Source organism: Triticum aestivum, chromosome 3A (assembly GCF_018294505.1).
Source record: "Triticum aestivum cultivar Chinese Spring chromosome 3A, IWGSC CS RefSeq v2.1, whole genome shotgun sequence".
NCBI lineage: Eukaryota > Viridiplantae > Streptophyta > Magnoliopsida > Poales > Poaceae > Triticum > Triticum aestivum.
In genome coordinates, this window is record NC_057800.1 from 714,973,745 (window position 1) to 715,045,833 (window position 72,089).

Genomic DNA, 72,089 nt, shown 5'->3' on the forward strand with positions numbered 1-72,089 from the left:
ATTTATAATATTTAGTAATATATTCTAACTTCATGATAACAGCACATATTTTTATATTTTAGCTCTCCTATATCATACAAAGTTATCCTCTTCATACCCACAACCTAGTTTTATTTCCCGTTGCTAGTTGGAAGCAAATGTTCGGTGTACGTAGAGTCGTATCAGTGGCGGATAGGGCTTGAGAGAATATTGATCTTACCTTTAGCTCCCTGTGGGTTTGACACTCCATACTTATCACTTCCACCTTTGGCAATTGCTACGATGATTCCTTGCACTTGGGGATTATCAAGCTCTTTTCTGGCGCTGTTGCTGGGGAGCAATAGCGTGGGGTTGATATTCTCATGTGTGCTTGTTTGCTTTCTTCACTAAGTAGATTTTGTTTTTTCCTTTTTGTTTATGTTTATTTGTGGGTGAAACATACAATTTTTTTAAAAAAATAATGAAAATACCAAAAAAAAATTACTTGCCTCTCATGCCTAAAAAGTTTTTCAAAAAGAGAAGTGATTGGAAAGTTATGCATTGAAGAAGTGAGGGTCGACCTTGAGCACTCGTGTTCATGCTCACGGAAACAATGTAGAATTTTTCATGGAAGTTTCTCTGTAAATAATTATCCCATTATATATATCCATTGTATTATAAAAATAATGTGCCAAGCTTTGGTTTTAGGATGATTAGATTGCTTGTTTACTATGTGCAGAACAAAAACAGAAACTTTGGCTGTAGCGCGTGATTTTACATTTTTTACTGGAAAGTCAAATGGGTCTGAAACTTTTTGAAAATTAATTATGTATAAAGTTCTCAAATTTTAAAATTTATTTCATAATTATTGGAGTCACAAAAGTTCACTAAACCTCCAGATTACTACAGACTGTCCTGTTTTAGACAGATTCTGTTTTCTATGTGTCGTTTGCTTATTTTGATGAATCTATGAGTAATATCGGAGGGTATGTACCATGGATGAGTTGGAATACATAAGATATTACACCAATATGAGTTTAGAATGAGTTCACAACAGTACCTAAAGGTAGTGATTTGCTTTATTATACTAACAGATCTCACAAAGTTTTTGTTAAAGTTGTTTTTTGTGGATGAAGTGTCGAAGAACAAGGAGTTACCAATGTGAGAAGAATAAAGAGAGGCGAGAGCTCAAGCTTGGGGATTCCCAAGGCACCCCAAGTAAATATTATAAGTATACTCAAGCATCTAAGCTTGGGGATGCCCCGGTTGGCATCCCATCTTTCTTCTTCAACAAACTATGGGTACACCTCAGTTTTTGTTTTGTTCACATGATTTGTGTCCTTTATGTTTTTTGTTCTTATTTTAAGAACCATGCTAGTATGAGATAGCCCTTCATCGGTTTATAGAATGCTTCATGTGCTTCACTTATATCCTTTGAATATGGTCTTATAGAATGCTTCGTGTGCTTCACTTATATATTTTGAGCTTGGATATTGGTTAGTCTATATTAATGGTAGAATACTCCATGAATTTCACGTATATCCTTTGGAGTATGAATAATACTATCATCTAAAGCGGGTTTGGAAGAGTGTCAACTCTAGGAACTAGTGATCCCGCTATTCCGAATGAGAAGAATTTTGCTTATGTGGAGAGTAGAAAATTTTCTATGCTTGTAGATCATGAAAAGAGTTCTTTATGTGATGGTTATATTGTTGAAATCATTCATGATGCTACTGAAAATTATTATGACGTAGGAATACATGCTTGTAGGAGTGCAATAATATCAAGTTTTTCTCTCTATGTGCTTAAAGTTTTGAAGTTATACTTGTTTTTCCTTCCTATGCTAGTTGATTCTTGTTCCCATAAATTGTGTGCTCACAAAATCCCTAGGCATAGGAAGTGGGTTAGGTTTAAATGTGCTAGTCGTATTATTCATGATGCTCTCTTTATGTTCAAGTCTTATCTTTCATGTGAGCATCATTGAAATCATCAAGCCTAGCTAAAAGGCATTAAAGAAAAGCGCTTGTTGGGAGACAACCCAATATTTACCCTAACTGTTTTTTTGTGTTTACATGAGTAAGATATTGTAGTAATCATGTTTTATAGCTTTTGTTTTAATAAAGTGCCAAGTAAGACCTTTGGGAAGACTTGGGTGAAAATTAATGTGATCTTGCTGTAAAAAACAGAAACTTTGCGCTCACGAGATTAGCTGCCATTTTTTACAGAAGAATGCTTTGGTGCTGATTCTTTTTGCAGAAGATTAATAGACAAATTACTCACGTCCACCAATTTATTTCATAATTGTTTGAGTAGCAGAAGTATGGTTAGTGTTCAGATCATTACAGACTGTTCTGTTTCTGACAGATTCTGTTTTCATTGCGTAGTTTGCTTGTTTTCTAATTTCTATGACTTATATTCCTCAATATAAATTATAGAAATGATATGGTACAGTAGGAATTGTGTGAGAACAATTACGATCTTTGTCTTTGACAGTACCAAGGTGAATGGTTTACTCTTTATCATACTAACCTATCTCACAAAGTTCCGTTAAGTTTTGTGTGATTGAAGTTTTCAAGCTTTGGGTGAGATATCGATATGAGGAGAATAAGGAGTGGAGAGACCCTAAGCTTGGGGATGCCCAAGGCACTCCAAGGTAATATTCAAGGAAGACTCAAGCGCCTAAGCTTGGGGATGCCCCGGAAGGCATCCCCTCTTTCGTCTTCAAAACTATCGGTATACCTTACTTGGAGCTATATTTTTATTCTTCACATGATATGTGTTTTGCTTGGAGCGTATTTTCAATTTTACTTGCTGTTTTAATAAAATCATTGGATCTGAAATCTTAAACGAAAAAGAATCCTCCCATGGCTAGTTAATTATTTGACTACTCAGTGTCCTTCACTCATATCTTTTTAGAGTAGTTTGTCATTACTCACATGCTTCACATATATCCTATGAGTAAATGGTTGAATGAATTGAATATCCTAAATCTCAATTTATGTATGTTTCATATGCTTATACCATGGGGAGTAATGACTTCACATAGAATAAGTATAGTTAGTAAACTTATTGAAAGTTAGCAAACGTAGAATTGATCACATGAAAAATTCATGAAAGAATATTGAAGGAAGAGATATTTCACATATAAATATACTATCTTGGACATATTTTGTAATTGTGAGCACTCATTAAAATATGACATGCTAAAAGGTTGACGTCGGACAAGGAAGACAACATAAATGGGTTATGTTTTCTTATATCCGAAATAAAGTATATTGTCTTGGATCATCCAACATGTTGAGCTTGCCTTTCCCCCTCATGCTAGCCAAATTCTTTGCACCAACTAGAGATACTACTTGTGCTTCCAAACACCCTTAAACCAGTTTTGCCATGAGAGTCCACCATACCTACCTATGGATTGAGTAAGATCCCTCAAGTAAGTTGTCATCGGTGCAAGCAATAAAAATTGCCCTCTAAATATGTATGACTTATTAGTGTGGGAGAAAATAAGCTTTATACGATCGTGTGATACGGAAGAAATAAAAGCGATGGACTGCATAATAAAGGTCCATATCACAAGTGGCAATATAAAGTGACGTTCTTTCGCATTAAGATTTTGTGCATCCAACCATAAAAGCGCATGACAACCTCTGCTTTCCTCTACGAAGGACCTATCTTTTACTTTTATCTTCTACCTTATGCAAGAGTCATGGTGATCTTCATCTTTCCTTTTTACATTTTATCCTTTGGCAAGCACATTGTGTTGGAAAGATCCTGATATATACATATATATATATATATATATATCCAATTGGATGTAAGTTATCATGAACTATTATTGTTGACATTACCCTTGAGGTAAAAGGTTGGGAGGCGAATCTATAAGCCCATATCTTCCTCTGTGTCCGATTAAAACTTTGAACCCATAAATATCACATGAGTGTTAGCAATTGTGAAAGATTAAATGATAGTTGAGTATGTGGAGTTTGCTAAACCAAAGCTCTGACATAGACCCTTCCTAAAAATAAGATGAATTGCAATTGTTTGATGACTGAGAATATAGTTTGTTAGTTTCAAGAAAGTTTATGATCTATACTTTAACATGTGAATAGCTTGTTACTTGATCATGAAAAGTTTTATGAAGATGAGCTACTGTTATGATATATAATGATGTTATAAAAAGTGATTGAAACTATCATTGATGAAACTTATGCACTTGCTAGCATTCACACTTCATAAATTATTTCTTTTATCATTTACCTACTCGAGGACGAGCAGGAATTAAGCTTGGGGATGCTGATACGTCTCCAAGGTATCTATAATTTATGAAGTATTCATGCTATTATATTATCAACCTTGGATGTTTTATATGCATTTATATGCTATTTTATATGATTTTTGGGACTGACCTATTAACCTAGTGCCCAGTGCCAGTTTCTGTTTTTTCCTTGTTTTTGAGTTTTACAGAAAAGGAAAATCAAACAAAGTCCAATTGACGTGCCAATTTTTGACGATTTTTTATGGACCAAAAGAAGATCCCGGAGTAAAAGAATTGGGCCAGGAGAGTCCCGGGGCGTCCATGAAGGTGGGGGCGCCCCCCCCCCCCCTAGGCATGTGGTCCTGCCTCGTGGACGCCTCGGGCACCTCCTTGATGTGAGACCGACGCCAAAAATTCCTATAAATAGAGAAATCTTGGAAAATTAACCTAGATCGGGAGTTCCGCCGCTAGAAGCCTCTATAGCCACCGAAAACCAATCTAGGCCCTCTCTGGCACCCTGCCGGAGGGGGCTGTCATCACCGGAGGGCATGGAGGAGGATCCCGGAGGGGCCATCATCACCATGAAGGCCAAGGACCAGAGGGAGAACCTCTCCCCATCTAGGGGGGGAGGCCATGGAGGAGGAAGCACAAGGGGAGAACCTCTCCTCCTCTCTCTCGGTGGCACCGGAGTGCCATCGGGAGGGGAATCATCACCGTGGTGATCGTTGATGTCTACTACACAACCTTCTTCTTGTAGACGTTGTTGGGCCTCCAAGTGCATAGGTTTGTAGGACAGTAGAAAATTTCCCTCAAGTGGATGACCTAAGGTTTATCAATCCGTAGGAGGCGTAGGATGAAGATGGTCTCTCTCAAGCAACCCTGCAACCAAATAACAAAGAGTCTCTTGTGTCCCCAGCACACCCAATACAATGGTACATTGTATAGGTGCACTAGTTCGGCGAAGAGATGGTGATACAGGTGGTATATGGATAGTAGATAAAGGTTTTTGTAATCTGAAAATATAAAAACAGCAAGGTAACTAATGATAAAAGTGAGCGTAAACGGTATTGCAATGCTAGGAAACAAGGCCTAGGGTTCATACTTTCACTAGTGCAAGTTCTCTCAACAATAATAACATAATTGGATCATATAACTATCCCTCAACATGCAACAAAGAGTCACTCCAAAGTCACTAATAGCGGAGAACAAACGAAGAGATTACGGTAGGGTACAAAACCACCTCAAAGTATTCTTTCCAATCAATCCGTTGGGCTATTCCTATAAGTGTCACAAACAGCCCTAGAGTTTGCACTAGAATAACACCTTAAGATCCAACTATAAGAGCAAAGCTCGCGATACATCAAGATTGTGCCAAATCAAGAACACGAGAGAGAGAGAGAGAGAGAGAGAGAGAGAGATCAAACACATAGCTACTGGTACATACCCTCATCCCCGAGGGAGAACTACTCCCTCCTCGTCACGGAGAGCATCGGGATGATGAAGATGGCCACCGGAGAGGGATTGCCCCCTCCGGCAGGGTGCCGGAACGGGTCTAGATTGGTTTTCGATGGCTACGGAGGCTTCTGGTGGCGGAACTCCTGATCTATTCTGCTCCCCGATCGTTTTAGGGTATATGGAGATATATAGGCGGAAGAAGTACATCAAGGAAGCCACGAGGGGCCCACGAGGGTGGAGGGCACGCCCAGGGGGTGGGCACACCCCCCTGCCTCGTGGCTTCCTCGTTGCTTCCCTTACATGGACTCCAAGTCTCTCGGGTTGCTTTCCTTCCAAAAATAATTTACGTGAAGTTTCAGGTCAATTGGACTCCGTTTGATTTTCCTTTTCTGCGATACTCTAAAAGAAGGAAAAAAACAAAAATTGGCACTGGGCTCTAGGTTAATAGGTTAGTCCCAAAAATCATATAAAATAGCATATAAAACATCCAAGGTTGATAATATAATAGCATGGAACAATCAAAAATTATAGATACGTTGGAGACGTATCAATCATCTTCATCAACATCACCATCATCATCATCACCCTCATCTCTTTTAGCGGTCCACTCTCCCGCACCCTGCTGTAATCCCTACTTGAACATGGTGCTTTATGCCACATATTATGATCCAATGATGTGTTGCCATCATGTGATGTTTTGAGTAGATATCTTTTGTCTTTGGGTTGATTGATGATCTAGATTGGTATGAGTTGTATGTTTTACTTTGATGTTGTCCTATGGTGCCCTCCATGTCGCGCAAGCGTGAGGGGTTCCCATTGTAGGGTGTTGCAATACGTTCATGATTCGCTTATAGTGGGTTGGTGAGTGACTGAAACACAAACCCGAGTAAGGGGTGTTGGAAATATGCCCTAGAGGCAATAATAAAAGTATTATTATATTTCATTGTTCATGATAATTGTCTTTTATTCATGCTATAACTGTATTATCCGGAAATTGTAATACACGTGTGAATACTTAGACCACACTATGTCCCTGGTAAGCCTCTAGTTGACCAGATCGTTGTGATCAACAGATAGTCATGGTTTCCTGACTATGGACATTGGATGTCGTTGATAACGGGATCACATCATTAGGAGAATGATGTGATGGACAAGACCCAATCCTAAGCATAGCATAAAAGATCGTGTAGTTCGTTTTGCTAGAGCTTTGCAAGTGTCAAGTATCTCTTCCTTCGACCATGAGATCGTGTAACTCCCGGATACCGTAAGAGTGCCTTGGGTATATCAAACGTCACAACGTAACTGGGTGACTATAAAGGTGCATTACAGGTATCTCCGAAAGTAGCTGTTGGGTTGACACGGATCGAGACTGGGATTTGTCACTCCGTATGACGGAGAGGTATCTCTGGGCCCACTCGGTAATGCATCATCATATTGAGCTCAATGTGACCAAGGTGTTGGACACGGGATCATGCATTACGGTACGAGTAAAGTGACTTGCCGGTAACGAGACTGAACAAGGTATTGGGATACCGACGATCGAGTCTCGGGCAAGTAACGTACCGATTGACAAAGGGAATTGCATACAGGGTTTGATCGAATCCTCGACATAGTGGTTCATCCGATGACAACATCGAGGAGCATGTGGGAGCCATCATGGGTATCCAGATCCCGCTGATGGTTATTGACTGAGAGAGTCTCGGTCATGTCTGCATGTCTCCCGAACCCGTAGGGTCTACACACTTAAGGTTCGGTGACGCTAGGGTTATGAAGATATGGATATGCAGAAACCCGAATGTTGTTCGGAGTCCCGGATGAGATCCCGGACGTCACGAGGAGTTCCGGAATGGTCCGGAGGTAAAGAATTATATATAGGAAGTGCTATTTCGGGCATCGGGACAAGTTTCGGGGTTATCGGTATTGTACCGGGACCACCGGAAGGGTCCCGGGGGTCCACCGGGTGGGGCCACCTGTCCCGGGGGGCACATGGGCTGTAGGGGGTGCGCCTTGGCCATCATGGGCCAAGGGCACCAGCCCCTATAGGCCCATGCGCCTAGGGTTTCCCCCTAGGAGGAGTCCTAGTGGTGGAAGGCACCCCTAGGTGCCTTGGGGGGGAGGGAAACCTCCCCTAGGCCGCCGCCCCCCCTAGTAGATCTCATCTACTAGGGCCGGCGCCCCCCCTTGGCACCCCTATATATAGTGGGGGAGAGGAGGGACTTCACACACCAGCCCCTGGCGCCTCCACCTCCCCCCGTTACGTCTCTCCCTCGTAGTCTCGGTGAAGCCCTGCTGCTGTGACGCCCTGCATCCACCACCACGCCGTCGTGCTGCTGGATCTTCATCAACCTCTCCTTCCCCCTTGCTGGATCAAGAAGGAGGAGACGTCTCCCGTCCCGTACGTGTGTTGAACGCGGAGGTGCCGTCCGTTCGGCGCTGGTCATCGGTGATTTGGATCACGTCAAGTACGACTACATCATCACCTTGCAAGCTTCCGCACGCGATCTACAAGTGGTATGTAGATGCAAACTCTCTCCCTAGACCCGTTGCTTAGATGAACTCATAGATGGATCTTGGTGAAACCGTAGGAAAAATTTTAATTTTCTGCAACGTTCCCCAACAAGGGGGTTGTTGTGTATGGGAATAAAGAGGACTTGATGCTTTAATGCTATGGTTGGGTTTTACCTTAATGATCTTTAGTGGTTGCGGATGCTTGCTAGAGTTCCAATCATAAGTGCATATGATCCAAGTAGAGAAAGTATGTTAGCTTATGCCTCTCCCTCATATGAAACTGCAATAGTGATTACCGGTCTTGTTAACGATTGCCTAGGACACTTCCGCACACCGATCCACCATTATTCCACACTCGCTATTTATAATATTTAGTGATATATTCTAACTTCATGATAACAGCACCTATTTTTATATTTTAGCTCTCCGATATCATACAAAGTTATCCTCTTCATACCCACAACCTAGTTTTATTTCTCGTTGCTAGTTGGAAGCAAACGTTCAGTGTATGTAGAGTCGTATCAGTGGCAGATAGGGCTTGAGAGAATATTGATCTTACCTTTAGCTCCTTGTGGGTTCGACACTCCATACTTATCACTTCCACCTTTGGAAATTGCTACAATGATTCCTTGCACTTGGGGATTATCACTGTCCTATGGTGCTCTCCGTGTCGCGCAAGTGTGAGGGATCCCCGTTGTAGGGTTTGCAATATGTTCATGATTTGCTTATGGTGGGTGGCGTGAGTGACAGAAGCATGATCCGAGTAAGTAGATTGTTTGCGTATGGGAGTAAAGAGGACTTGATGCCTTATAATGCTATGGTTGGGTTTTACCTTAATGATCTTTATTATTTGCGGATGCTTGCTAGAGTTCCAATCATAAGTGCATATGATCCGAGAAGAGAAAGTATGTTAATTTATGCCTCTCCCTCAAATAAAATTGCAATAATGATTACCGGTCTAGTTATCAATTGTCTAGGGACAAATAACTTTCTCGTGAGAAAAAGCTTTCTACTGAAACTAATTTAGTTGTGTCTTTATCTAAACAGCCCGTAGCTTTTATTTACATGATATTTATTATATTGCAAACCTAGCTTGCAACACCTACAAAGTACTTCTAGTTTCATACTTGTTCTAGGTAAGGCGAACGTTAAGCGTGCGTAGAGTTGTATCGGTGGTCGATAGAACTTGAGGAGATATTTGTTCTACCTTTAGCTCCTCGTTGGGTTCGACACTCTTTCTTATCGAAAGAGGCTACAATTGATCCCCTATACTTGTGGGTCATCATATACCTTCAAGCACTAACCTCCTCGGCAACGGCGCCAGAAACGAGCTTGATGTCTACTACGCAACTTTATTCTTGTAGACACGTGTTGGGCCTCCAAGCGTAGAGTTTTGTAGGACAGTAGAAATTTTCCCTCAAGTGGATGACTTAAGGTTTATCAATCCGTGAGAGGTGTAGGATGAAGATGGTCTCTCTCAAACGACCCTCCCACCAAATACAAGCAATCTCTTGTGTCCCCAACACACCCAATACAATGGAAAGTTATATAGGTGCACTAGTTCGACGAAGAGATGGTGATACAAATGTAATATGGAGAGTAGATATTGGTTTTTGTAATCTGAAATTATAAAAACAGCAAGGTAACTAATAGTAAACGCACACAAAAACGGTGTTGCAATGCTTAAAAATAAGGCCTAGGGTCCGTACTTTCGCTAGTGTAATTTCTCAACAGTGCTAACATAGTTGGATCATATGATTATCCCTCAAAGTGTAACGAAGAATCACTCCCGAGTTCCTATTAGCGGAGAACAAAATATAGGAATTGTTTGTAGGGTACGAAGCCACCTCAAAGCTATTCTTTCCGTTTGATCTATTCAAGAGTTCGTACCAAAATAACACAAAGCTATTGGTTTCGTTTGATCTATCCTAAAGTTCATACTAGAAACACCAAAGCATATTCATATTCATAATACTCAATCCACACAAAGAACTATAAAGAAACCCCAAAGTTTCCGTTGGAGAAAAGATAATAAAAACATGCATCAACCCTATGCATAGATTACCCCAATATCACCGCGGGAATCTGCGAGTTGAATGCCATAACATATATCAAGTGAATCAATATGATACCTCATTGTCACCTCAAGTATTCACACCGCAAGACATATATCATGTGTTCTCATATCTGAATATGCAATCTGACAAGACAAAACTTCAAAGAGTAAAGATTCAATTAATCACAACAAGAGTATAGAGGGGAGAAACATCATATGATCCGACTATATTAACAAAGCCCATGATATAGATCAAGAGAGAGAGAGAGAGATAAAAACACATAGCTACAGGTATAAACCCTCAACCTTGAGGGTGGACTACTCCCTCCTCATCGTGGTGGCCGCCGGGATGATGAAGATGGCCATCGGAGATGATTCCCCCCTTCGGCGGGGTGCCGGAACGGGTATATATTGGTTTTCGGTGACTACGGAGCCATGCGGCGACGGAACTTCTAATCTAGGTTAACCCCGAGGGGTTTCGAAATATTTAGAAATTTATAGTGCAAAGAGGGGGTGCGGGAGGCCACCGAGGTGGGCACAACCCACCTGGGCGCGCCAGGGGGGCCTGGCGCGCCCTGGTGGATTGTGCCCCCCTTGGGGCACCCCCAGGTGCAGCTCTGGCCCAATGGGTTCCTTCTTGTCCAAAAAAAATCCCCGTAAAGTTTCATTGCATTTGGACTCCGTTTGATATTGATTTCTTGTGATGTAAAAAACAAGTAAAAAACAGCAACTGGCACTGGGCGCTGGGTCAATAAGTTAGTCCAAAAAAATGATATAAACTTGCTATAAAATGATTGGAAAACATCCAAGAATGATAAAATAACAGCATGAATACTTCATAAATTATAGATACGTTGGAGACGTATCAATAGCTGTTCTCTATTTCTATCCATAGGTACCTTTCATATTTGGTGATATAATTTGGGAAACGTTTCTCGGCCGGTCGCCCCTCGCTCGCCCGCGTTTCTACGTAGAAGCGGACTGGGCCACGTGACTTTTGATGGGTCTTTGAGCAAGATATCCTTTTTCTTATCTCCTCCATGTTGTTCTAAAAAATGTCCTCCACCTAACTTTTTTTCTCTGCTTTCTTTCTTCCTCTTGCCTTGTTGCTTCTGTCCTCTCTCTTTACGCACGGTGAGCTTGTCAACGCAGACAACATGACCTCCTGTTGCTTCTGTGAGCACCCCTCCCCCAATGCTGCAAGCATCTCTTTCCCCACGTGCATCATACTGCTGCCCCGTCGATGGTACAACCGGAGAGATCTTTTGCTAGAATCGGTGGCACCCCCCCCCCCCCCCCTAGAATTAGCGTTGTGTTTTGTGTTTTGTGTGTGCTTCAACAAGCTCTGTGCAACCGCAAATCTGCAATCAGCACCTGAGAAAACTAAAACCGTCCATGAAAATCTTCAAGCGGATATGGCGGAAGCTGGGGGCGGCCAGTGCTGCAATTGTTGACAGAAAAAGGTTCAACCCTATTAAAAAAAAGCTTCAATCAAGCACTATGCAACGAAAAAAATTCAATCGTTGACGGAAAAGCGTCAACCCTAGATGAAAAAAGCTTCAATCAGACAGTGTGCAACAGAAAAAATTACAACCATTGATATAAAAAGCTTCAACTGTAGATAAAAAAAGCTTCAACTGATGACCGGCAATAGAGAAAAACTTTATAGAGGCTTGTGTTTCCACGGAAGCTAAAATCGGCGTTGGCGGGTGCTGGAACTAGTGAAGACAAATGCTACAACCGATGATGATGTTTCTTCCGGTGATGGCGAAGCTATAACCATGCAATTCATAGCTACAACCCGGCATGAAAAAAGTTGTAACCAACAAGCACGGAAGCTGTGACCGGCGATGAAAATAGCTACAACCGTCGAGCACGAAAGCTACAACCAGTGAGAAAAAAGCTACCACCGACGAGCCCAAAAGCTACAACCGGCGTGCAAAAAAGTTGCAGCCATCGAGTGATTTTATTGTAGCTAGCCCAGATCTGCCTACGAGAGCTTCCGCTAGAGTTTCCAACGACAACTCGAATCCAGTTGAAGCTAGCTCGTCATGCATGTGGTATTGTAGATCAATTAATTAGCTGCTTGCATGCTAGCTTTACACGTAGAACCTACACTCCGAAGATTTGATAACTTTCTGAACCTGTTCCCGGAGACTCATGTTGAACATCTTGTGACGGAGGAATCTGACCACCAAGCAATCCTTGTAAGAGCGTTGGAGACAGCTCCACTCGCGAGGGAAAAAGGACCGCGCCCATTTCAGTTTGAAGAAGCATGGCAAGGCATGAACAGTATGATGCTATGATCGCCCAAGCATGGTCAGCTGCTGGGACGAATGAAAATATAGTGGCGGGGGTTTGGGAAAAGTTGAGTAAGATGATGGGAAGCATGCAGCAGTGGGCTAGAGAGGTGTTCTGGTCCATTCGGAGACAAATAGCAAAAGTCAAGACGCATGGAGCAGAGTGGACACATCGGATCCTCACTGGAGGTCCGGGATATTGAGGAGCAGCTGCGAGGGAGGAGCTGCTGTACCGATAGTGCTCGCGTGTGGACTGGCTGCGGGCTGGCGACCAGAACACCAAGTATTTTCAGAACCGGGCTTTGCACCGCAAGAGGAAGAATACTATCCGTGCGCTACACAGAGACGATGGTACGAGATGCATGGTTGACGAAGAGATGAGAGAAATGGCAGTCAAGATCTATGAATCCTTGTTCACATCAGAGGGCTTGGTTGATGCACAAGTATTATTAGAAAACATTGATCATTTGGTCTCGGCCGACATGAATTGCAAACTAACAGCTTCTATCTCCGATGAGGGGATTGAAGTTGCGCTGTTTCAAATGGGGCCGACGAAGGCACCGAGGCCGGACAGCCTGCCTGCTCTCTTCTATCAACGACACTAGTCGTTGGTAAAGAGTGATGTGTGCTCGGCAGTGCGCGATTTTCTTAATGGGGCAATGACCCCTGCTGAGTTCAATGATACGGTTATTGTTATGATCCCGAAAGTGAACTCACCGGAGTTACTTTCGCAGTTTCGCAATATCAATTTATGTAACGTTTCGTACGAGATAGCTACGAAGGTTTTGGCAAACAGATTGAAGGGTATACTTCCTCTCCTTATCTCTGAAGAACAGAGCGCTTTTGTGCCAGGGCGGTTGATCACTGACAATGTGTTGGTGGCATACGAGTGTGTGCATGCTATTCGGCAGAGGAAAAGGAAGAACAGTTTATGTGCGATCAAATTGGATATGATGAAGGCATATGACAGGGTGGAGCAGATTTTCCTAGATCAGGTTATGACACAGTTCGGCTTTGCCCCTCATTGGGTTTCCATGATCATGAGGTGTGTTACCTCGGCACGCTTCTCGGTTAAACTTAACGGCGGGCTCTCGAGGAGTTTTTTACCCTCTCGCGGTCTAAGACAGGGCGACCCTTTGTCACCTTACTTGTTCCTTTTCTGCGTAGAGGGGTCTTCGGCACTCCTCAAGAGGGCTCAGAATGATAAACTTTTAATGGGAGTGAAGTTCGGGAGCACTGGCCCCCATGTAACTCACCTCCTGTTTGCAGATGACAGTATAGTTTTCCTAGAGGGCACAAAGGAGAACATGGAGACCCTAAAACAGATCCTCACCAAGTATGAAAAAGCATCAGGTCAAAAAGTAAACCTGCAGAAATCTTCCATTTTCTTTGGAAGAGGGAGTAATGATAGGATGAAGGAACAGATGAAACAAGCGGTGGGGATTCAGTCGGAAGCGCTTAGTGAACGGTATTTGGGTCTTGCAACACTAGTTGCGAGATCAAAGGATGGCACGTTCTAGCATGTTACTGAGTGCTCAAAGGGCAAGGTTTGTCTAAAGCAGCTAGAGAAGTTCTTGTCAAATCTGTGTTGCAAGCGACTCTGACTTACACCATGAGTTGTTTTCACCTCTCGAAGAAGATGTGCCGGAACCTGACTTCGATCTCCTCTAAATTCTGGTGGGATGCAATGAATGGTGAGAGAAGGGTCCATTGGATAGCATGGCAGAAGATGTGCGCAAGCAAGAGGGACAGAGGTATGTGGTTTAGGTATTATGAGGCCTTTAATCAAGCTTTGTTGGCCAAGCAAGCATGGTGCATTCTGCAAGTCCCGACCTCTCTTTGTGCTAGAGTACTCAAGGCCCGGTACATCAAGGATGGCACGATCCTATCTGCCTCTTGCCCAGCTTCCGGCTCGTTCACCTTTCGAAGTATTCTGCATGGTCGAGATTTACTTTGAGAAGGCCTTATATGGAGAGTTGGGTCGGGGCGAATATCAACATTCATCACGACCCCTGGATACCCTGCAGCGGTAGCACAAAACCTCTCGGTCAAGTGTATATGCAGGGCATCACCAAGGTTGCTAATTTGCTGAACCCTGACGGGATGACCTGGAATGAGGAGGTGGTCGATGCGATGTTTTCGGGGGATGATGCAGCGGACGTGAAACAGATTGCTATAGGAGGACTGCACACAGATGATTTCCTTGCATGGAATTATACAAGGAATGGTGTGTTCTCGGTCAAGTCCGCATATCACCTGAGGATGTCTACGAATAGAGCGAGGACCGGACAGCCGGAGTCCTCGAGCTCGGTAGCAAAGCACAAGGGGTACTTGGCACTGTGGGAAACGAGTGCCCCTGGTAAAGTCAAAATTCATATGTGGCGCATGATATGAAATGGACTTGCTGTGGGTGCAGAGCTTCATCGACGAAGGATCTAGCCGGGCGCTTTTTGTGTGGTGTGTGCCTATGAAGAGACTATGAAGCATAGATTCTGGGGCTGCCAACATTCAGTCTTATTCTGGGAGCAATTGAGGGTGCAGGCGGGTTGGACTCTGGAGTTGCCACCACGGCATATTGAAACACAAAGCACCCTAGCCTCCTGGTTGCTTGACTGGTTTGCGCGGGCTTCTGGCGACGAGAAGGAAGTGATGCTCCAGGCAGCATACGGCCTCTGGCTAGCAAGAAATGAGGCTAGAGATGGGAGGAAAATAGCACAACCACATGAAATAATAGCTACAGTGCAGGTGCAGATTACGGATTGGAGAACATCTCATGAGATGAGGGCGTCACAACCGGAGCCAAAGATCATCCAGCGGTGGGAACCTCCTGCAGTTGGATGGGTAAAGATCAACTCCGACGGCGCGGTCTCCAGGCATGGGGAGAAAGGAGGAGGTGGGACGGTCCTTCGAGATCACCACACGACGTTCTAAGCAGGGCTATGCCACTTCTTTCCAAATATTACTGATCCTGAGATGGTGGAAGTTCTAGCTTGTAAAAGAGCAGTCTGCATGGCATTGATCTAAAGTACGGCGAGCACATGTGGAGCTGGACTGTCTAGCACTGGTACAGAAGCTTAACAACCAGGAACGGGATCTTTCTGCTCCCAGGTCTTGGGTGCAGGAGATCAAGGGGTTGCTCAGTTCTATGGAGGAGGCCAAAGTGACGTGGGTTCGACGTTCGGGGAATGTAGCCGCTCATAAACTTGCGAGAGTAGGTGTAGGTGAGAACCGTTCGGAGGTGTGGATGGGATCACCACCAGACTTTATTTTAGAAGTAATTTCAGACGAGATTCCTAGCTTCGGTTAAATAAAGCGGCATGATTTCCCTTTAAAAAAAAAGAAGATTTGATCTACGTTATAAATCCAACACGGAGCGTGGTGTCGGGCGAGTGCGGGCGGCGTGGCTAGTCGAGGACGAGCGCTGTGGGCGCCGGTGGCCGACAGGAGTGCGCGGCGCGTTGGACCGGCGGGCTGTGCAGTTTATTTTTTGTGCATGTTTAGACCTTTTTATCCAATGTGCGCGTTAATCGGCCGAAATTTGGGCCAGTCCACCGACGCCTACCATTGCCCATATAATTTACACACATGTTGTACCCATCTCATCATTTTTTTTAGATTTTTTTCCCAGGCCTCTTGGTTACGTTTGTGGATTTGGCAGTACATGGAGTATCAAACAAGAAACAAAGTTTCAAACGAGAAGCGACACCCAGATATATACTATGAGTCTGTCTAGATCTTAGTCGACTTAGACTTCGCGAAGTCTAAGTCGACTGACGTCATAAATAAATTGATCGCTCGTTTAAATTCGTTCGCATGCCTGGAGTCAGTTTCCCTGTTCGTTTTGTGTTGGCCTGCGTTGGCTCACCACGTGGGCTGCTGTTGGACTGTATTGACATTGTCCCTTCGTTGTGCCTGTGTTTGTTTTTTTATTTTTTATTTATTTGTGCTTTTTACTGGAATTGGTAGAACATTGTCCCGTTGGTGTATTGCTACACAACACAATGTAGCTCTTATTTTTCACCCTAGCATTGCTAATGCTCTGTTCCTTCTTTTTTTGTCATCCTGTTTTTTTTCAATTTTTTTTTTGTATTTTTAAATGATAAAGGAATATTTAATGGAACAAATAAAAAAATAAAAACAAACAAAATAAAAAGAAGAGCACAATTTAATTGTTTGTGACCTACGAATAACTATATGCGTCCGACTAGTGTGCAAATGGGTATCAATATTATTTTGGAAGGGGAAAAAGTAATTTGCATGCGAATGACATGTAATTGTATGTGATATGTAATTGTGTTCGATCAAGGACATGCAATTGCATGTGGCTGACATGTGTGCAACTAGGTAGACGAAGAAAGCAACTCATGTGGCCGACGTGTGTGCCACCTAATGGCAAATATTGAAAAAAGAAAAAACAATTAAGTTTGATGGTAAATATTTAAAATACGGATTTGAATCTTCCCTCATCCCTCACAAAACAACAAAGAGTTGCACTCTCTTTGAAGACATGCAATTATAGTCTAGCGACACTTGCACTTGCGTGCATAGTAGCAACTGCAATTGCCTTCCTTCACCCGGACAAAACGGTACTAAGTTGGAGTTGCAATCAGGAGACGCATATGCAATTGCGTAACTATTGGAAGACATGCACTTACAGTCGGGACGAAGCTTGCAGTTGTGTGCCTACTAGCATACTCCCTTCACAACAACATTAAAAATGTGTCCGAGGATCTGGACAAGTAACTCTTCTCTCCTTTAATATGATCCTTTTTATGAGAAAATGAGCGCTGTTGTCAGAATCAGACACAAAAAAAAATATTTTTTTCTTTCTTCATCCTTGGAAAAACAAAAAAATGCAAAAGAAGAAAAGGAAAAAAATTGTATGATTTCAAAAAATAAGAAAAAAAACACAAACTGGTTGTGAGACCGGGTGCTTGATTTGTGTTTGCAGGCATGGCAGAAAATGTGGGTGTTATGGTGCTCGTGTGACACATAGTGAGGGTAGGGGATTCACGGGGGAGCTCCCCCCCCCCCCCTCCGACCAAGCAAAAAAGTCTAGTTGCGAAAAATGTTTGTAAAAAGACATGTAGTTATACTCCAAGGGAAAGCGATTGCAATTGCATGACTAGTTGTCCTCCTCTCTCTTGCCGCCGCCCCTTCGACAAAACAAAGGCGCCTAGTTGCAACTAAGTTAGAAGACACTAAGTTACGACCATGCTAGAAGACATGCGGTTGCATGAGTATAGTTGGACATGCAGCTGGACACCTCTCTCTCGTTGCCGCCCCCTCCGACGAAATAAGGGCCCCCCTAAGTTGCGACCAAGTTACAAGGCATGCAGTTGCATGCCCATTATGGGACATGCAACTGGCCCCATCTCTCTCGACGGCGTCCCCTCCGACCAAACAAGAGTCCATCCCAGTTGCGACCATGGTCTAAGACATGTAGTTGCGTGCCTAGTGTGGGACATGCAACTGGTGCCTCTCCCCGTACAGCAAAAAATGGAAGTTGAGTTGCAACCAAGTTATAAGACATGCAGTTGCAACCAAGTTATAAGACATGCAGTTGCAACCAAGTTATAAGACATGCAGTTGTGTGCCTAGTGTGGGGCATGCAACTGGGCCCCATCTCTCTCGATGTTGTCCCCTCTGACAAAACAAAGGTCACCCAGTTGCGACCAATTTAGAAGACATGGAGTTGTGTGCCCATTGTGGGACATGCAAACTGGCGCCTCTCCCCGCACAACAAAAATGGAAGTCGAGTTGCAACCAGATTATAGGACATGCGGTTGCGTGCCTAGTGTGGGACATGTAACTGGTGCCTCTCCCCGTACAACAAAAAATGAAAGTTGAGTTGCAACCAAGTTATAAGACATGTAGTTGTGAGTTGTGACGATGCTCAAAGACATGCAGTTGCGTGCCCGTTGTGGGACATACACCTGGCGCCTCTCCCCGTACAACAAAAATGGAAGTCGAGTTGCAACCAAGTTATAAGATATGCAGTTGCGACCAAGTTAGAAGACATGCAGTTGCATGGCTGGTGTGGGGCATGCAACTGGGCCCCATCTCTCTCGACGCTGCCCCCTCCGAAAAAACAAGGATCCGACAAAACAAATGTCCTCCCAGTTGCGATCAAGTTAGAAGAGATGGAGTTGCATGCCCATTGTGGGACATGCAACTGGCGCCTCTCTCCACACAACAAAAATGGAAGTCGTGTTGCAACCACGCTATAAGACATGCAGTTGCGACCAAGTCAGAAGATATGCAGTTGCACACCTAGTGTGGGACATGCAATTGGGCCCCATCTCTCTCTACGTCGTCCCCTCCGACAAAACAAAGACCCCCTAGTTGATACCAAGTTAGAAGACATGGAGTTGCGTTCCCATTGTGGCATATGCAACTGGCGCCTCTCCCCGCACAACAAAAATGGAAGTCAAATTGCAAACAAGTTATAAGACATGCAGTTGCACGCCTAGGACATGCAACTGGGTCCCATCTCTCTCGACGTAGCCCCCTTCGACAAAACAAAGGTCCCCTAGTTGATACCAAGTTATAAGACATGCAGTTGCGTGCACATTGTGGGACATGCAACTAGCGCCTCTCCCCGCACAACAAAAATGGAAGTCGAGTTGCAACCAAGTAAAGCAAACAAAAGGGCTATACAAATCCTAGTTATGGCCCAATAATACATTTGAGGGGATTTGAGTTCAAAGATAAGCTTCAAAAACATGGATCTGATTTCACGAAAGTAATATTTCAGCAAAATCATATTCTTCGACCTACTAATGTCGATTAGAATAAAACAAAACAAGTGAATTGAATCACTCTTGCTAATGACTTTAGTAATGTGTATGAGGGGATATGAGAGAAGCACTTCTTGAGACACCAAAAAATATCCCAGTAAAGAACAATATAAATGATAGCACTCACCAGATTAAAAAAACAAAAAAATGTGTCAAAAAATAGATAACTAGCAGAGTTTTATATCCTAAAAGACAAAAAAGAATGTCAACTTAGCAAAAACCCTAAATACACGTCTGTCTTGTCACCTACTCATGAACATATGGTGTAAAAAATGCACTATACTCTCTGTACAGAGGGGGTGTAAAAATGTATCTACAAGTACGCATAAACATAAAAAAAGGTGTTGATAAAAAACTACTTGCTGTACAATTCAATGGAGAAACACACTTCATCTTCAGTCTCTTGGCCTACTAAAAGAAATTTAGTACTACTAGTTGCAAAACAATCTTTACTGGAAAGAACCTCAAAATAAATAGCAATAAAAGGGAAAAATCTGAATGACACTTGACAGTGGCACATAAAAGCGGAGCTTTATTTATCGAGATAAGTGAATCTACCTACAAGCAAAGAAACAAGTTTCATCATCAAAAAATCCACCACACCAACATTGCCGATAGACACGCATGAGCGAGAGACACTATTGTGCATGAACGCACAAAAAATTAAACCTAAAAAAATAAGGTCTAAACTATGGGGGCGATTCTCTGCTTGAAACTACTAATCACATATTTGATACAAACAAAAAAGAAGGCGTTGGGGGGGAGGGGGGGGGGGGAGTATGGACATACAAAATCCTAACTACTCTACTGGATACATGGGCACAGTGACAAACTGCTACGGTGCAGCAGACATGCAATTGGCATCAGTCCCAGGACAAGACCTCACGTTGCTTACTCACACAGCGCTACAATTATATCAGAATAATTTCAGAATAAGAAGCAAAAGAACTAAACTAACTGAAATTAAACACTAAAAAGTGCAGTTAACTTGGCGTTTTCCTCTTCTTAATCATCACGGGGTGGCCGCTTCCCCTTCCTCACTCTTTAATGCAGCCCCAAAACAAACACAGAAAATAAAAACGACCCGCACCAAAACACAGCCCAGCCCCAGCCCATCAGCAGCGCTCGCGTACCGGGATTACCAGTTCGACGGGGAAAAACAAAAGCGGGCCTGCCCACGCCTTAACAGGCCGAAACAAGGGACAAAAGTGACCCAGCACGAATCTACAAGGTGCTACAGATCGGACGGCTAGCCAGTCGACTGAGACTTCGCGACTGATTTTTAGCAGCGCCGATATACTATATACAATCCAAAGTTCCAAACGAGAAGCTATGCGACACGTGAATTGTTTGGTCCGTAGCTACAAGTCGACATTAGTGATGGGCCCCTCGAACCAGAACCTCGCGCTGACCACCCACGCGCCGACGCTGAGCAGCAACACGCCGCCGACGGCCACCGGCGTGTAGTTGAAGTTGTCCTTGGCCACCGGGTACGCCACCGGCAGCGAGAAGAGCACGGTGAGGAAGGCCACCCAGAGGACGGCGGCCCAGCCGACGGCGACCCCGTATCTCCCGAGGTGGAACGGCCCCGGCACGAACGACCTCCTCGCCGTCGTCACCCGGAAGAAGATGGGCAGCGCGTAGGCGATGTACTGCCCCAGCGTCGCGATCGACACCATCGCCTGGAACGCCACCTGACTCCCCAGCGACTGCACGCACACACGTACCAAAATCAGCTGTAAAAATCATGGTCGGGTGTCTGGAGATTCATGGCGGAGATCGACGTTGCACGCACCGTGAGGGCCATGACGAAGGCGACGACGACGGAGAGCCAGACGACGTTGAGGGGCACCTCGTTCTTGCTCACACGGAGCCACACCCGCGAGAGCGGCATCGCCCTGTCCCTCGAGAAGGCGTACCCCATCCTCGAGTTGCTGGCGATGCACATGGCGCCGGCGAAGAAGATGCCGACGGCGACGACCCCGACGCAGACCAGCCCTCCCACGCCGCTGCCGTACCTCCTGTCGAAGGCGTCGTATAGGGCCTGGGCGACGGCGTAGCCGCCGGCGTCGTTGTCCGGGCTGAGCAGGTACGGTATGTCCGTCACGATCGACGTCAGCGCCACCAGGAAGATCCACCCGAACGTGGTCGAGAGGGCCACCGAGCTGATGATCCCCATCGGCCCGCTCCAGTCCGCGTTCTTCGTCTCTTCAATCTGCCATGGTCGATCTTTAGATCTTCACGAAACTCCATGGAAATCTAGCTAGGATGAGCAGCAGCGTACCATGTGAGCGGACGCGTCGTAGCCGAGCAGAGAGTACTGGCTGGTGAGGAGGCCGAGGGCGAGAATGTAGGCCTTGCCATGGATGCCCATGCCGTTGTCGTCGTTGAAGTGCGTGAAGATGAACTTGGCGCTGGCCCTCTCCTTGGCCACCGCCGGGATGAGGATCACCAGCGTGAACGCGCCCGCCGTGTTCCAGAACGCGCCGAGCTTGCCGCACCAGGACAGCCACCGGATGGGGAGGCTGTTGATGAGGCCGTGCAGGACGAGGAAGAAGCCGTGGATGGCCAGCACGACGTACTTGGAGGCCGTGTACCCGCCGCCGTTGGCCCCGCCGGTGCCCAGCAAGACGATCACCTGGACCAGCTGCGCCAGGGAGAAGTCCGTGCTCGTCGTAGCAGCCCACTAGGACAGTTATAACACCGTCAGCAACGTGTCAAAACAGGAGGTGATCACGATGTACAAATGCCAGCGGCGTACCTGTCCGACGATGTTGAACCAGCCGGTGACCCAGGAGGCGAGGGGCGCCCACTCCCTGCCGGCGAGCTTGGCGCTCCAGTAGTAGAGCCCGCCGGAGGTCGGGTACGCGGAGCAGATCTCCGCCATGGACAGCGCGACGCAGCCGTTGAAGGCCGCCACCACCAGCCACCCGAGCGTCATGGACGCCGGCCCGCCGTACCTCAGCCCGCTGTTGTAGGTGGTGGTGACGCCCGCCATGACGGAGATGATGGAGAAGGAGAAGGCGAAGTTGGACATGAGGCTGCGCACAGCCCAAGAAAAGCACCAGAATCAATCAATCCAACGGATAGAGCTGCGCGCAAACGCCGATGATACGATGGCGAAGCAGAGCAGAGCAGGCGTGCGACGTACGAGAGGCCGCGCTTGAGCTCCTGCTTGTAGCCGAGCTTGTGCAGCCGCGCTCGGTCCGCGTCGTCGGTCGTGTCGCCGCCGCCGGCCACCCCCGCCGCACCGGAGCGTGACACGGCCATCGATCGTCTCTAGCTCTGTTTGCCAGCGAGTGAGCTCCTCGGTCTCCGGTGAGCAGGGAGTCAACAAGAGAGTGAGCGAGTGGCTTAGTGGAAACTGTCCGCGGCTTGGACCATTCGGGCGAGGTCCCTTTCGGGTGACCCGCCATTGTTGACGGCAAGGAGATAATTTATGATCACTTGTCACGTAGCGCAGCCACATGGAAAAATATCGCCGGCCGCGCGCCATTGTTTGTTTCTCAAAGAAAGAAGATACGAGTTTGACTCTGAATCTCTGATGACCTGATCGCCATGACGGGGAGTGGTAGGATAATATAACATGATCGTTTGAAAGGTTGATCTTCCTCTGTCACGGTGAACGGTCCTCCGTCATCTGGTTGGCCCCGGATCTTGGACTTGGATTGGGTATTGCATATGTTTATCTGAGAGAAAAAGGATGTGGAGTGTTGATTAGATTTTGTGCCCCCGAAGATTGGCACGGGTGAAGGTGACAGAGTACCCAGGTCAAATAATTTTGTCATCGAGGTGTATCTGTTGGAAGGAATGAGTCGACGCAACGTGCCTTAAGCATGGGTCTGTCTAGGACACATCTAGATGTGACATAACTATGTCACATCTAAGCTGATGTCCACTCTGTTTGTGGTCTATTTTTTTTATCCTAGTTTTTTTATTTCTTGTTGCTATATTATATACTTGTAGGAACTTAGATGTGACATCCTTAAAAAACATCTAGATGTGAATTAGACAAACTGCTTAAGCATTGGCCAACGCCAGGCACTAGCGCCGGTGGACCGGTCTAAATTTCGGCGGGTCGCCATGCAACTGTTCGTGAGAGGCATCCTCACACTGTTGGATGCCTCTCCCCGCATCATCTCCATCCTTCGGTTTGGTCAATGTGGTCAGAAATCCCCCTTGCATGTTCTATTGTTGACATCTCTGCCCTGGCCCCCATGCGTGTGCAAAAATTGCCGTTTTTTGGTAAATTTTATCATTGTCGAATGTTGGTTTTCTAAACCATTGACTAGATACTTTTTGCATGTCCATAGAGTACACTATGCCAAATTGTCCCAACGACCAACCTACCTAAAGAGCTTCTTGGTAATGCAGCTCCATGTGTAAACTCATCCACCACATATCAAATAAACTAAAGTTTACAAGGCACAAAATTCTACATGTCAACATTTACGATGGGTCCTTTGAACCAGAACCGGGCATGGAACACCCATGAGCCGGCACTGAGCAGCAGCACACCACCGACGGCCACCGGCGTGTAGTTGAAGTTGTCCTTGGCGATTGGGTACGCCACAGGCAATGAGAAGAGCACGGTGAGCAAGGCCACCCAGAGGACTGCTGCCCAGCCGATGACAATACTGTACCTCCCTAGGTGGAATGGCCCTGGGCTGAATGACCTCCGGGCCGTCGTCACACGGAAGAAGATGGGTAGCACGTAGGAGATGTACTGCCCTAGTGTCGCAATCGACACCATTGCTTGGAATGCCACCTGGCTTCCGAGAGACTACATCCGAAGACAAGAAACACACACAAAAATAGGAACGTCAAGTTTTAGGTGTGCTAGCAAGTCCTTGACACGAATCATGCGTTCATGTTGTAAAGGTTTGGTGCTTCGAGTCGAGATCGAGATGGCAGAGGTATTACGCATCGTGAGAGCCATTATGAAGGCGACAACCACACAGAGCCACACAACATTGAGAGGCACCTCGTTCCTGCTCACCCGGTGCCACACGTGCGAGAACGGCATCGCCTTGTCCCTCGAGAAGGCATAGCCCATCCTATATGGAAATGTGATAGCAACTTAGCAAATAGTCATTAGGTTCCAAATTATTATGGATTTTTCATAATAAATAAAACATACAAAGTTTGACCAAGTTTATCGAAAAATATCAACAACTACAAGACCAAATTAGTTTCATTAGATTCAGCATAAAATATGATTTTGGTACTACATAAATTTGATGTTGTACGATATATACTAATATGACTTTTCTATAGAATTGATAAAATATAGAGAAAAACTTGACTTTAATATCGAATAATTTGGAGCACAAGAAATATCAACACTAATATGTCAATTGATATGTGGTGGTTGAATCACTACCAAACCTTGAATTACTGGTGACACATGCAACACCCGCGAGGAAGATGCCGAATGCGACGATGCCTATGCAGACGAGCCCTCCGACCCCACTGCCATACCTTTGGTGGAAGGCAGTGTAAAGCGCTTGCGCAGCGGCATACCCGGCAGCATCATTGCGGGGGTCTAGTAGGTATGGTATGTTCGTCATGATGGATGTTAGAGCCACAAGGAAGATCCAACCAAACACGGTCGAGAGAGCAACAGACGTGATGATCCCGATCGGTCCACTCCAATCTGCGTTCTTCGTTTCCTCAATCTGCAAATTTATTCCCGATAATGTGAGCTTTCTTGACCCAAATTTCACATTGAGGCGATACAATTGCACTCAAATACATATATATGCGCAAGAGGATAAGACAAATAACCATCAACATGAGTAGCTACCAGTATTGGGACAGGAGAAGATGTGTACCATGTGAGCCGATGCATCATAACCAAGCAATGAGTATTGGCTCGTTAGAAGCCCCACAGCTAGAATGTAGGCCTTGTCATGGATCCCCATGTCATTGTCCGTGTTGAAATGTGTAAAGATGAACTCAACACTCGCTCTTTCCTTGGCAACAACCGGAATCATGATCACCAGGACAAAGGCACCTAACATATTAACATATGCTAAGTTCAAGAACAATAAGTTGATCAATAATCACATAGTCATATGTTCAAATGCATCTTCTAAAGAAGAAAAAAAGACTCTCTCGACCTCTGCATCGATTGATGCCAAATGTCGTAACCCTCAGAATGATTATATACCTGCAGTGTTCCAAAATGCACCGAGGTGGCCGAACCAGGACAACCACCGGATGGGGAGGCTATTGATGAGCCCGTGCAGGATGAGGAGGGAGCCGTGGATGGCCAAAACAACGTACTTGGAGGCCATGTAGCCACCGCCGTTGGCTCCACCGGTGCCAAGCAAGATGATCACTTGGACGAGCTGCGCCAATGAGAAGTCCGTGCTCGTGGTGAGAGCCCACTAGAAGAGTTTAGAAAAGAGATTGGATTATTAGGAAGTTTGTCATGTGGGTGCACCATATCCGCTTTGAACCAAATAGACCACCAACATGTTTGAGCATACCTGGCCCACAAGGTTGAACCTGCAAAAGGTAAAATGGAACATAAAATAAAACATAGACCACCAGCGTGATTGCGGTAACACAAAAAGTGGAAATAAATAATGAATATTGTTTGTTAAACCATATCACGTCGGCTCGAGCTTTTGAATGGACATGCAATTCAATATCGCGTATGCTATATGTAGGTTGTCTGCATTTTGAATTCGGATCAGTTGATTCGGGGGAGAATGGAGGTGTAGATTCGAGGCCGAGCCGGAGACAAACGCAGCAGCGGTGTTGCTAGTGGAGGGGAGTCAGAGGGTGACGGGACGGAATGAGGGGGAGGCTCTAAATGACGGAAATGGATTTTGTTATTTCGGATTTGAGGGGGGTGTGGCTCTTATTCAATAAAAAACTGCCGGCTAGCATCATTCCGAAAGAGTCAATTAACGGTGGTGATAGAACTTGGATTGGTCACTTTAGTGTGCAACTTGTGCATACATCGAGTGGTCAAAACTTGACTCGGACTTGCAATACGTGCTAATCGTGTTTGTATACACCCACGACGCTGACGAGGCATGCTAGCGTGGCATGGGGCCTGTTTGTCAGTGACCCAACAATGAAGACAAGGCGTGTGGCATGCTTTTTTGTATGAAACCCCCTCGTTTTTTTTTTCATAGAAAAGCTGCTGACAACCGGTCCCAGCTATTTGCAGCACAAATTTTAATTGAATGGAAAAAAAGGTATGCTCAGGTTTCAAACCCAAGCAACCTCAAGTTCCCTGCTCGGAAAGTTAGCCAGCCAACCCATTCACCATTCATGTACATTAAGGAAACACAGGCTATATTTTTGAGAAAAAAAAAAGAAACACAATCTATATATCCTCAGTTGAATAACAAAAAATAGGAAAACATCGTAAAAATGATGCAGCCGCGGAGACTCGAACCCTGAGCATACCGTTAGTTTTTTTAACATTTCCAAAATGTTAGTTTTTTCTGAATTTTTATTAAAAAATGGAATTATAGTTTTAAATAATATAGATAAAAAGAGAAAATATTTAAAATAATATGTAGGTTATTATAGTTATAATTTAAATATATTTTTACAAACTGCAAAAAAAAATAGTAACATATTAAAAATGGGCCACACGAACTGACAAGCTGATGTCAGTTTTGGCCCATGATAGCAGCGGACACGTTAAATTGGAGGTCGCTAGTTCGCCTTGTCAGTTTTGGCACTATTTTTCCGTTCAATTATTATTTTTGCTGCTGACAGCTGGGACCCGCCTATCAGGGTCTTTTTGTGAAAAAAATAAAAGACAATGGCTTTCTAGGAAAAAAAGAAAAATACACACGCCTTGTCTTCATTGTTTGGTCACTAACAACGGGCCCCACGCCATGCTGGCATGCCTCGTCAGTGATGCGGGCATATACAAACATGATTAGCATCGTATTTGCACACCCGAGCCAAGTTTTTGCACCAGTTCAATGTATGCCACAAGTTCTAGCACTAAAGTGACCGTTTACACCAAGTCCTAACACCACCGGTGTAATTGACTCTTCCGCAAACTCTGTAAACTCTGTCCATCGTTGTAGCATTGCTCGGGGGAAGGGCGGCGCCCAAGAAGAAGGTGTAGGGGTTATAGGGATGCACATTCGATATTGTATTGAGATATACTGATTGATTGATATTTTATATTTAAAAAAAAACCTCAGAGATATCATCGACGAAGCTACCAAATCATGTACACTAGTTTCCATGACTCCATGCCAATAATCCCAAAAATAGCCTTCTAAAACTGATAAAAAAATCTCAACTAAGGTAAGAGAGTGCACACAGTCACACGCCGTCTGCTCGAGCTTTTGGCATGCAATTCCAAATTGTATTGAGATATTGTCGACCAAATTACCAAATCATATACTAGTATGGTACCATGTCAATAATCTGAAAATAGTCTTCAAAAAATGATCAGAAAATCTCATGATGATCAAACTAAGGTAAGAGAGTACACACACCAGCCGGTGATCCAGGAAGCAAGAGGCGCCCACTTGTCGCCGGCGAGCTTGGCGCTCCAGTAGTAGAGCCCGCCGGAGGTCGGGTACGCCGAGCAGATCTCGGCCATGGACAGCGCGACGCAGCCGTTGAAGAAGGCCACGACCAGCCAGCCGAGGGTCATGGACGCCGGTCCGCCGTACCTCAGCCCAGCGTTGTACGTGGTGGTGACGCCGGCCATCACGCAGATGATGGAAAAGGAGAAGGCGAAGTTGGAGACCACGCCGAGCCCGCGCTTGAGCTCCTGCTTGTAGCCGAGCTGGCGCAGCCGGGCTCGGTCCGCGTCGTCGCCGGCGGCCACGCCCGCCGCGCCGGAGCGCTGCGCGGCCATCGACTGTACGTCTGTACCCACCTCCTCTGTGTCCTTGTGTCGTCTGTTGTTTACCGTGGAGCTTTTCACAGATGGTTATTGGTGTAGGATGCCGGAGTCGACAAGAACCCGTCGTTGGACCATGCGGGCATGCGACATTGTCGACGAAGGGGAAGTAGTTTATTATGTTTGCGATTGCCGCGTAGCGCAGCTGCGCAAGGGTAAACAATCGGCGTTGGATGCAGACAATTTGACTGTATTTCTGACATGATGATTGATAGGGAGTGGGTCGGACGGACAAGATAGCAAAAGGCGGGTGCGCTCGACGGCGGTGGCGTTCGTCCCGGTGACGGTGGCGTTCAACGTTCGACGTCGGGGACAGCGCCGGCGAGTCCGCGGCCGTGAGGTTGACGGCGGCGAGGTCGGAAGGCGATTATTCCGCCTGTGTTCTGTTGGCTCTTGCGAAGTTCAGAAAATCAGGCCGCGCACTCCGCTCTCTGTTCTTGAGAAATTCCCCGGTTTATTTGCCACGGCATCGTCTCACATTCATTCTCGTGCTGGATTCCCCAGAGATTGCAGGCCATGGAAATCAAAGGCAAACGTTCTCCGGTTTATTTGCCACGGCGTCGTCTCACATTCATTCTCGTGCTGGATTCCCCGGAGATTGCAGGCCATGGAGATCAAAGGCAAACGTTCCCCGGTTTGTTTGCCACGGCGTCGTCTCACATTCATTCTCGTGCTGGATTCCCCGGAGATTGCAGGCCATGGAGATCAAAGGCAAACGTTCCCCGGTTTATTTGCCACGGCGTCGTCTCACATTCATTCTCGTGCTGGATTCCCCGGAGATTGCAGGCCATGGAGATCAAAGGCAAACGTGTGGAAACCTGTCTGGAGACTGAATATTGCAACGAAAAACAGAGTGAAGAGCACTCGGCTCAAGATAACGCTTTTGCTGCAGAATGACCATCTCTGGAAACTGAAAAGAACTACTGCAGACTACAACTTTTTCAACAGCTTATTTTCACTGCAGGCGTTTTTGCGCAACCAGCAGCTCAAAAGAATTGAAAAGAAAGATAATCACTTTGTTCTCAATGAAGAACAAACAATCCATATATTAATTTTAGAAGAAAAAAAAAAGGTTGCTGTAAGGGGCCGCGCCCCCAATTTCATTTATCATCATGAAACTGCTAAAACATCCAACATATCACCCCCAAAGTTCTCAGAGTATACATCACATAACTGCAGCGAAAGAAAACTCAGCATTCCCTCCCACTGAGGAAACTACGACTAGCACGACGATCATCACACATATCTCGTAAATTAAGATGATGAATCTTGCATTGCAACAACTCACACTGAATATCTATCCAGCATACATATGCTTTGTGTGTGCCTATTTGTAATAATAAAATATACAAATGTTTCTGGAATGCCACCTACCTATGTGCAAACAATGTGTTCAGTCTTCTTCCACTGAACCCTCCCCTCTCCTGTAGATCGCCACACAAGTAAAATTTGCTTGTCGTCTGCACTTCCGTTGGTACCCAGTCCACCATAGACAGGACTTGTTTGGTGGCAACAAGCAAGGCCGGTTTATGCTGGCTGAATGGATGCGTTATCAAAGGGCAGGCCAGTCATCAACCAAGAAGCTGCCTGAGGCCATCCATTACCTGCTCCCTCTTTGCAGGATCCATCTGTACAATCAATCAAATGTGTGTATCAGAGAGATGAACTTAGGAACAGAAAGAAAAGAAAGAATATAACTAGGAAAATTATACAGAAACAAAGAAGCAAAAGAAACTTATTAGGAAATGTATACAAGAAAAAACACATACTAATAAGCAAAAGAAACTTACTTTGCTGAGGAGGAGCGAGAGACCGTTGGGCAAGGCCTTGGCGTCAGAGGTTTCAGCGAGATTCGACAGCAGTGTGGACGCTCTCTCAGCTTTCAGCTCCTCAAGATACTTGCCATACTTGTCAGGATCATCTTTCCAGGCAAAGAAGGCTTCATCGTCGCTCCACTTCTCGCCGTCTCCTCCTTGAGAAGCCAGATACCATTTCTTGATGCACTCCAACGCTGCTCTGTGAGTGGGCATCTGCTGCTCGCCGGCGGCTTCTCTGACTTGTTTGGCGAGTGAGTCCTCGGCAAGCCTCCTTAACAGTCTCCTGTAGAAGAAGGCCCGGGACTCCTCCCAGTCCACCACCTTACTGATGACACCTTTGGCAGCCATTCTCGCAGAGGTGTCGTGCAACTCAGCAAACCGGGTGGCAACCTGAGTATATATGGGCATCAGCTGCTTCCTCCGGGCAGCCATGCTCCTCCTGATGGTCTCCGCCGCCGCCGCCGTTTCCCAAGGACTAGGGCTAGCACTAGTTTCTTTAAGGAGTTTAGCATTGAGGCTGATCAACTCAGGGTCCAGCCTTAGCATACTCTCTTCCAGTTCATTTGGCTTGAACTTGATCTCAATGAGTCCTGGTGCCTCAAGGACATTCCCTCTCGCAGTCCTCTCGGCATACATCTCAATGTGCTCAGGATTGATCTTGCTGTCCACCACAACCCATGCACCTCCACGCAGCTCTCCAGCCTTTGGTATGTACACAAAAGCAGGCTGCTTATACGTCCTCAGATTCTCAACAATCATAGAACCAGCCTGAAGGATTCCTTCAAACAGATCCCTTTGCCCACCAGAAAAGCCTCTCCAGTTAGCAAGTATGAACAACGGGAGCTCTTCACGGTTGAAATCCAGCAGTGCCTGGGCTGTTTTTGCGGCCGAATCTGGGAACCACACCTGTCCAGCTTGAGGGACTACACGCTCGGCAGAATCAAGCTGACCAGGGTCAGCAGGGATTACTTGCATCACTGTCTCGGTTTCCACAGCTATGATACCAACTGGAATCCCACCCAGCTTTGCCCTTCCGGTAATAACAGTTTTGGCCCATCCTTCTAAAGTTTCCACAAAGCTTTCTCTGTCAAACATACCACTCAACCACTTGCCTTGAGTGTCCTGAATGCCACAGATGGCAGCACGGGCATCACATGAATTCTCTGGAAAGTATGTTACAGCTCTCTCTGGTGGATCAAGAGATTTTACAATAGGAAGAGGACCACCAACATAGGGAGGAACATAGCTGAGCCATTTCAAGATAGCAGAAACACCTTCAAGATCATCTGACACAGTGAGATGAACAACTCCATTTGTAGCCATGATTTTGGGGCCACCCAGTTGCATCTGAGAGCTATAAACCTCGCGCCCCAGGAGCTTGTTCAGTGCAGAATACCCAGTCAAAATAATTGGTTGATCAAGACGTTGTATACACCGCATTCCTAACCGAGCAAGATAGGCCCCAATTCCAATAGCTCGGCCAGTCACAAATGTCAGAGTAAATGTCTCTCTATATGCCTTAGAGTAGGCACTGGCAATGGCACCACTTCCATGTAGATTCTCACAACCAAGTCCGTCCTCTTTCCCAACAATGGTATCAACAACCCATCTGGTTTCTCCGCTTTCTGGTACTTTTAGCTCATGGGCTATAACTGAAGAGCTTAGACGTGAATAATCTTGTTCAGTGAGGTAAATGTAGTGAAAACCACGTTCAGGGCTCTGGTCATCAGACCATCCAACATGGAAGCATGCCTTTATTTCCTCTGCTACACCGAGCCTTGCACCAGCAGTTGCTGACAAGTAGATTAGAGGAATTTTCCTCTCACAAGCAAGATTTGTGACAGCATCAAAGAATGCATCTTCTCTAGGACCAAAAGACCCAGCTTTAAATGTCACATCATTTGCAACAACTATAATCTCCCGGCCACCTGGAAATTCTGGTGTGGAGAGCTTCATGTTCCAAGCAACAACACCAAAATTGTTGCTACCTGGAGGACGCTCAACTGGAACCAAAGGAGTACCCCATGATCCAGTTGAATCAGCAAATATAAGCTCTGTCACTTCAGCATACCGCTGGTTATGCTCATTAGATTCTGCAACATGTGAAATACCAGATTCCCATGACTTCTTCAATGCTGTTTCAAATGCCTGCGGACAGAGTATTATTACCAATCTTAGTTAATCTTGTTAACCAATTGTAGAGAAAAAAAGAAAAGAGATGTAGCTAACGCACCAATGGGAAATCATAGCAGTATGTGGTTTCATTTTTCCTAGCAGCGGCACGTTTCAGGTCAATAGCATCCAAAGGTTTGTATGGCTCATGCAATGCAATGCCATGCAAAGGACCAGCTGTGGGTGTGGCAGAGCGATAGAAAAGCTTATGTGTATTGGGGTCCTCCACTTCTCGGTAAATCTGAAAGTCAAAATAATTCAAGCATAAGAGCAATAAAGAGAAAATGGTACCTGGTACTTACAAGTCTTTTAAGTAGTGTTTAATAGAACTTTGAAAGGCAAAAATTGAGAGATTACCCATTACACTCATAATGGGGGTGATGAACATTTTCTATTCACTAACTAGATAAGCTAACAAAATCATATTTGATGATCTGTGGGGCTTTATCCATCAGAGGTAGTATTTGCAAAACTGTAGATGATAATGCTCGCGTAGCAGTGCAATAGCTAAGGTAACTTACATCAACAGTGCAGGTATGCCCAGTTACACTGGTAACAACAACTCTCCAAGCACCATTAGCCTGCCCATCAGAATCCAACCATAGCTTCACTTCCCACTGGCACACGGAAAGGCGATGCATCCTGACACCAACATGCTCATATATATTCATAACCATATGCTTCAATAGTGTGCATGCTGTCTTCTCATCTTGACCAACTTCATTCGTCATCCTAACATAATGAGAAGCAAAAACCAAGTGAACATCTATGAACATATTTAATGCAATATAATCTGTTGAGAACATAAATAAATTTTGACTGACCTTGAAGATGGAATTAGATCAAACAACCGTTGTTCTCTCATTATGCACAGATACATGTGGGAGTGGCCTGACATCCCAGTCTCACTGTGAGCACGCAACTCTATTTCTTCTAGAGCTGCCATCAATGATCTGAGTATGCTGTTAGATGTGAATGATGACGAAGCTTGAACTTCATTATCAATACTTCCAAACAAAAACCCATTGGTCACACTTGGCTGTCTGACTATGGTACGAAGAAACATCCTTTGGTCATTTGATCTCGGATCTTTCTTGTTCTTTACTAGTGTGTACATGTGCCACTGGCGATCACGTGATGGGGTGTATTTCGCGTCATTGTAACCTTCTAAATTCACTTTGTCCTGTATTTACACATAAACTGTTAAGAGGTACTGGTATTATTGAAGGGAACATAAGCCAAAACAAAAGCTGAATACCAATTCAAGGAAGGTGGACAAAGGAGGTTCCACATGGCGGAGCATCGGGTCCTCCTCATAATATAACTTGTCAGATGACCATTTGAAGGAGTGGCGCATTGGTGAACGCCCTTCATCTCTTTGGATAATGCAGCTGACAACCCTAACACCAGCACCATTGAGATGTGATGTTATAGTGTTATCCTTCAAAATCTTGGAGAGTTTGTTGATCCTTTCTTGCGCTTGATCCTCATCACCACTATAAAGAGAAAACAGAGTGGAAGAGGTAACTAAAAAATCATGAAATTAACGACCAGTTCACAGAATCACACTCGTCTCCTGTGCAATAACAACAAACCACATAAGAATAGAGTGTAAACAAACCTGTCTTGAAGAGTGCTCATCTGATTGTTGATACCAACCAGAGCAATGTGCAGCATATTGCTGCCGTTCAAATTTATAGGATTACCATTTGAGACACTTCCAACACCTGCTCCGTAGTGTGAAGTCTCCTTTAATGCAGCTTCAATTGCAGTTGACAGAAGCTGAAGAGACTTGATTACAACCATTACACCCCATCGCCTGCCAATTGGATCCTCTACTTGTGGCTTTAGAAGTGACGCAGATTGCCCATTTCTTTGTTCAATATGCTCTTCAGAGAATTCCCATAAAGCAATTAGACCAGACCTATGCCATTGCATCCGGACGCTGCCCCTTACAAGATAATGCTGGAAGGTGATTGTGAGTTAGCCGGCATAAATTTGTTAATGTTCTAGTTGTCTCAAGAAAGAGTGTAGTAAAAAAAAATCAGTGATACCTGATACAATCTGCGTATGTATGTCTCGACTACTCTCCGCTGAAGAGTAGGATCACTGTGATCAAACAAAGCCACAAGGGCGTCTTCAACTGCAACCGGTGCACATACTAAATCTTCCATCCTTTCATTGATAGCCATCTTCCTCCTAGGTGTTGAAATCCGCTCTCCTTCCTCAGTAAACATCTCCAGCTCTGAAAGGCTTCTTGCTATGCTTGTGCGGAGTTCACTCAATTTGGTGTGCTCAAGAAGTTGGCTTGCTTTAAGCGCCAGCTGCATCAATTACAATAGATTTATTTTATTTTTCTAGACTATCATATCATGTGCAAAATAAATAGATGCAGATCATCCAAACTCAATTTTACCCCCGAGTATGCTGTATGGTTCAGGGCAGAGAAGCGAATCAACTGGTCCCTGTATGCAGATGGATTTGGATAGACCAATGCTTCCATAAGCCGTAGTATTAATTTATTTTTACTTTTCACACCCTTCAAAAGAACACAAATTGTCAGCACGAAAATTTTGCATATCAAGTCAACAGATTGCACAATAGAAGACATTACCTGGTGGGAGAACACAATATATACGACCTTCTCAAGGTCTTTTGCATGTTGAAGTCGTAGACGTTCTATCACATCAGACTGAGAATATAAAAACAAAAAAGCACAACGGTTTAGCACGTTTTGGTCAGAAAGTGAGCATCGATCAAACCATTCCAAGCAATTATAAATAGTTACCTGAATGTCATCGCTGAAGAGTTCTTCAACAGATAAATACTCCTCAAACAGAGACTTGACAACCGCACGAGCATGGCTTTCTCTTCCACCCTCATATGACTTGACCAGGCTCATAAGTGGCTCTACAAGCCTCTCACTAGTGACCCTATCTTTCTCGGAACAGTATGCAAGATTAGCCTGCAATGATGACTTTGTAAGGAAACAACATGACACATAAAAAAGGAAGGGATGCCAAGTAACAGTCTCAAACTGACCTCAATGACTCCCCTTAGCAACTTGGCAGGGAAATCCTTGCTCTTCCGGAAGTCAGCATTCAACTCATACTCCTTGTACTTAGCATCCAACTGAGAACAGGTAAATCAGTTATCCATTTGATATGCAGCCGAAATGAAAAATGGAATAATAACTCTAAGATAAAAAAATATAACTTGAATACTTATTCACCTCATTCCTAAGATCTTTCGGGAGTCGGGTTGCCAAAACGGACATGAGTTCTTGCCACTGCAGGAAAGGGAGCTCAGGGCTGTCTAGGCAGTTCAGCAAATCTTGTACAACCTGAAAGAAAAGGTACAGTCAGGAACTTATTGATTGAAGAAAGATGGTATAGTTTGTCACAATTAAGAGGTTAGTTTCTCTCTGTAGAAGAACTCATGCTCTGTTTTCCCATGGCAATGTGATAGACAAGGGAAAAGAAAAGTGGAAGAACAAGTATACACTGACAGTTTGATGTGCCTTACATGATTGATGTTATGTTCATATCCTGCAAGGATCATGTGGGCAGAATTCACACTTGCAGCAAACTTTTGGTGAACTTTGCCAGAAATAGCAGTAGGAGGTCCAAGTTTTGGAAAGGTGCCATGAAATGGTTCAGCCCTTCTCACAGAAGATGGGTCATCAAGATCCAACCTTGCTATCAGATCACTCGCCTGCACAAAGACAGCCATTTCAGCTACTATTTAAAAGATGCACGTATATTACAAGCATGAACCATATAGTACTTTTGTCAGAATGTACATCTAGTGCTGCAAACAGAGGAGGGGGAGGAACCTGCATGGCCTGACCCTCAGGCATGACAAAGTGAATGACACCAGAGGCCGGTAGTAACAGTGGCATGCACATTTTCATGACCTCCACCTCAGCATATGGCGTATCAGCAACCACATGAGAACCATCCGCGACCAAAAACCGAAGAAGCTTGCATGGTGTATCAGCCAACAACCTGGAAGGATCATGCTCTTTCTGTAATATATCATTCAGAGGACATAATTAATTTATGTATTTTCATACAATTTGCAGCTGCAGTTACAACTGAAACAACCCCTATATTACATAGGAACCAAGAGGAGAGTACAGATCTAGCTATCTTCACCTGTAATAAGCATGTTCTCCCATTGATTAGAAGACGCGTGCCAGCAGCTTCTGTCTCGGCGTAAATTACATGACTGTTTCCATCCAACTAGAAAATTCACAATTGAAAATTGGTCAGACCATTTCCAAATAAAAAGAAAATTAGATAGATTGCGCTTGTATAAAAACTTGGTAGATATATCTACCTGCATTAAGAGTCCACCATCTCGCAGCGAATGTATCTCTGCTTCAACCTCTGATTCATTAATTCTTAATTTGTAGCTACGGGGTCCACCTCGTACTGTCTCAATCTGCAGAAGAAAATAATAATTAGCAGATGTGACAAGGATACCAACTGGATTAGATGGGTATGGCATGGATAAGATTAAAGAGAAAATTATAGATAATTACCGTATATTTGCTCCCATCTATATTCAGTGTTACAGTCAAATTGACAAGAGAGATGTGCTGTGAACGGAAAGAGTTAGACAGTTTTATTCATATAGAAATTGGAATATAAACAGTAAGAACATTCATCATATAGTATGTACCTTTGGTGGTATTTGACCTTTACTGAGATAACCAACATAATCGGTTACAACACTCGAGCTCCTGCTTGATGCTTCCTGAAATATAAGAAACACAGTATTTGAGGATGGAAAATGGATCTTGTATGAAAGCTCATAACCACCTAATAAATCATAGTTCCCCAGAAAAAGAAATCATACATATAGAGCTCCACCAACAACTGAAAGGTACCATGGGGGCCTCTCTGCTCTAACACGCATTGCTATTCTGCTGTCTAGCCAACCAGTGTGAATCTTATTTTCTCGGTACTCTGCAGCCTGGAGATATGAAAAATTTTGAACATAAATTACACACACGAAATTGTACCATGTTTTTCTTAATAAATGTACCATGTAATCAGAGAACATGTTTGCTGTGGGGTTATCTTACATTCAAGAGATCCACAGTGTAGTCAACATTAGTGCGTATCTCTCCACGAATTTGGATCTCTTTTAACCCAAGTACCATATTGGCTATTGCCAATGACCTAGATTCCCCAAAAGCAAAAACATGACCTGCGAAAAAAGTCATGCTGTTTAAGAGAAGCATCATCATGAGATACATGAGGAAACAGAAATTTACGCACATCACTTACCAAACTGGGAATCAGAGAACTCGTGAATTGCACCTCCGGACTGAAAAAAAAAATGATGATTCAGGTTAGGTTTGCCGCACAATATACAGTTTTTAACCAGGAAATTTATCGACATAAGAAACAGGAAAACTCAAGGGTAATGATAAGCTGCAGCTGTTGTGACATGTCATGTGGTATCAAAGATCATTCTGCATGGATGCAAACTTGCCTTAACAGAGAAATAGGCCCAAACATTGGGTTTACTTTTAAAGTTCAGCTCTTCCACTCTTCCACTTGTAGGCTTAAACCCATCATCTGGATCCTCGCTAGTAACTCTAACTGCTACACAATGACCCTTTGGCTTTACAGACTGTGCTTTGTCCAGATCAAATTTAGTTGCAACAGCTGATATTTCCTTCCAAGCGTGATAGCCACCTCCATGTTCTATTCCATAAAAGCGTCTGATCTCTGCAGTTATCCTTATATTGATTAGTGTGGGGGGAAAGAGATAATATCATCAACCATCAAGTTGGACAACTGGCCTACCTGGAATGTTGTAGAGTGGTATGCCCATTCCTACTACAACTTGAGATGCAGGTAAGTTTATTTCAGCAATCCATTCGGTCACAGGGTGTTCTACCTGCAACCTTGGATTAAGCTCCAGGAAATAGTATTCGCCTGTTTCCATGCTGTACAGATATTCTACTGTGGCAGCACCCTGATATTGCACACATTTAGCAAGCCGCCTTGCTGCCTGCTCAAGCTCTTTAATTGTTTCTGGAGGAGCAACTGTAATTGGTCCCTCCTCAATGATCTGTTTCACAAGTATATATATCGTGAGAAGTAAAATAAATATAATTTTGCTAAGACTTCTCTGCTATTATCTGTCTTGCACTAGTTAAATTTTTTTGGTTACAAAATAATCTGTAATACAGTCACTAGACTTTTCAATATTCTGAGTTCAAAAACTTCAAGTACAACACATATATCACTATAGAAAGAAAAAGTTTGTTCTTGAATTCAAAATGCAACATTCAACTATTTAGTACAGTATAAGTATAACTAACAGTAATAAATGATTCCATTTAAGAAAATGCCAAGACATAAATTTTGTATAGCTCCTGCAACATTTTGCACTTTGCTAAACAGTACTATATGATTGCTACATTGTCCAATGAAGTTTTTATTCCCTGAAGCTGTAGAACTTCTACCAGTACTCACTACACAAATGTTTGGCTAAGACTAATTCCAACAAAACTGATATTGAACAACCCAATGCTTCAGGAGAATAACTAACCTTTTGGTGCCTTCTTTGAACACTACAGTCTCGACTGTGCAGTGCTGCCACGTTGCCATGCTTGTCACAGAGCAACTGAACCTCTAGATGTCGGCTCTACAAAGAAAGTACAGAAAGGCAAGATTTTAGCTAAATGAACTATATCAGTACAGAAGAAGCACTCGCTGAATACTGAACATGAGTAACACAAAGATACAACAGAAAATAATGGCTGTTATCAGCTTATCACGTATCACCTGAGATGCCACCTTCATAATAAATATAGGCGATCCGGGGACTTCTCCTTGCACTTGCTTAAACAATGCTCTGACCTCATCATCATTATGTACCTATAAAACCATTTGATGACATAAAAAACATCTTTGGTTAATATACAATAATTGCAGAAAACTTGGACTTCATTTCAAATGAACAGTGGAAATTACATGTAATTGTTTCTAGTAGAGCATTCCATATAACTAAGGTAGAGATGAATTGAAAAGATGAAAAGAATACCAACCTTCCTTATTCCTTTACCACCCCCGCCCCATGATGCCTTGATCATTGCAGGATACCCCACCACCTGACAACTAGCAACTGCTTCGTCTGTAGTTGAAACACAAGCGTTCTTATAGATCTCCTCAGGTATTGAGTGGCAGGTTTCTTGCGGAACTTTCACCTACAGCGTGTATTGATTTAGTTTTGAGAAATACACAGTGGTGGAGAGAAAAACAGAAGAGCAAAACCATAAAGAAATAGGACAAGGTATACATACATGTGACCCGCTCCATGGAAGAGTTGGAACTCCTGCTGCTTGTGCAATAAGAGAAGAACCAATCTTATCGCCTAGTGCCCCCATCGCGGCTGATGGTGGCCCAAGAAAAATGATTCCCTTTTCCATGAGCGCGTCCGGAAGTTCTGGGTTCTCAGAAGCATGACCCCAGCCAGGCCAAACTGCAGAAACCCGAGTTCTCTCTGCTATCTGTGACAGGACAGGTGAATCAGAAAGATTAATAACTAGTCAAGTATCCAGCATAATGAACATGGTAATCCATAAGTAGTAGGTGAAAAAGGATGATCAACTGCACTAACCTCCACTATGAGCTGTACATTTGCATAGTTGTTATTGTTCGTTCCACCAGGAACTTCTAAGAACTGGTCGGCGATTCTTATGTGCTCCGCATTTATCCTGAGGTCCTCTGGAGTTGCCATAGCCACCAAGAGAATGGCCTTCTCGTTCCCAAAGGTCTCCAAGGCCCAGGTGCGGATGCTGCGCATGAATTTGACCGCAGCCATCCCATTGTTGGCAACCAGCACGCTGTGTATCGGCGAGTCACCCCCGAGCGCTTTACAGAATTCATCGACCGAGGACATCCTGTTGGGCGTCCCGTTTATTTGGTCAGATTCCACCATTATTGCCCCCTCCAACCTTCAGCGCTGGGAAAAGCAAAAGAACAAGTCCGTCCGTTAGCGCATCAATCATTTATGTCCGATTAGCGTAGAATTGCAGCACTGGGATATTTCTTTTCGGTTTGGCATGTGTGTGCCCTTTTTCTGTACCAGATGCTAAAATGGTACTACAGAAAACAACAACATGGTGGCACTAATTAACGGCTAGCTAAATCGGGAAATTCCTCCGGCAAGAGTGCCATGGGAGAGTGCAGAATTCTAGTCAACAACCAGCAGAACCAGAAGAGCAAGACCAGAGATCACATTAAAAATACGCGAAAAAAATGCTGTAGTCCACACTAGGGGACTGGTTAGTCCAAGCAGGAGCAAAGAGGGAAATGGACTTGAATTCCGGCATTCAGCAGAAGGAAGTAAGCAACAAGTGTGCCCAAAACCCGGCCAGTCGCGCGCGCCCACCACCCGCTCGACGTAATGCCAGACGGGGCGAACCCGGCAATCCGGCGACGGCACGGGTCGACTGCTAGCAGGATCTCGCCCCGCGTCCGCTCCGCGTGTACGGACTAGCTGGAATCACACGCCGCGCGCACGCAGAAGCAGTGGTATCTGGTCCCGTGATCTCCTGGCGCTGAGAGAGAATCAGCAGGAAGGCCCTGCGCTGCGCTGCTTGGATTGGGGCCTGGAGGCAGCCTACGCGCGCTCGATTTGAGGCCGGCGTGGGCGGAGAGGCTAGCGAGCGAGTACATCACTGGTCAGTACGAGTCCATGGCAAGTCCGGCCCAGTCAATCGCCCGCACGCATAGGCGGAGGCGGAGCGCTCCAGCGAAAATCGGAAGATGCGTGCAGAAGCAGGGGCATAGCAAGGGCAGGGGGAGCTTACCGTGGGTCCGTCCGGAGGCGCGCCGCCAAGCCGTTCGACGGAATGCCGCGCGGGGAGGGAGGAGGAAACCCGTGCTGCGGCCAGGTGGAGATCCAGATGGAATTGCGTGGTATAAATGCGCGCCGCGTCGCCGAGGCCGCTGGTGCTGGGGCTGCTGCGTTGTGGTTGGAGCGATGAAATGCGTGCATTCATGGAGGAGTTGGGGGTGGGGTGGGGCGGGGCAGGTGGGGGGCGTGGTCTAGACGGGGACGACGGGTAGTTGGGCCGCATGGCCCTGGTTGGGCGGGCGGATGGACGGATGGGTGCGTCGTTGCACCTGTCTCTCCGGCGTGTCTGCCCTGGACTCGATGTGCTCAGCTCGCTCCCTCCGCTCCGGTGGCGTGCTCCGCTCGGCTTCGTCCACGTCCCCGTCACCGTCCGGCCGTCCCGTAGTCGTCGGTGCTAATTGTCCGTGGGTGTGTTGTCTAGCTAATTGTCTAGCTAATTGCATCATGGGTGTGTTGTCTAGCTAATTGTCCGTGCCTTGTAACGGAGACATGCATATTCCAATGATTATGCGCCAACGATTTCAAATTTAGTTGACGGTCACAAATCGCTTGCTGTACCGGGCTGGTGGTGTTCCGCCGAGGCAAACGGACACACGCGCACGCGGCAGTACACATTCACATTCTAGTCCAGCATTCATGGAGGCGGGGCTGGTGGAAGATGAATAGTTGTGCTTCATGGTCACAGATGGATGGTGTGCTTGGCATAGGTCTCGACGCCTTTGATGCCTACATCTCCAATCGTAGTCGCGGGGTGTTTTCTTCTGGTTTTCGTGTTATGTGTGGGAGATGAAACATGTCATGTTCCCATGTTGTCCGTTGCGCCATAACGTCATATCATACTTTATTCACTCATGTCTGTGATTTTAAATAGGACGTGCATAACGCGATGTCATCAGTTCTGGAGCGAATGATTTAATCCCTCCCAACAGCCCCTACGACGAACGAAAAAGAAGGATCACGATCATATGAGCTAGCGTGCATCATGCGTGAATGCGCATCAGTTTGGCTCACTAGGCCTATAGTCATCGGTTGCGCAACAACGGCGTCTCGTTGTGCCTTGTTGACTATCATTTGTTTGTTTGTTAATGTAACTCAATTGCATCATGTGCGTATTATCTAGCTAATTGTCTATGTGTGGTAGCGAATACATACATATTCCAGTGATTTCACACCAATAAGATAGATAGTGGGCCCATCCAAATTTAGTCGATCGGTACCGATCTCTCACTCACTTGCTCAGGTTGGTGGTATTCGGTTGAAGCGTCTGGACACACGCATGCGACGGTACACATTCTGGTCCAGAATTTATGCAGTGGGGAGAGGTGGCAAGTGTGATGTGGACTCTCTTCGCTCCTGTTGGGGCGAAGTCAATTTATTTCCCTTAAGAGACGAATGGTTGGGATGCGTGGTCATCGATGAATGATGTGTCTAGCATAGGACCTAACGCCTTTGATGCCGACATTCGAATCATAGTTGCGGGGTGTTTATTTCGCTTTTTGTGTGTTGTGTTGGGGATGAAACATCTCGTGCTTCCATGTTGTCGTTTGCGCCATGACGGCGTATCATGGTTTGTTCACTCATGTTTGTCATTTAAGTATTACTATGTGTCAAGAAAGGCGTTTTCCTTTCAACTAGTAATAATGTATGTGCAATGCACGTTTATATTAGGTAGGATATTAGTTGCACATTATATTAGGTAAGATATATCTGTTGCATGTTGGTATTTGATAAGATATTAATTACTTTTTCGCGGGAATGGTAAGATATTAATTACATGGCAGATTTTAAGGGATAGTGTTGAGTCAAACCGTGTTTATAACCAATGGCAGTGGTGGGTAATTAGAGCGTTAAACGTGTTTGATGCTCAACATTGGAGCGATTTAAACGGCTAGATAACATGATTTGACGGTCGAGGTGGTTTGGATCTGCTCATTTGGATCTCTTTATATTGGTATAAATATAGATATAGATATAGATAATCATTAGACCACCTAAATGCATTACTCAAATGGGGCATAGGTGGCAGTTTACAGGTTCACACTTGTGCGAAAAAGAGGGTTATTGACGCCATGATATGGCGTCCACCTTGTATCGAGGCACCCAAAATCTAGCAGTACAAAGGATAATATCATTTACAGTATTTATAATGGTTACACGACCAAATGAACCTCATTTTGAAAGACCATAGTCATTCTAGAAATCATTTTCTTTTATAGGATGGAGAGCGCGATAGAGGGCCAAATGTTGTGGTTGAGACCAAGCGGTGTGGGAATCTCCCGAATGTCGTCGATGGAGGTGGACGCGAGGAGGTCGAGTGCAGTCCGAACTTGTGTAGCACCGGGGACAGTGGAGGATGATATGAGCCACATCCTTGATAGTCCTCGCGGAATATGTTCACCTTGGAGTTTACTTGGTCATTGGAGAGCAGCTGCCCAGAGATTTGTACCTTGACAGGTACATGCAATATAGATGAGTAGGGCGATGGAGTGTGGATGCCGTCATCGGTCAGAAGCTGATAAACATTTCTGGTGAAAAATGACAACCGATGAGTGAGGTACCTGCTGCCAGCAATGTCGTTGTGGTCGAAATCCTGCAACAACAAGCTCAATAGAGGCAAACATTGGTAAGAGCATCTTCAACGGGCGCCGGTCGTGCCGCGCGCAAAAAACACATATGCCGCGCGCGCATCGGCTGGTTTGGCGCGGCGCGCAGCGCTGGCTCCAACGGCTGCGCTAAAATGCAGCGCGCGTTTCGCTCCAGCAGCGCGTCAAAATGCAGCGCGCGCGACCCGCCGGTGCATTGCATATGGCATTTTTCAACACAGAATGATGAATATTTTCAACACAATAAAAATTTCACACAAATAAGTTGATGAAGTTCATGCCCACAAGCTCATCCAACCAAGTTCAAAATGCAAATCAAGTTCAATACATAAAGAAAAGACACATCATTCCTCGTCCTCGTCCTCGTCTTCGTCCTCGTCCTCATCTTCGGAAGACGATTCTTCCGCCTTCGAAGATGAATCTTCCTCCATCTCGCGCACCGCATCACGTGAAGCTCCGACAGTGTTGGCAAGATCTTCAACGGCATCTTCATGGGAATGTGTGTGAGGAGGCTCATCGAAAGACATTCTGCCCATGGCGGCCGGAGGTGCACCCATGCCTCCCATGAGAGAAGCAAAACTCATGCCTCCCATCGTGGCCATAGCGTCGGGGGGTGCTCCAAAGCCAGCCATGCCTCCCATTGCACCTAAACCGCCCACGGTACCTCCGAAGCCACCCATGGCGCCGAGGCCACCGCCACCCATGGCGCCGAGGGCACCGCCACCCATTGCATGAACCATGGCTCTTTTTTGGATCAAGACTTCTTGTTGGGCAAGCTTGACATACTCGTTCTGCATCGCATTGAGGTTAGTTGTGTCCAAGAAGAACAAGTGCTTCTCCCATTCCAACAACCTAGTTCGCTCCTCATTGCTCACCTTCCTCTCCTCCAAAGCCACCTTCCTCTCCTCGGCCGCCACCCTCCTCTCCTCGGCCGCCAACCTCCTCTCCTCGGCCGCGGCAACTTGGGTCCTTGCCATTTTCCTCACCTCGTTGGCTTCTTTTCTTGCCTTCACAATAGCTTCCATAGCATGTTTGAGCTCATCATCTCCTTTCCTCTTCTTCTTTTGGGTTTGGTCTTTCTTGCACCCATCCGGTCGCTTTGGCTTCGAGTATGAAACCGAGTTGGGTGTAGGGCTTCTCTTGCCGTCATCACTTGATGCATCATCCTCATCATCATCATCATCATCCAACTTAATTGTGTTGGGGATCGTAGCAGAAATTTAAAATTTTCTACGCATCACCAAGATCAATCTATGGAGTAATCTAGCAACGAGGGGAAGAGGAGTGCATCTACATACCCTTGTAGATCGCTAAGCGGAAGCGTTCAAGTGAACGGGGTTGATGGAGTCGTACTCGTCGTGATCCAAATCACCGATGATCCTAGTGTCGAACGGACGGCACCTCCGCGTTCAACACACGTACAGCCCGGTGACGTCTCCTACGCCTTGATCCAGCAAGGGGAGAAGGAGAAGTTGGGGAAGACTCCATCCAGCAGCAGCCAGACGGCATGGTGGTGAAGGAGGAGCGTGGTAATCCTGCAGGGCTTCGCCAAGCACCGTAGGAGAAGAGGAGGACTTGGGAGAGGGGAAGGGCTACGCCAGAACTTGGTTGCGGCTGCCCTCCCAACCCCCACATATATATAGGGGCAAGGGAGAGGGGGCCGGCCCCCTCAGATCCAATCTGAGGAGGGGGCGGCAGCCAAGGGGGGGGTGCCTTGCCCCCCCAAGGCAAGGGGGGCGCCCCCCCCCCCCCCCTTTAGGGTTCCCCCAAACCCTAGGCGCATGGGCCCTAGGGGGGGAGGCGCCCAGCCCACTAAGGGGCTGGTCCCTCTCCACATACAGCCCATAGGGCCCTCCGGGGCAGGTGGACCCCCGGAACCCCTCCGGTGGTCCCGGTACAATACCGGTAACCCCCGAATTATTCCGGTGACCATATGATGACTTCCCATATATAAATCTTTACCTCCGGACCATTCTGGAACTCCTCGTGACATCCGGGATCTCATCCGGGACTCCGAACAACATTCGGTAACCACGTACATCTATTCCCTATAACCCTAGCGTCATCGAACCTTAAGTGTGTAGACCCTACGGGCTCGGGAGTCATGTAGACATGGCCGAGACAACTCTCCGGTCAATAACCAACAGCGGGATCTGGATACCCATGTTGGCTCCCACATGCTCCACGATGATCTCATCGGATGAACCACGATGTCAAGGATTCAATCAATCCCGTATACAATTCCCCTTGTCCATTGGTACGATACTTGCCCGAGATTCGATCGTCGGTACCCCGATACCTTGTTCAATCTCGTTACCGGCAAGTCTCTTTACTCGTTCCCTAACACATCATCCCGTGATCAACTCCTTGATCACATTGTGCACATTATGATGATGTCCTACCGAGTGGGCCCAGAGATACCTCTCCGTTTACACGGAGTGACAAATCCCAGTCTCGATTCGTGCCAACCCAACAGACACTTTCGGAGATACCTGTAGTGAACCTTTATAGCCACCCAGTTACGTCGTGACGTTTGGTACACCCAAAGCATTCCTACGGTATCCGGGAGTTGCACAATCTCATGGTCTAAGGAAATGATACTTGACATTAGAAAAGCTTTAGCATACGAACTACACGACCTTTGTGCTAGGCTTAGGATTGGGTCTTGTCCATCACATCATTCTCCTAATGATGTGATCACGTTATCAACGACATCCAATGTCCATGGTCAGGAAACCGTAACCATCTATTGATCAACGAGCTAGTCAACTAGAGGCTTACTAGGGACATGGTGTTGTCTATGTATCCACACATGTATCTGAGTTTCCTATCAATACAATTCTAGCATGGATAATAAACGATTATCATGAACAATAAAATATAATATAATAATAACTAATTTATTATTGCCTCTAGGGCATATTTTCAACAGTCTCCCACTTGCACTAGAGTCAATAATCTAGTTCACATCGCCATGTGATTAACACTCACAGGTCACATCGCCATGTGACCAACATCCAAGAGTCTACTAGACTCAATGATCTAGTTCACATCACTATGTGATAAACACTCAAAGAGTTCTGGGTTTGATCATGTTATGCTTGTGAGAGAGGTTGTAGTCAACGGGTCTTGCCATATTCAGATCCCTATGTATTTCGCAAAACTTTATATCGTAGATGCTGCTGCCACGTTCCACTTGGAGCTATTCCAAATTGTTGCTCCATTATACGTATCCGGTATCTCTACTCAGAGCTATCCGGATAGGTGTTAAGCTTGCATCGACGTAACTCTTTACGTCGAACTCTTTATCACCTCCATAACCGAGAAACATTTCCTTATTCCTCTAAGGATAATTTTGACCGCTATCTGGTGATCTACTCCTAGATCACCTTTGTACCCTCCTGCCAGACATGTGGCAAGGCACACATCAGGTGCGGTACTTCAGCATGGCATACCGTATAGAGCCTATGACAAAAGCATAGGGGACGACCTTCGTCCTTTCTCTTTCTTATGCCGTGGTCAAGCTTTGAGTCTTACTCAACTTCACACCTTACAACTCAGGTAAGAACCCTTCTTTGACTGATCTATTTTGAACTCCTTCAAAAACATGTCAAGGTGTGCGTTCTTTGAAAGTACCATCAGGCGTCTTGATCCATCTCTATAGATCTTGATGCCCAATATGTAAGCAGCTTTATCCAGGGTCTTCCTTTGAAAAACACTCTTCAAACAACCGTTTATGCTTTCCAGAAATTCTACATTATTTCGGATCAACAATATGTCATCCACATATACTTATCAGAAATGTTGTAGTGCTCCCACTCACTTTCTTGTAAATACAAGTTTCTAGCAAACATTGTATAAACCTAAAAGCTTTGATCACTCCATCAAAACATATATTCCGATTCCGAGATGCTTGCTCTAGTCCATAGAAGGATTGCTGGAGCCAGCATACCTTTTAGCATCCTTAGGATCGACAAAACCTTTTATTGTATCACATACAACTTTTCTTACGAAAACTGGTAAGAAAACTTGTTTTGACATCCATCTGTAAGATTTCATAATCGAAAAATATAGCTAATGCTATCATGATTCCGACGGACTTAAGCATCGCTACGGGTGAGAAATTCTCATCGTAGTCAACTCCTTGAACTTGTGAAAAGACTCTTTCCCACAAGTCGAGCTTCATAGACGGTAACATTACCGCCCACGTCCGTCTTCTTCTTAAAGATCCATTTATCTCAATGGCTTGCCGATCATCGGGCAAGTCCACCAAAGTCCATACTTTGTTCTGATATATGAATCCTATCTGGGATTTCATGGCTTCTAACCATTTGTCGGAATACGGGCCCACCATCGCTTCTCCATAGCTCGTAGGTTCATTGTTGTCAAACAACATGATATCTAAGACAGGATTACCGTACCACTCAGGAGTAGTACATGTCCTTGTTGACCTACGAGGTTCGATAACAACTTGATCCGAAGCTTCATGATCACTATCATTAACTTCCTATTCAACAGACGTAGGCTCCACAGAAAACATCTTTCTGTGTTGCATCACTCTCTGGTTGAAGTAAAGGTTCGACAACCTCATCAAGTTCTATCTTCCTCCCACTCAATTCTTTAGAGAGAAACTCCTTCTCGAGAAAGGACCCGTTCTTAGCGACAAACAATTTGCCCTCAGATCTGAGATAGAAGGTGTACCCAACTGTCACCTTTGGGTATTCTATGAAGATGTGTTTGTCCGCTTTGGGTTCGAGCTTCTCCGGCTGAAGCCTTAAGCATCGCAGCCCCAAACATTAAGAAATGACAACTTTGGTTTCTTGCCAAACCAATGTTCATACGACGTCGTCTCAACGGACTTAGATGGTGTCATATCTAAAGTGAATGCAGCTGTTTCTAATGCATAACCTCAAAATGAAAACGGTAGATTGATAAGAGACATCATAGATCGCACCATATCTCATAAGGTTCGATTAGGACGTCCGGACACACCATAACCCAGTGGTGTTCCAGGTGGCTTCAACTGTGAAACAATTCCACAATGTCTTAAGTGTTTGCCAAACTCATAACTCAGATATATTGATCAAATCGTAGGAATTTGATCTTCTTGTTATGATGATTCTTAACTTCACTCTGAAATCGCTTGAACTTTTCAAACGTTTCAGACTTGTGCTTCATTAAGTAAATATACCTATATCTACTCAAATCGTCAGTGAAGATGAGAAAATAGCGATATCCACCGCACGCTTCAATTCTCATTGAATCACACGCATCAGCATGTATGATTTCCAACAAGTCACTTGCCCGTTTCATTGTACCTGAAAGCGGGGTCTTAGTCATCCTGCCTATGAGGCATGGCTCGCATGTGTCAAGCGATTCAAAATCAAGTGACTCCAAACATCCATCGACATGGAGTTTCTTCATGCATCTTACGCCAATATGACCTAAGCGACAGTGCCACGAGAAAGTGGTACTATCATTATTAACTCTACATCTTTTGGCGTGAACATGTGTATTACCACGACCGAGATTCAATGAACCATTCACATAGGGTGCATGACCATGAAAGGTATCATTCATGTAAACAGAATAACCATTATTCTCTAACTTAAATGAATGACTGTATTGCAATGAACATGATCTAATCATATTCATGCTCAACGTAGACACCTGATAACATTTATCTAGGTTCAATACTAATTCCGAAGGCAGATGGAGCGTGCGATGGTGATCTCATCAACTTTGGAAACACTTCCAACACACATCGTCACCTCGCCCTTAGCCAGTCTCCGTTTAGTCCGTAGCTTTTGCTTCAAGTCACCAGTAATAGCAACTGAACCGGTATCCAATTCCCAAGTGCTACCAGGAGTACTAGCGAGGTACACATTAATAACACGTATATACTTTGTTGAAGTTGCCAGCCTTCTTATCTACCATGCATTTGGGGTAATTCCGCTACCAGTGACCGTTCCCCTTACAATAGAAGCACTTAGTCTCGGGTTTGGGTTCAACCTTGGGTTCCTTTACTGGAGCGGCAACTGGTTTGCCATCCATGAAGTTTCCCTTCTAGCCCTTGCCCTTCTTGAAACCAGTGGTCTTGTTAAACCATCAACACTTGATGCTCCTTCTTGATTTCTACCTTTTACGGTCTTAAGCACCGCGAACAACTCCGGGATCAACTCCATCCCTTGCATGTCATAGTTCATCACGAAGATCTAGTAGCTTAGTGATAGTGGCTAGAGAACTCTATCAATCACTATCTTATCTGGAAGTTTAACTACCACTTGATTTAAGTGATTGTAGCACCCAGACATTCTGAGCACATGCTCACTAGCTAAGCTATTCTCCTCCATCTTGTTGGCAAGAGTACTTGTCAGAGGTCTCACACCTCTCAACATGGGCATGAGCCTGAAATCCCAATTTCAGCTCTTGGAACATCTCATATGTCTTATGGCGCTCAAAACGTCATTGGAATCCCGATTCTAAGCCGTAAAGTATGGTGCACTAAATTATCAAGTAGTCATCAAGATGTGACTATCAGGTGTTCACAACATCCACAGACGACGTTGTAGGGGTTTGCACATCGAGTGGTGCATCAAAGACATAAGCCTTTTGTGTAGCAGTGAGGACACTCCTCGGACTACGGACCTGGTCCGCATCATTGCTTACAATATCTTTCAACTTAATCTTTCTCTAGGAATGTATTGAAACAGGGAGCTACAACGTGAGCTATTTATCTACAACATATTTGCAAAGACAATTTAGACTATGTTCATGATAATTGAGTTCATCTAATCAAATTATTTAATGAACTCCCACTCAGATAGACATCCCTCTAGTCATCTAAGTGAAACATGATCCGAATCGACTAGGCCGTGTCCGATCATCACATGAGACGGACTAGTCATCATCGGTGAACATCTTCATGTTGATCGTATCTTCTATACGACTCATGTTCGACCTTTCGGTCTTCCGTGTTCCGAGGCCATGTCTGTACATGCCTGGCTCGTCAAGTCAACCTAAGTGTATTGCGTGTGTAAATCTGGCCTACACCCGTTGTATTCGAACGTTAGAGTCTATCACACCCGATCATCACGTGGTGCTTCGAAACGACGAACCTTCGCAACGGTGCACAGTTAGGGGGAACACTTTCTTGAAATTTTAGTGAGGGATCATCTTATTTAAGCTACCGTTGTTCTAAGCAAATAAGATGTAAAACATGATAAACATCACATGCAATCAAATAGTGACATGATATGGCCAATATCATTTTGCTCCTTTTGATCTCCATCTTCGGGGCTCCATGATCATCGTTGTCACCGGCATGACACCATGATCTCCATCATCATGATCTCCATCATCGTGTCTTCTTGAAGTTGTCTCGTCATCTATTACTTCTACTACTATGGCTAACGCTTTAGCAATAAAGTAAAGTAATTACATGACGTTTATGTTGACACGCATGTCATAAATAAATTAAGACAACTCCTATGGCTCCTGCCGGTTGTCATACTCATCGACATGCAAGTCGTGATTCCTATTACAAGAACATGATCAATCTCATACATCACATATATCATTCATCACATCCTTTTGGCCATATCACATCACAAGGCATATGCTGCAAAAACAAGTTAGACGTCCTCTAATTGTTGTTGCAAGTTTTTACGTGGCTGCTATAGGTTTCTAGCAAGAACGTTTCTTACCTACGCCAAAACCACAACGTGATATGCCAATTTCTATTTACCCTTCATAAGGACCCTTTTCATCGAATCCGATCCGACTAAAGTGGGAGAGACAGACACCCGCTAGCCACCTTATGCAACTAGTGCATGTCAGTCGGTGGAACCAGTCTCACATAAGAGTACATGTAAGGTCGGTCCGGGCCGCTTCATCCCACGATGCCGCCGAATCAAGGTAAGACTAGTAACGGCAAGTAAATTGACAAAATCAACGCCCACAACTGCCTTGTGTTTTACTCGTGCATAGAAACTACGCATAGACCTAGCTCATGATGCCACTGTTGGGGATCATAGCAGAAATTTAAAATTTTCTATGCATCACCAAGATCAATCTATGGAGTAATCTAGCAACGAGGGGAAGATGAGTGCATCTACATACCCTTGTAGATCGCTAAGCGGAAGCGTTCAAGTGAACGGGGTTGATGGAGTCGTACTCGTCGTGATCCAAATCACCGATGATCCTAGTGCCGAACGGACGGCACCTCCGCGTTCAACACACGTACAGACCGGTGACGTCTCCTACGCCTTGATCCAGCAAGGGGAGAAGGAGAGGTTGGGGAAGACTCCATCCAGCAGCAGCACGACGACATGGTGGTGAAGGAGGAGCGTGGTAATCCTGCAGGGCTTCGCCAAGCACCGTAGGAGAAGAGGAGGACTTGGGAGAGGGGAAGGGTTACGCCAGAACTTGGTTGCGGCTGCCCTCCCAACCCCCACATATATATAGGGGCAAGGGAGAGGGGGGCTGGCCCCCTCAGATCCAATCAGAGGAGGGGGCGGCGGCCAAGGGGGGGGGTGCCTTGCCCCCCAAGGCAAGGGGGGCGCCCCCCCTTTAGGGTTCCCCCAAACCCTAGGCGCATGGGCCCTAGGGGGGAGGCGCCCAGCCCACTAAGGGGCTGGTCCCTCTCCACATACAGCCCATAGGGCCCTCCGGGGCAGGTGGACCCCCGGAACCCCTCCGGTGGTCCCGGTACAATACCGGTAACCCCCGAATTATTCCGGTGACCATATGATGACTTCCCATATATAAATCTTTACCTCCGGACCATTCCGGAACTCCTCGTGACATCCGGAATCTCATCCGGGACTCCGAACAACATTCGGTAACCACGTACATCTATTCCCTATAACCCTAGCATCATCGAACCTTAAGTGTGTAGACCCTACGGGCTCGGGAGTCATGCAGACATGGCCGAGACAACTCTCCGGTCAATAACCAACAGCGGGATCTGGATACCCATGTTGGCTCCCACATGCTCCACGATGATCTCATCGGATGAACCACGATGTCAAGGATTCAATCAATCCCATATACAATTCCCTTTGTCCATCGGTACGATACTTGCCCGAGATTCGATCGTCGGTACCCCGATACCTTGTTCAATCTCGTTACCGGCAAGTCTCTTTACTCGTTCCGTAACACATCATCCCGTGATCAACTCCTTGATCACATTGTGCACATTATGATGATGTCCTACCGAGTGGGCCCAGAGATACCTCTCCGTTTACATGAAGTGACAAATCTCAGTCTCGATTCGTGCCAACCCAACAGACACTTTCGGAGATACCTGTAGTGAACCTTTATAGCCATCCAGTTACGTTGTGACGTTTGGTACACCCAAAGCATTCCTACGGTATCCGGGAGTTACACAATCTCATGGTCTAAGGAAATGATACTTGACATTAATTAGAAAAGCTTTAGCATACGAACTACACGATCTTTGTGCTAGGCTTAGGATTGGGTCTTGTCCATCACATCATTCTCCTAATGATGTGATCCCGTTATCAACGACATCCAATGTCCATGGTCAGGAAACCGTAACCATCTATTGATCAACGAGCTAGTCAACTAGAGGCTTACTAGGGACATGGTGTTGTCTATGTATCCACACATGTATCTGAGTTTCCTATCAATACAATTCTAGCATGGATAATAAACGATTATCATGAATAATGAAATATAATATAATAATAACTAATTTATTATTGCCTCTAGGGCATATTTCCAACAAATTGTTCGCTTCCGTTTGTCGCTCAAATGCAAATCATCCAAATCTTCATGCTTCTTCCATTTCTCATCATCCTTCAACACATCATAGCAATGAGGCAAAGTAAAGACCCTTCCTTTCTTGATCTTCCCCTTCTTTGTTTTCCTCTCCTCTTCTTTGAACAAGTTTTGCGCAATGTTGAACTACATGAAAACAAAGCAAGTTAGCACCAACAACAGGCAAAACAAAGCAGGTTTAGCACCAACATGTAAGATGAAATGGCACTTACTCTATCGTCCTCATTTGTGCCACTTGGGTTCAACTTGTCAACCGCCTTTTGACAAGCCGCCCACTTTTGACAATCCGAGTTGATTGTCGACCACCGGGACCTAAGTGATCGGTTGGAGCGGTCAATTCGACTCACGTTGCGAGCATCAAAGTGTCCCTTCATCCGGTTCCAATAAGCATCTCTACTTTGATCGCCTCCAACGGATGGATCCCTCGACACTTGCAACCAAGTATTGCATAGTAAGATGTCATCGGTGTTGGTGTAATTGCCCGCTCTTCCTTTCGGTGCATCGACAATGCCCTCACCCTCCTCGTCCACCTCGAACTCATGGTCTTCAAAATGCATGTCATTGGTTTGAGACCAATGCGAATTGTTGGAGCCAACACCCATCGTTGACATGTGTGCATCATCATTGAGACTACAATTTTTTTTTGCACAATGCAAATAAGCTATCTATATGTGACGAATGCATTCAAAAAAGAACAAAAAAAATGAAAAGTTAGAATTTTTTTTACCTTGGAGGCATTTCGTCGAACATGTTGTGCGCGCCGGCCGCCGGCTCAACGAGTGAGCTTGCCGGCGCTTCGGCAGCCGCCGCGCCCGTCGCATGCCCCGCAAGCTTCTTCCTCTTCGCCTTGGAGGTGCCGGAGCCGTCCGCCGCCTTGTTTTTCTTCGCCGATGTCTTGCCCTTCTTTAGCCGCGCCGCATTGGGGAGCTTTGAGGAGGAGGGGGCGGCGGCTCGGGCCGGCGCCGGCGCGACGCCACCCGCCGCCGAGGTCATCCGCGACGGCATGAAGAGGCCGCGCGCGAGGCCGCTCGTCGGAGGAGCTCCGGCGGCAGCGAGGCCAACGCCACCCGGGCTAGGGTTTGTGGCGGCGGCGGCGGGGGCGGGGGGGGGGGGGTCACGGCTATAGGACGGGGTGAGCGGGGTGCCGGCGCGTGCGTCCATGGGTGCGGGTCGCCGGCGCCGGCGCGCGCGGGGCTTTGAAGAGGGAGAAGAAGAGCGCGCAGCGCGAGCGTCGAGTGTGCTGTGCGCGGAAGCGGGCGCCGAATACACCGCGCCAGGTACCGCTTCCACGCGCACGCCCAATTGCTTATACCGCGCGCGCGGCTATTGTGCGCCCGCTGGAGCCATCCACCGGATTGCGCGCGCGCTAAAACGGGCGATTTTGCGGCGCGGCGCCTGTTGAAGATGCTCTAAGGCGATTTTGCAAGTTACCATCCTGCATGACTTGCGAGACCATCACACAGGGATGAGTGCGGAAGGTGTGTTTTTGCATTCAAGTATGACTTGTTCATTCCTTCATAGAATTTTTTAACTCGAATTACTTTTTAATGGTCTAGTGTTGTCCACTTGTCTATTTCTTCATTGAGGTCTTCACGGCTCGTTTTAGACTCTTTCCCTCTTTGGTTGTCCAACTAGGCTCCAGAATGGAGTTTGTTAAGTGAGATCGACTGATGGAGAGAGAATTGAGAGAAATGACAAATGAGCCAAACATCTTAGATTTCACTGGCACCAAGGGTACACACTCGCGCATGTGTGTGCAAGGGGATGCCTTAAAGGGTACACACTTGGCCCTATTTGATAGCTCGGTATTTTTGTAGTATTATCAGAATACCACAGTTTTTTGGATTACCATGGTTTTAATTACAATGAGGTGTTTAGCTGCCTCTAACAGCAGTGGTTTTAAAACTACAATATTGGTCAACTGTGGTCTTTTCTCTGTATAAAGAAAGAACTTCAGACCTCTTTGTAAAAAACAGTGCAGCCGACAAGAAGGGACTAGCAACGTTATCTTCTTCCCCGCTGTGCTAACAAGTCGCTCGATCTAAACAAGAGGCATCGCCAGATGAGTCACCGGTGACGTCGTGCTGCGGTAGACTTTCACAAAATATAAAAGATACTGTTCCGTTGTCTGTGCATGCTTCAATTCATATGGACGCAAATGGCAAGGGCTAGGCAATCTATACCTAGCTTAGATTAACACAACAGAAACAGTACACACCCGGCCATCTGTGCGTGTTTGCATTGCTACCACGACGGCTAGCTAGATGCGACTGCCTAAGGTCTACCCAGAAATTTTTAGACCATTCTATGTTGTAGCCAAACACGTGCTCTGTATTATGAATACTTCAAAAAAATCTGTTAAGTTAAAACCATGATATTGTGCACCTATTGACTAAATTGCTGCAATTGTTGATACTTTGGTTTTTCGGATACTTTGCTATCAAACATAGCCTACAAGTTTGTCTCAGAGACAAGGGTCACGACTATTTGGGGTTGAACACGCCCCTTCACTAATGACGGTTAACTAATTGTGCTAATTTATTTCAAACCATGTTTTCTAGCAGTATCCCTAACAGAGTTCACGCGCGCTCCACGGGCTTTGTATAGCGAGCCCATCAAATGCCCCGAGAAAGCAACTCACAGATTAGCACCATGCGGTTCATTCAAAGCGTAGGTCGACGGTTACCGACCAAATGTGCAACACCAGTTGGTCGCGATGTGTATTTGGGTCGGCCCAGGTAGCGCACGCTCCCTCTTCCAGTTTGTTTTTTCTTTTCTTTTTATATTCCATTTACTTTTTTCCTTTTTGTTTTCCTTTTCATTTTATGAACATCCTTTAAAATTTACATTTTTTGAAATCATGAATACTTTTTGAAATCATAAACATTTTTCTAAAATTTTGAACATTTGTTTTTGAAATAGTGAACATTTTTTGAATTCACACACATTTTTTAACAAATTTTCGAACAATTTTCTAAAATTTTGAACATTTGTTTTGAAACTTGTGGACATTCTCTGAATCAGAGAACATTTTTTGAAATTTGAGAATACTTTCTAGAATTCATGACCATTTTTTTATTTGACGAACATTTTTTTGAATTCATGAACATTTTTTAAACCAATGATCATCTTTGAAATTGGGGAATAATTGTTGAAAGTCGTAATATTTTTAATATTCATGAACTTTTGTTGAGTTCGTGAACATTTTTAAAATTCATAAACATTTTTACGAAGACCTGAACATTTTTTTAATTCGTGAATATTTTTTGTAGTTAAGAACTTTTTTTGAAATCCCGGTCAGTTTTTTCAAATTTGATATTTGTGAATGGCTCTCAAAGTACAAAAGGAACAAAAAGGGAAAATGAAAGAAGTCAAAGGAAAAAAAAAATAAGAGCGCCCAACGCGCACATTGGGGCGGCCCAATATGCGAGTGGGCGCAGGTGGTTGCACGCTTGGTGCCTATTCGCCGACGTGGGCAGGAAATAGGGGATCCACTAGCGCCCCTATAAAAACTCACAACCTATCGTGATGTGTGCCTATTGCTCATGTCGTTCCTCCTCGGGCTCAACCCGACGCATCGACACGCGAGAACGATGCAGGCCGGATGCACTAACCCTACCGAGCTGAGCGTCGTTATGCCACTGTCGCGCCCTAGTGCTCCATGTTGGAGCCGACTCTCTCAGCCCTCTTCTCTTTTGGTTGTTTCACACAACACACACAAGAACACAAGGAATTTTTTCTTGTACCAAAACAAATATGCTTTACAGCCCTTAAGTAGTACTCACGCACGCACACCGGGCACTACACTTGCCCACTAACCAGCCCACGCATGCACTAACCCATCCATTGGCCACTAACAACACACGCACACATGCAGCTAACAAGAATTGACCTTATCTAACTACGGACCTTTTCTCAAGGTCGCAACGGACTCACCCATCCATTGGCTTCAACTTGTGCAGGCCGTTGGCTTCAGACCATCATCTCACACGGCAAGCTAGCCAGCTTCACGCGGCAGGTCGGACTTTCTCCATGCATGCTTCTCCTATCTGAAACTACTGACTCGTACGTATTACACGTACCTCCGCACACACACATTTTTCGACCCACTATAGCCATCATGTGGCGCAATAACGACGACTTTGACCTCATCGCCGTGATTCTTGATCACACCGAGCCAAATAGTTCCAGGGTCTTCATTAATTAGAGTGGCTAATCTTATTCTCAATCCCAGGAGCATCATCTTTTTAACACTTGATCGTGACATCTATATAAACTAGATAATACCCCGCACGTTGCAGTGGAAAAATAAGCTAATAAAAATTTAGATGTATAGAAAATTAAAAAAAAATGATACTTGATTTTTTGTATAAATAATTTAACTACAGATGTTATGCTAGTGTGGTAAAAAATATCGACTATAGAGATGCATGTTCGATATATATAGTGCACGGAAATAGAAGGCGACGAATGACAGAGGCGCCTGTATAGAGAATTCAAAGTTACTATTTGTTTCCGATCAGCTGAGATACACATTAAACAAACATCAATTACTTGTTTTTCCTACTAAAGGCAGCATCCGTTAAAACCCATGTAACAACTCCATAAATATATTTTTCTTGGTCCTTGATGTAGAATTCAGTCTTGGTCACCGGAAGAATTAAGCGACTTCGCAAAGAAATATTATTTGTAGTTGTCAAACTGAAACTGGCCTGAAAATAATGACAAAATTGTGCATCCATTGATGGGTCATCAGTGTAAAATGTACTTATCGTATTGTGATAGGGCAGATAGGAAAATTGTTAAGCAAGAAAACAGTATGTACCATAGGAACCAACAAACCTTAGGCAAAAGTATATTAATCATAACTCAATTGTCAATTTTACAAGGATCTGTTGTGATAGAAAAAAACTTTCCAGTGATAAATGGACCTTTGATATTTGAAACACAACTTTTCCAATGCCTGAAATACCATGTACGATTAATCATATGACAACCATTTTAGTACCTTCGAGAGAGCAGTAATATATTAGTTGAGAATGATACGCAATAAAATGAATAGAATGTTAGGTCGGCTATGGTGCATTGCCTATCAGAACTGACCAAAATGTATCATTTTTGTTGCCTCTAGGCCTTCTACAGTTATACCTAGCCATGGGCTGGGCTGGGCCGGGCCTTGAAAAGCCCACGGCAGAAAACTAAGGCCCAGGCCCTCCCAGGCCCTACCATCGGGCCTACTTTTCAAGCCCAAACCCGACCCATCTGATAAAAAGCCCTGAAAAGCCCTTAGGGCTTAGGGCCATGGGCCGAGCCTCTTCCTTAAAATGTCAATATGCCAAGCCCAAGCTCGTCCAGGCCTTGCTGGTGGGCTCAAAACTCAGGCCCAAGCCCAGCCCATGGGTAAGCCCACCGGGCCTAGGCCCTGGATTTTAGGGCCGGGCCTGGGTGGGTCGACAGGGCCGGGCCGGAGATGGCCAGGACTATCTACAGTACAGTGGAGGGCAACCATCCCAACCTAAGAAAAAAGAAAGTGTTGCCTCCACCCAAAAGGATAATGTATTTTTTTGAAAAGGAGGTTATCCCCCGGCCTCTGCATGCATCCGAAAGATGCATGCGGCCATATATGTAATAGGTAGACATATATGTTTCTTTAAATAGATAAAAACTATTTTACCTGCCTCGCTACACATGATCTACATGAGCATCCCCGCAGTTTGCAACTCTCATATGCACAGGGAGTAATCCAATATACACTAAAATCTGAACATGCCGCCTTGAATTTATGGTATCTAATCAGTGAAAAACAAACACATTCTATGCGGTTACCTCTGAGGATATAGATGCAAGCAGCAAGACCATCAAAATGAACATCTAATTTATTCAGTTGTACCCAAGGCTATAGTTAAGTCTGATCAAAGAAACTAAAATGGGCCAAAAAGAATAGGAAGTCTGAAGTACTTACCATATTCCAAAGATTACAGAACATAGGAGAAGCAAGCGCGGATCTGTAGGAAGACTTGTACTGATATATGCCTATCTTATTTTCCCGACTTTGGAGCCCAACTCTCTGTTTTCACAGTAGAAAAACTTGTATACAGACAGAGGGAGATTTCTATTCAATCTTGAAAGTCCTCGATCTTACCAAAATAAAAACACATAAACTAAATCAAGGTGAAATTCCAACTTGCAACTGACAGAATCCACCAAATATTAACCATTACATCAATGTCGTCGGCAGGCCATAGTAGCAAGAAGATAACTGGTGGATCCATGGCGAGGCGATGGCTACTGCACGTTGGGCAAAGGAGAAGGATCATTTTGTTTGCGAGGACAGGGATGTGGAAGGGATTCATTGTATGGAGATTCGATACTTGTACCATTGAAGGGCAAAAGAAGATGCTAGGAAGGGGAAGAGATTATTGTGTGATATTGGAATATGAAGGAGAGAAGATGGCACCTCCATCAATTTCGATTTTTAGATCATGTCCAATAGACAATAGTTTTCTTTCTTTATTGCTTCCACCGGGTTGCATGTGGGTAAGCAGGGAATTGGAAGGGGGTATGCACAGGGATATATATATTTTTGGAACATGCCATTTTTTCAAAGGTAGGCTTTGTGCTTTCCTTCTAATAATAGGTTGATTGTGGGTCAACACGGAATTGGAAGGGCGTACGCACACAATTTTTTTTGGAACGTGACATGTTTTCAAAGGTGGAAGGCTGTGGTAATTGATTGCATGCATGCTTGTGTTTGGTAACTGAATGCGAATGCATGCAAGGAGATAGTTGCTGGTGTGGCTGGGCTGCTGATGTGGAGTGATTGGCTGATTTTGCAAATTGATTGATGATGTGGCATAGAGATGATGTGGATAATGTGCATGTTGAGAGAATAGGTAGAAGTGGGGAGCAACTTCTTAAGAATGTTAGATTCGGAGATGAAGTATGATTAGGCGAGAAAAATCTTTGAGTACTTGAGGTGTAATTTAGAACATGTTACGTACCAACCTTTATAAGTCATTATATATCTTAACTGGAAACTAATAAGACTTCATGTATGCCCCAAAAGGATTGTACTCCATCCACAATGTGTCGGTTTTTTTATATTGTCGAACCTTCGAATCTAGCAAATCCCAACAATATTATTCACAGGAAAGTTGCAATAGAAAATTGATTGTTCACAATCATTATTATGAAAATATTAGATTATAAATATTTTGGTAATTATAAACAAGTATAAAAATTACCACTTTAATGATTGAATTTCATTGTAAATGACAGAGGGTCACCCTAAGGTAAATTTAAGGATGATGAGCAAACTCATGGTCAATTTATTTTATGAGACTGTCTAGCATATGATCTCTCAGTCCATTGGTTGTAATATGACTCTTTACCTATTCATTTTAATTTGTTAGTATATTAGTTTGTTCCGGGCAGGATAGTTCAATTTTTTTGGATTCCGGTGCTAGTTAAAATATATAGAATTTATGCTATAATTTTATATTTATTTACGATCCATTTTTATTGCACTACAATTGTAGAAGTACATTTTTTCTTTGACTTAGTTTGCATAATAGACTAATAATGCTTTTTGCTAAATATTATTATTATTATCATTATTTGGTACATAGTTCTCATGTTGATCAATGAAAAATACACTTGTTTTGTCCTAAATAACTTATAAAAAATTGTAGGCTGCTTATTTTCGTTTAAGAGAGATTGATCCCTGAAATATCTTTAACCAAGTGATCTTATATTGTGTGTGTGTCTATATCATATGCTCTACTAGTTTCTGGTGTATTTTATGTATAGCAAAATATAAAGTTATATTCCCTTCGTTCACAAATATAAGATGTTTTGGACATTTCAATATAGAGTACATACGGATTGAAATGAGTGAACAAACACACTAAAAACATGTCTATATACATCCAATTCTAAAAAAAGTTAGAACATCTTATATTTATGAACAGAGAGAGTAGATCATATGAGTTGTTTATGATGAGTATCACAACACTTGCGCGTTGCTTCATAGCTTTACAATCATCTTCATGTTGGTTCGATAATGACCTGTCACCTCACACTCGCTTTATGTTTGGTATTGAAATCAAATGAGCATCAAAAAGTTGTATATTCGGTTATAATTCTACTGCTTTTGGACTAGTATGCATGTATGTGCAGATCACGTCCCCTCTAATCCACAGTCCAAAGAAACAATATATCTTTGCATTAGGTGCTGTCTAGATACATTCGCTTGAATTGGTCGTGCGTGCAATCGTTTATGCGTAGGTGCAACATGAGTGAAGTGGATCAATAACAGTAGCTTGGTCGAAGCAATTTTGTCACAAAACTCAAGACCAACTCTTTTGGTCGACCAAATAGCCTATACAACCCACTTACCTATAATGCTATGGTGTATTTACATTTTCCTAAATTAACGGATAATTTTTATTGTCAAATGCATGATTTTTTTAAATTCACAAATAATTATCCTAACACATAAACATTTTGTGATATAGTGATTTTTTTCATATGTTAACTAATTTTAAGTAATACTTTTTAAAATCTGCCAAAAAATCAGGTGGGTGCTTACCTCAGAGCCTACGAATTTTTCTCCACATGTATGAGATATTTGGCCTCCATATGAGGGATATAGGGGAGAAAGTATCTGGTGGATAGTTCATAAAACCAGACATGCAATCGAACCGATGAGGCTATCGGTTTAGGTTTTTACCTATCGGACAGCCCGTTCAACTGGTTTAATAGCGTCAAAAGCTGAAATATTTAAGTTTTTTTTTAGAAAATTGACCTATGATCAAATGAATACACTTAATATTGGTTATAATCCAAAATTAAAATCACAAATTGTAGCTAGCCCAGTTGGTATTGGGCTTTTGAGTGTGCGGTGTGTCAAGGTCAAATGTCCGATTCTTGGGTTACACATGATTCCCTTGATATTTCACCATTTTTTTTGCTAAAAGACCGACACACCTTAAAAAACTAGACAAAGCCTTGGTTCCAGCTTTTTCTGGTCGGACCACCGGTCTGGTCCGGTTTTTTGAACTATGATCCGATGAATTAACTCAATTCATGCACCGGATGCACCCGTACTATATGAGCCACTGAATAGAAAAGTGAGGGATATGTTCATGCTGATAGATGAATTGTTGAAGCATACAAAATAGTCCTTTCATTTCATCAAAATCAATCCGCATTTCACAACTCCCTTTCCTATAAATAAATCTGCGTGTTTAGTTTAGTGCTTCAAAAAAGGGGTCATATATCTTGAACTTCATGTTTGTTTTCGGAAGCATTTTGACTGCCTTGTTTGTTCAGACGAGATCTTTGAATCAAGATCGATGGTGAGTATATTTTTGAAAATCTTTTTTGTTGCTTTTTGAAACTTAACTCGAAACTTGACTACGACATTTACACGTTTTGTCATTTGTCGATGAGAAATATCTCTCTCACACATGGGTGCCGTGCTCACATGCTTTTATTACGTCAAGTTCAGATTCAAGTTTCGAAAAAGCAAAAACTTTTATCTTATTTTTAAGATTTCATCAAGATAAAAATGGCAGTCAAAATGGATCTGATATCGAACATTTGATCCAAAATATAGGAACCTTTGTGTTTGAAAAAAAACATAGAGATGTTTTATGGGAATGTGTTCTCTAAAGTGCGGGTTAATTTGCATAAAGTGCAAGGGTCTGTAGAAAAGGTATAGTCCAACTTTTGACCAAAATCTGGCCCATTATTTTTCATCTAAGGTCCAGAATCCACAGGATACATTCTTGTTCCTCCTGAATGTTAACCATTCTCGGTACGAATTTATCCGGATGATGTGCAAATACAGAAAATAAATGCAAACACGTACAATTATTTCTACCAGGTGGACCTTTTTTCATGTGAGTGACTTGGTACATTCGATAGCACTAATCGTAGTTCCTCTTCTGCGTAAACGATGTCAGACAAAGTGTTGATCAGCTCTTGATTGTCTCCTTCTCCATGGGAGCAATACATCTGGAAAGCTGCAGAGGATCTTGCTGCGTTCATCAACTCCTGTGCTGTTTGAACTTTCTCTATTGTGGGCCCCCAGCCTTGCATCAATAGTTTACTTTGTTGTTCGAGTCTTCGATATTTTCTCTTGAGCTGCTGCAATTTAGAGGTTCTGTCACGTCGATCTCATTTCTCAGCTTCTTTGTTGAATTTTTTGCGGAGTGTTTTGATCATTTCTTGTGCAGCAGCTTCTTCGGCTTCTTCTATGGAATGAAATTTCTTTTCTTTCATGGTGTGTATTTCTCTCTTGCCAGTTGGCTCTGACAGATCGTTGATTGTGATTCTTGCTGTAGCAGCATATTGATCGATTCTGTGGTGTCCTCTAATAAAGTGCCTGATTTCAAACATTGGTTTTCGAATTTGGAGCGCTTCTGCTATCTGCTCAAGGATAAGTTTTTGACTGATGCATACTGTTAATATCTTACCTGAAAGATAAATAGTATGATGATCAATGATATAGACGTCATTCGTATATAAAAGATGGTGTGGTCAACATAAGATAAGGGGATGCTTATTACTCGCTACCTCTATTCCTAAATGTAGAGCGCGTACAAAATTTCAAAAGTTAACACTTATAGAGAAAAATATCTACATCTATAATACCCTCTCCGTGCGGAAATAATTGTCGCTCAAACGGATGTGGTTTGAGCAACAGTTATTTCTGGATGGATGAGTATTAAATAAATATCATTAAAACATCATTACACATATATCTATATTATATTTATTTGGTAGTATTATTTTTGTTGATACTTTTCTCACTAATCTTGGTCAAAATAAAAAATGTTTGACTTAAAAAAAACTATGCACACTACGTTTACGAATGGAGGGAATACCTTTTAGCTTTATGCAGGGTGCGCTTCTCTTGATTGACTGGGAAGTACTGTTATAATCTTCTGTTTCCTTGGGACCTGTGGTGTTGAGGTTCTTCTTGCTGCACTCTGACATTTTGAGAGCTTGTCCGAGTTCCTGGGTGGGAAGGCCGGTATTTAAAGGCAAACGCACCGCCTTTCGTCATGCTCTTGGATGTTCACATGAACTGCGTACGTGTTGTTATTTTTACGTGTGTAAGCACTGCAGTGATACCGGCCTTTGTGAACTACTGCTGGACCGTTTCATACAGTCGATGGAAAAGAGAAGCATCTAGATGCAGGCATGCACAGTTGAGACGGTAAGTTTTTGTTTAACTGCAAAAATAAAAGGCTGCAGGGGAGTTACATCTTCAGTGTTCTCTTTAACAGACAGGTGGGGACTTCACCTCAGGTATTGCCGAGCTGTCGCTTCCATGTGTACTTTACTGGTGTCCATGCATTGTTGCCATGTTTGCTTGCATGCATGTGTATGATCCCTGCATGACGAGATTAGTATGCATGCAACCACCCTCTAAAGTTTGGCGTGATGGAGCACATCAGGTTTGGCTACAAGGTCCCGGCGATGGAGTACATTACTTCCACTATTGTTTGATCTCTGGTCGGTTACTCTTATATCAAAGACACTATATGTATGTTAGTTTGACCTCAACAGATTAGAGAGATTTCCAAAATTGTGGTGAAATATTTGAAATGATCTTTTTGTTCAATTTTCTAATGCTAATTTGTTCATAGAATTTGTAATATTTAGAAGAAAATTATATTTGTGTACCATTTTTAATATAATTAATTAAAGAAACTGTAAATTAACCGTTGTTGTCAAGCTTTTTATAATATTATAGAGATAACTAAAAGGTGCTGCTACACGAACCGTCGGATCTAGCAGATTGAGCAGCCGAGCATCACCTCCTACTATTGCAACACATGTCGTGTTGCAAAACAATTTTTTTTGCAACATAAGAAAGACTATTTGAACTTTATTTAATATTTACTTAGAAGATAATCTGATTTAATTGAATAAATGGGTTTGAACTAGAATAAGTGATAATGGAGGGATACATCATGAAATAATATGGATACCCCAAATATTACATGAAGCACCGGTGCAAGGTTTGATGGCGAGTCTCAGTGCTGAACATTGAAAGGGAGAAAAGCTTACTTATTCACCATTTAATAAAAAGGGTGAAATAAAATATCCAGATTAATTAATTAATGCAATATGATGCTAATGCAATTTTTCTTATGCAATGATGATGAAAAATAGAATAAACAAACATTTTATAATGAGGGGTGCTACCCCGGGTTGTTATAGGCGTTATTTCAGTACCATGCATACATTAAACTTATTATTGAACCTAACTTGTGTGCAAATGGCACAATTTGTACTCTACAAGGTTCTATAAATATGCACACCTAGTAATACTAGAAATCACTATTAACATATCAGTTGGACATTATTCTTTAGAATTTGCTAACATGATATTTAATGAAACTAAATTATACATGAACATATGCCGAAACATGCAAATATGTATGTGTGCACTATATAATTTGTGGAATTGTCGCAAAAATAATTGAAAGATAATTTATATCATCTCACTTAATTCAAGTTTAGCATAAATAAAGTGATAACTTATATACATTATAACTAATAATCAAGAACATTGGTTAACTGTACTGACTAAATTTTGGGGGAAACTATGCCAACTAAATAATAAAATTTATACTCCTTAATATTATAGTACGATAAAAAGTACATAAGTTTGGTATAAAACTATGCCTTACATTCCGGTTTGACTACTATATTGATGCCATATAATACTATGAAAGATTACATCTCAACATGGTCAAAATTTCGAAACATGAAAAATAGGATTTTTCTTAATGACTAATCTTTATCAGTTCTATTTCCAACATGACTACTCCTAATATTAGCCAACCCACTCGTGGTTAATCAATAATATTACCCGTCGGTTATTTTATGTTGATATATGTAACATAGAAAATCATGGGAAATAGAACTGTACTCGATTCAACCCTCATAATTTTTACTGGTCCATAATACGACCACCAACAAGTCATGCCTCGTGTGCTTCTAGAATATAGCTCGAATATGCTTATAATATAAGACAAAATATCTTTTATACATAGAAATTTTCTGCATAAAACTGATCTCTTTCGAGTGCAAAACGTTTAGTTATATAATCCTATCGAAGTAAGAGTATCGATCCCATAGGGAGCACATAAATTGGATTTTGTCTCTTTTAAGGATTTATGCAATTGTGTCTGCAAATTAGTCATAGATAAAAATAAAAATGAAGGTGAATTTTGTAATGTTTGAGTGAGTGCAATAAAAAGTAATTTATGTGTAAAGAAGTAAAAGAACAACGCAGAGTAAATGAAATAATGAAACCGAAAATAGGACTAAGGTGCTCTCACGGAGTCTATAATCCCCACTAGTATAATGTATTTCATAGTTCTAGGTTGGATACTTGAGCCACTCTTCGTGTTTGTAATTGGCCGGAGTCAGGTACAGATATACGCTACATGAAATAGTCTACGCACACACATGCCACCATCATAGTTTCCCCACTCTGGTTCTCACAACGGTGATTAAAGGATTCCTCGTGGATGCATCCACACTAAGTGTTCTCCGTTTCTCCCCAATTGTAAAGGTAGGGAGGAGAATATATTATACTCACATCTTTACCCCTACATTATAGCCTTTACAACGATAGTAATATGCTCCATGGCCATACAAGGCCGAAATGTTGTTATTAAAACAAACATTCAAAAGAGGATTTCATATCATTATAACATTCAACACCTATATGTACTAGGGTTCATCCATATTTCCAAGAACTAGGGGATTGCCCACGCATGGAGATAGCAAGCATCATATGAACGATGGTGATAAACATGAATGATAGATCGAAGTAATACACGCAGAAATCACCACTACAGGAAGGTCCTAAGACGACACATGTATAAGAGACCATTTGATCAAACTGTGTGCGATGCATGAACCGAAAACAATATGGTAATAAAATCATCACCAATAAAATAAACTGTGTGCTATGGCTGATCCATCAAATACGATTCCGAAAAGAGTTGCGTTTGCGATACGTGCCATATAGTTGATCCATACGAATTGTTTGTGGTGAGACAAATAACGTAAACGGTTACCCGGATCCAGATGTGTGCGATACACGACATACATGTCACTTAGATAAACTATTTGCGATGAGACAAAATAATGCAAACGGTTACCCAGATCCAGATGTGTGTGACAAATGACATACATGTCACTCAGATGAACTATTTGCGATGATCCAGAATAACACAAATGATTTGGCGTAACAAGATATGTATGAGATTCGACAAACATGTCGGTAATCATAATTCTGTGTGATAATTCTAGATAGGGCACACAATTTTTGGTTGTGAATTGTGTGCTCGACTGGGCACACAATTGAAAGAAACCAATTGTATGCGATAATGTAAAGGATCACTATCGAATCCATACCATTAACCGTTAGCGATGAGATCGACAAGGGGAACACATGCCAAGTTGGTAATTAAATCAAGTGCATTACATACTAAGGTTCAAATATATAATAGCTACAGAGGATCGATATAAGGAATTAGTTTGGCAGAACGACAACAGAGATATACAGCCTGCTTTAGTCCTTCTTGTTGTTCTTGTTCGATGGCCTCGCGACAGCGTCTTGGCGAGAACGCTTTTTGCTGCTGACCGTTGGCTTTTCCTCGTCGTCATCGTCGTTGATGTCCTCGTCCTCCTCGTTGCACCATTCCTCGTCCTCCTGATACGTCTCCAACGTATCTATAATTTTTGATTGCTCCATGCTATATTATCTACTGTTTTGGACTATACTGGGCTTTATTTTCCACTTTTATATTATTTTTGGGACTAACCTATTAACCAGAGGCCCAGCCCAGAATTGCTGTTTTTTGCCTATTTCAGTGTTTCGGAGAAACAGAATATCAAACGGAGTCCAAACGGAATAAAATCTTCGGGAACGTGATTTTCTCACCGAACGTGGTCCAGGAGACTTGGACCCTACTCCAAGGAACAAAAGAGGCGGTCACGAGGGTGGGGGCGCGACTCCCCCCTACGGCGCGCCCCCTGCCTCGTGGGCCCCTCGTTGCTCCTCCGGCGTACTTCTTCCTCCTATATATACACACGTACGCCCAAACGATCAGAACAGGAGCCAAAAACCAAATTCCACCGCCGCAACTTTCCGTATCCACGAGATCTGGGCCTGTTCCGGAGCTCCGCCGGAAGAGGGCCGTCATCACGGAGGGCTTCTACATCATTCTAGCCCCTCCGATGAAGTGTGAGTAGTTTACCTCAGACCTTCGGGTCCATAGTTAGTAGCTAGATGGCTTCTTCTCTCTCTTTGAATCTCAATACAAAGTTCTCCCCCTCTCTCGTGGAGATCTATTCGATGTAATCTTCTTTTTGCGGTGTGTTTGTTGAGACCGATGAATTGTGGGTTTATGATCAAGTCTATCTATGAATGATATTTGAATCTTCTCTGAATTCTTTTATGTATGATTGGTTATCTTTGCAAGTCTCTTCGAATTATCCATTTGGTTTGGCCAACTAGATTGGTAGTTCTTGCCATGGGAGAAGTGCTTAGCTTTGGGTTCGATCTTGCGGTGTCCTTTCCGAGTGATAGAAGGGGCAGCAAGGCACGTATTGCATCGTTGCCATCGAGGATAACAAGATGGGGTTTATTTCATATTGCATGAATTTATCTGTCTACATCATGTCATCTTGCTTAAGGCGTTACTCTGTTTTTAACTTAATACTCTAGATGCATGCTGGATAGCGGTCGATGAGTGGAGTAATAGTAGTAGATGCAGAATCGTTTCGGTCTACTTGTCACGAATGTGATGCCTATATACATGATCATGCCTAGATATTCTCATAATTAGGCTCAACTCTGTCAATTGCTCAACAGTAATTTGTTCACCCACCGTAGAATACTTATGCTCTTGAGAGAAGCCACTAGTGAAACCTATAGCCCCCGGGTCTATTCTCATCATATCAATCTCCATCACTTTAATATTGTTTTGCTATTTACTTTGCCTTTACTTTTTACTTTGCATCTTTATACCAAAAATACCAAAAATATTCTATCTATCAGATCTCACTCTCGTAAGTGACCGTGAAGGGCTTGAGAACCCCTAATCACGTTGGTTGCGAGTAGCTATCGTTTTGTGCAGGTACAAGGGACTTGAGCGTGGCCTCCTACTGGATTGATACCTTGGTTCTCAAAAACTGAGGGAAATACTTACGCTACTTTGCTGCATCATCCCTTCCTCTTCTGGGAAAACCAACGCAAGCTCAAGACGTAGCAAGAAGGATTTCTGGCGCCGTTGCCGAGGAGTCTACGCAAAAGTCAATATACCAAGTACCCATCACAATCCCTATCTCTCGTATTACATTATTTGCCATTTGCCTCTCGTTTTCCTCTCCCCCCAATTCACCCTTGACGTTTTATTCGCTCTCTCTCTCTCTATCCTCCCTCTCTGTTTGCCTCTTTTGCCCGTTTGCTCTTGTTTGCTCGTGTGTTAGATTGCTTGTTTGTCGCGATGGCTCAAGATACTACTAAATTGTGTGACTTCACCAATACCAATAATAATGATTTCCTTAGCACTCCGATTGCTCCTCTTACCGATGCTGAATCTTGTGAAATTAATACTGCTTTGTTGAATCTTGTTATGAAAGATCAATTCGCCGGCCTTCCCAGTGAAGATGCCGCTACTCATCTGAATAGCTTCGTTGATTTATGTGATATGCAAAAGAAAAAAGATGTCAATAATGATGTTGTTAAATTGAAGCTATTTCCTTTTTCGCTTAGAGATCGTGCTAAAGCTTGGTTTTCGTCTTTGCCTAAGAATAGTACTGATTCATGGAACAAGTGCAAAGATGCTTTTTATCTTTAAGTATTTTCCTCCCGCTAAGATCATCTCTCTTAGAAATGATATTATGGACTTTAAACAACTTGATCATGAACATGTTGCACAAGCTTGGGAGAGAATGAAATTAATGATACGTAATTTCCCTACGCATGGTTTGAATTTGTGGATGATTATACAGAATTTTTATGCCGGATTGAATTTTGCTTCTAGAAATCTTTTAGATTCGGCCGCGGGAGGCACTTTTATGGAAATCACCTTAGGAGATGCTACTAAACTCCTAGATAGTATTATGGTTAATTATTCTCAATGGCACACTGAAAGATCATCTAATAAAAAAGTGCATGCGATAGAAGAAACTAATGTGTTGAGTGGAAAGATGGACGAACTTATGAAATTATTTGCTACTAAGAGTGTTTCATCTGATCCTAATGATATGCCTTTGTCTACTTTGATTGAGAATAACAATGAATCTATGGATGTGAATTTTGTGGGTAGGAATAATTTTGGTAACAACGCTTATAGAGGGAATTTTAATCCTAGGCCATATCCTAGTAATCCTTCTAATAATTATGGGAATTCCTACAACAACTCTTATGGAAATTATAATAAGATGCCCTCTGATTTTGAATCTAATATTAAAGAATTTATTTCTTCGCAAAAGAATTTTAATGCTATGATTGAAGAAAAATTGCTTAAGATTGATGATTTGGCTAGGAACGTTGATAGAATTGCTCTTGATGTTGATGCTTTAAAACTTAGATCTATTCCACCTAAGCATGATATCAATGAGTCTCTAAAAGCCATGATAATTTCAATTGATGAGTGTAAAGAAAGAACCGCTAGGATGCGTGCTTCCAAAGATGCCTTTATTACAGCGTGTTCTTCCAATTCCTATGAAAATCAAGATGAAGATCTAAAAGTTATTGATGTGTCTCAAATTAAATCTTTATTTTGCAATATGAATCTTGATGAAACTGAATATGATCTTTCTTTACCTAGAAGGCGTTCTAAAAATTCAGAGTATTTAGATCTTAATGATGAAATTGACGAAAGTGGGATTGAAAGAAATAAAAATCTAGATGTTGCTAAACCCACTATATTGGATTTCAAGGAATTTAATTATGAAAGTTGATCTTTAATTAATTGTATTTCCTTGTTGCAATCCGTGCTAAATTCTCCACATGCTTATAGTCGAAATAAAGCCTTTACCGAACATGTTGTTGATGCCTTGATGCAATCTTATGAAGAAAAACTTGAGTTGAAAGTTTCTATCCCTAGAAAACTCTATGATGAGTGGGAACCAACTATTAAAATTAAAATTAAAATCATGAGTTTTATGGTTTGTGTGATTTGGGTGCTAGTGTCTCTACTATTCCTAAGACTTTGTGTGATTTACCAGATTTCCGCGATTTTGATGATTGCTCTCTAAACTTGAATCTTGCGGATTCTACTATTAAGAAACCTATGGGAAGAATTAATGATGTTCTTATTGTTGCAAATAGGAATTATGTGCCCATAGATTTCATTGTTCTTGATATAGGTTGCAATCCTTCTTGCCCTATTATTCTTGGTAGACCTTTCCTTAGAACGGTTGGTGCGATTATTGATATGAAGGAAGGGAATATTAAATTTCAATTTCCATTAAAAAAGGGCATGGAACACTTTCCAAGAAGGAAAATAAAATTACCATATGAAA

General features: G+C 43.7%; 3 protein-coding genes across 3 annotated transcripts; all 3 read right to left on the bottom strand.

Annotated features, from left to right (window-relative positions):
- Positions 1-20,300: 20,300 nt before the first annotated feature.
- On the bottom strand, positions 20,301-22,719 carry LOC123059373 (amino-acid permease BAT1 homolog). Its single transcript, XM_044481955.1, has 5 exons — positions 22,487-22,719; positions 22,097-22,376; positions 21,620-22,021; positions 21,131-21,550; positions 20,301-21,044 (listed from the first exon to the last, which is right to left on the bottom strand). The coding sequence occupies exons 1-5, from the start codon at positions 22,603-22,605 to the stop codon at positions 20,697-20,699; spliced, it is 1,569 nt and encodes a 522-aa protein (XP_044337890.1). The 5' UTR covers positions 22,606-22,719; the 3' UTR covers positions 20,301-20,696.
- Positions 22,720-23,770: 1,051 nt separating this feature from the next.
- Positions 23,771-28,189, bottom strand: LOC123059374 (amino-acid permease BAT1 homolog). Its single transcript, XM_044481956.1, has 7 exons — positions 27,822-28,189; positions 25,830-25,848; positions 25,508-25,727; positions 25,170-25,351; positions 24,724-25,013; positions 24,264-24,392; positions 23,771-24,119 (listed from the first exon to the last, which is right to left on the bottom strand). Exons 1-7 carry the CDS (start codon positions 28,187-28,189, stop codon positions 23,771-23,773), a joined length of 1,557 nt encoding a protein of 518 aa, XP_044337891.1.
- Positions 28,190-29,295: 1,106 nt separating this feature from the next.
- Positions 29,296-41,278, bottom strand: LOC542886 (acetyl-CoA carboxylase 1). The gene is made up of 30 exons (NM_001401688.1): positions 41,063-41,278; positions 39,868-40,212; positions 39,551-39,757; positions 39,296-39,454; positions 39,033-39,125; positions 38,797-38,892; positions 38,046-38,313; positions 37,729-37,967; positions 37,521-37,560; positions 37,316-37,440; positions 37,087-37,203; positions 36,910-36,984; positions 36,770-36,826; positions 36,565-36,669; positions 36,381-36,467; positions 36,059-36,250; positions 35,749-35,937; positions 35,456-35,566; positions 35,266-35,355; positions 35,012-35,188; positions 34,838-34,915; positions 34,640-34,762; positions 34,278-34,547; positions 33,845-34,188; positions 33,482-33,719; positions 33,048-33,406; positions 32,745-32,955; positions 32,285-32,464; positions 30,025-32,199; positions 29,296-29,862 (listed from the first exon to the last, which is right to left on the bottom strand). The coding sequence occupies exons 2-30, from the start codon at positions 40,186-40,188 to the stop codon at positions 29,806-29,808; spliced, it is 6,783 nt and encodes a 2,260-aa protein (NP_001388617.1). The 5' UTR covers positions 40,189-40,212; positions 41,063-41,278; the 3' UTR covers positions 29,296-29,805.
- Between the last annotated feature and the right edge of the window lie 30,811 nt (positions 41,279-72,089).

Bases quoted from the DNA above. Each gene is read 5' to 3' on its own strand.
- LOC123059373 (XM_044481955.1), bottom strand. From the start codon at position 22,605: ATGGCCGTGTCACGCTCCGGTGCGGCGGGGGTGGCCGGCGGCGGCGAC. The intron at 22,377-22,486 runs GTACGTCGCACG...GGCTGTGCGCAG, and splicing joins GAGCTCAAGCGCGGCCTCTC to CCTCATGTCCAACTTCGCCT. The intron at 22,022-22,096 runs GTACGCCGCTGG...TAACTGTCCTAG, and splicing joins GGTTCAACATCGTCGGACAG to TGGGCTGCTACGACGAGCAC.
- LOC123059374 (XM_044481956.1), bottom strand. From the start codon at position 28,189: ATGGCCGCGCAGCGCTCCGGCGCGGCGGGCGTGGCCGCCGGCGACGAC. The intron at 25,352-25,507 runs GTATATAATCAT...TTAATATGTTAG, and splicing joins TGCATTTTGGAACACTGCAG to GTGCCTTTGTCCTGGTGATC. The intron at 24,393-24,723 runs GTTTGGTAGTGA...ATTTCCATATAG, and splicing joins TGTGTCACCAGTAATTCAAG to GATGGGCTATGCCTTCTCGA.
- LOC542886 (NM_001401688.1), bottom strand. From the start codon at position 40,188: ATGGTGGAATCTGACCAAATAAACGGGACGCCCAACAGGATGTCCTCG. The intron at 39,126-39,295 runs GTTGGTATTCTT...ATGGTTTTATAG, and splicing joins GTGGTAAAGGAATAAGGAAG to GTACATAATGATGATGAGGT. The intron at 37,204-37,315 runs GTAAGATAACCC...TCATATCTCCAG, and splicing joins ACACTGTGGATCTCTTGAAT to GCTGCAGAGTACCGAGAAAA.